Source organism: Borostomias antarcticus, assembly GCF_949987555.1.
Source record: "Borostomias antarcticus genome assembly, chromosome: 2".
Taxonomy (NCBI): Eukaryota; Metazoa; Chordata; class Actinopteri; order Stomiiformes; family Stomiidae; genus Borostomias; species Borostomias antarcticus.
This window is the reverse complement of record NC_140235.1, coordinates 26,587,784-26,659,872: the sequence shown is the minus strand read 5'-3', so window position 1 is coordinate 26,659,872 and position 72,089 is coordinate 26,587,784. Positions and strand designations below refer to the sequence as shown.

General features: G+C 44.8%; 2 protein-coding genes across 3 annotated transcripts; both read left to right on the top strand.

Moving 5' to 3' along the window:
- Positions 1-14,358: 14,358 nt before the first annotated feature.
- Positions 14,359-22,583, top strand: LOC311322103 (serine/threonine-protein kinase H1-like; the record flags this gene model as incomplete). Its single annotated transcript, XM_084454122.1, has 3 exons — positions 14,359-14,627; positions 15,003-15,846; positions 22,323-22,583. The coding sequence occupies exons 1-3, from the start codon at positions 14,362-14,364 to the stop codon at positions 22,581-22,583; spliced, it is 1,371 nt and encodes a 456-aa protein (XP_084310248.1). The 5' UTR covers positions 14,359-14,361.
- Positions 22,584-40,306: 17,723 nt separating this feature from the next.
- Positions 40,307-65,605, top strand: epc1a (enhancer of polycomb homolog 1 a). Of its 2 annotated transcripts, XM_084450782.1 has the most exons (15): positions 40,307-40,443; positions 43,653-43,812; positions 48,163-48,322; positions 49,403-49,548; positions 49,962-50,168; positions 50,320-50,468; positions 51,351-51,507; positions 52,158-52,316; positions 53,186-53,275; positions 53,549-53,697; positions 54,257-54,678; positions 61,207-61,334; positions 61,531-61,672; positions 64,854-65,208; positions 65,504-65,605. In XM_084450782.1, the coding sequence occupies exons 3-15, from the start codon at positions 48,223-48,225 to the stop codon at positions 65,574-65,576; spliced, it is 2,277 nt and encodes a 758-aa protein (XP_084306908.1). In that variant the 5' UTR covers positions 40,307-40,443; positions 43,653-43,812; positions 48,163-48,222; the 3' UTR covers positions 65,577-65,605. The 2 variants fall into 2 exon arrangements, with proteins under 2 accessions (XP_084306908.1, XP_084306907.1); XM_084450781.1 differs by lacking the exons at positions 40,307-40,443; positions 43,653-43,812 and adding an exon at positions 46,080-46,310.
- The last annotated feature ends 6,484 nt before the right edge of the window (positions 65,606-72,089 follow it).

Here is a 72,089-nt window from a genome sequence, read left to right as displayed (position 1 = left end):
GTCAGGTTCTGTCCTACGTTCTGCCTACATTAAATGCAATTATTGTAAGCCGCTTTGGATAAAAGAGTCTGCTAAATGTCTGTAATATAATGTAATACTATTGCAGCCATCCACATACACTCCATTTAGGGCTGGGTTAAAAAAAATCGATTAATCGATTCTGAATCGATTCTGAATCAAATGATTCAGAATCGTTTCATGAATCCCAAAATCGATCTTTTATTTAATGAATGAATGAATAAATGAAGGAATGAATAGTTCATTCATTCAATGATTCATTCATTCATTTTTGGAAATCAGTATCGATACCCAGCCCTAGTATTGATGTGTTGCATAACTTGGCAGTCATGTAATTAAGGTTACAGCTAATAAAAAACAGGTTTTAGTAACACTAACCGAATCGATATTGAATCGAATCGAATCGAATTGAATCGTGATAATCGGAATCGGAATCGATTCTTGAAATTGAAATCAATACCCAGCCCTAACTCCATTGCTTCAACACACCACAAACTAGTGTCCATACAGACATGCAAGCAGTTATGTGCAAGGACTACACATTTGCTCATTCTCCCACTGTTCTACTGTATACTGTATACCGTCACAAAATGATCTTCAGAGATAGACACAAACACATTAAAAAACACATACTAAAAATCAACTTAAGAAACATACACTCATGTATCAAATGTCATTGTTGCCCCCAAGAAAACACAGCAGTGAAGTTACCCTCTAAATGAACTGTTGTGGCAAACCTTTATGGATGTAGATGATGAATAGGTTGAAAAGTGTGTCATAAATCAAGGGAAAGGAATCGCACCTCTACATTTGGTAACAGTCAACTACATCTGTTATCTATTTTAAGATACAAGCGATCCAAGGGATGGCGTGAATCCCCAGCCACCCCAGAACGAGCTATGACATTATGAAGATTGATGTTGTGTGTTCCAACCAAACTCTAAACTACATTGGATGTTTAATGAGACAAAAAAAAGCCTTCTCTGAAGCCGGAATCCAAACGATCCCAGGAGTACAAATGGCATTTTAAGCTGTCTGTGTATACAGTAAATATAACATACTTCTGCAATTCAGAGGCCCCAGTTGTCTTAACTCCCCATGTAAAGCATTAATTAATTGATGGTTATCATCATTATAAAGAATTAGTGTGTGCCTCCTCCTGACATAATTAATTAGCTAAGCTCATGCACTTGGGGAAGTGCCTCAATTAAATATGCATACTCTTGGATATTTCATAAATGTTTGTTTTAACCTTGTTTAACCTAGTTTACAGTTTGTGTGTGTGTGTGAAAGAGAGAGAGAGAGAGAGGGAGTGTGTGTGCGAGATGGAGAGAGAGAGCGAGAAAGAGAGTGTGTGTGTGAGAGAGAGGGAGAGAGAGAATAAGTAAGGTGAGGTGAACAGACAAAGCATTTCAATCTTCTACGAGGAGAAGATGTGTGTAATGATTTTTCGCTCCAACAAATTTGAACTTGAAATTTCGAATTTGATCGCTGTGAAACCAATACTCTTAAAGATGCTTTCTTGGAATCACACTGTTTTTACTGGGTTGGCTTTCGACTTTTGTCGGCCCCCTTCTTCCCGCATGGGGGCCTTGACCCCACGTCCACTGTAAAATTTAATTGAGCGAAAGAGAAAATGACACAGATGCAAAGTTCCAATTTTGCTTCTAGATTCTCAGTCTGCCCTGTAGTGTGTAGCTGTGTTTAGCCTCCCAGCCGTCGCCTCCCGCCTCCCTGTCTCTCCTCCTGTCTGTCACGGCTCTCTTCCTTCCTCTATTAGCGCCATCACGCTCTGTTGAGCTGCACTTGTCATACTGATACCAAACTAATCAAGACTAATGAATTCATTTACCTGATGATAATAATGTTATTAAAATGCAAATTGTTAATTTCTGTTAATTGCTCTACATCACATATAATCAATCACAACGACTTCTATCATTCTATCAGCAAAACAAAGTTAACTCTCGCCTTTGTATCACATTTCTCATTTTATGTTTGTGAGGATTTGGTTAATGTTACTGCTTTTCATGGTGTGGTTACCGATGTCGTTGTGTGTCGCACCGCTTATTCTTAATCTTGTTGTTTGTCTCTGCTCGGCTGGTCATAAATGAACTGGGGACGTCGGAGGTGTAATTGGAAAACTGAGATTGATCTTTTGAATTGAATAAAATGTGGAGGTTAGCTACAGTTTTAATATCGAATGCCACTAGCCACTATGTCATGTAACTAAATCATCTCTGGACGAAAACGCTAACTACACATATGTTGTGAACACATCAGATTGCAAATTCAATTACATATGCATGCCCCGGTAGCTCAGTGGGCTGGGGTGCTTACCATGTAAAGGCTAGTCCTTTCTGCAGCGGCGTGGGTTCGAATCCGGCCCATGCCCTTTGCTGCATGTCTTCCCCTCTCTCTCTCTCCCACCTTTCCTGTCTGTCTCCCACACTGTCCTATAATAATAAAGCAGAAATGCATTAAAAAATATCTTTAAAATAAAAAAGTGTACATATGCAGACCACTTGTACAGAGTGCATCATCAGCAGCACTTTGATTAGCTAAGTACATTTGACCTCTTGTGAGGAAGTCTTCGGCCAGAGACTATTATTTACTACTGTATAGATATAGATGAGCAGAATGGCTTCATGTCTCACATGAAAACATTACCAACTACATTACCAAACATTACCAACTGACCTTTTATATGTTGCACTTTGTCTTGATGCTTTTAATGTCTCATGTAAAGCACTTTGAATTGCTTTGTTGCTGAAATGTGCTATACAAATAAACGTGCCTTGCCTTGCTTTACATAACTGGGATATATCTACTCTAAGAGCATGTATTAGGATGTTTTACAGAAGGTTAACAGAGGTATTAAAGACGTTTCAGAAAGCTGAAAATGCTGGAGGACCTTGTTAGTGCAAAAGCCAAATTAAACATTCTCCTCAGTTGAATTTCCTGCTTTTAATATTTGACTTTAAACATTGTTCTTGTTTCTAATTAAATACACATAGCATTTGCTCAAAGTATTACAACTCTGGTTTCAGTGGCCTTTAGGGCACACCTAGCTTTAGGCAATACACAATAAAGCTTCCATGTCTTGATGTTTTTTTTAACTTTATATTGCAGTGCTGTTTTTGGTGTCAGGGTTAGAGCAAATCAATAATCCCTAAGTAAAACCTTTATTTTCCCGTGTGTGTTTTTCTGGGGATATTTTGAGGGAACGTGACCTGCATAGCTAGCAGAACCATGCTCAGCTGGACTAAAATGGACACTGTGGGTCCCATTGTGCAAAACAAACTTGAAAGTGTCCACGTCACTATGCAGGCTGTGAACATACTGTTTGGTACTGCTGGCTCTGGACTTCAGTGGTCTCTGTTGGATTTGGACGCACTAAAAGCACTACCCACCTCATCTAATAGGCTAATATATTTAAATTGGAAATACTTTTCATCCTTCGGTACATTTTGGGAAGCCTGAAATTAATATAAACTTGTTTATTACTTTTCATTACTTTTGCATCCTGCAGGCCTGTGGGGCTGAGTTTGTAGAGCTAGAACAAAGGTTTTAGGTTCAATTCCCCACTGGATCATTATACACTAGCATAATGCGCTTACTGTTTGGATAAAATAACTGTTAATGGGCTTCAGTTATACTAATCAGTATATTACCCATCAAAAATAATTATCGACTGCAGTTTCTGCCCATGAAAAAAAGATACTTGATAAATAATTTGAATCCAACCCTCTTGTCTCAATGACTGCCTACTTTATGTTCCAGTTATTCTTTTTATACTTCAATGCTCACCCCTGTAACACTGACCAGATGGTTGTAGCCCATGGAGATGGAGAAACTCCAAAACTATCCCCTTTACAGGAATTAGTTATTTGTCTGTTTCTCTGCCTCTTTAACCCCAGACCATAACTGCAGAAGATATTTTATCCACTTTGACCCCAGGCCATGACTGGAGATGATCTTTTATCTATGTCAGGATTCCCCCCTGTGGCCCTGTCATTGTTAAAGGTTACCATTCGTTCTCTGACACATGAAATCGCAGATCAAATGAATTGTGCCATGGCTATGGAAAGGTTATGGTCTCTGTTGGTACTGAGCGATGGTGGGAATGTATGCTGTGTGTGTGTGTGTATGTGTGTGTGTGTGTGTGTGTGTGTGTGTGTGTGTGTGTGTGTGTGTGTGTGTGTGTGTGTGTGTGCATGCTTGAGTGTACATTCACCACCACAACAGAGAGATTTTGAGGCTAGTTGCTCCATTCGTCTGTCTGTCATTCACCTGTCATGTGTTATGACCGTCAACGCCAAAGACTGGAAGGACGAAGACAAACCGCTAATGGCTCAATTAATCCATGAGGCTTCAAATCGTCCACCAACTGATTGTACAATCAATCAAATCAATCGTCAATGAAGTGCTTGTGTAATTGACAGTCAGACGTTCTATTACAAAGGGTCCAGTTCTCTAAGCCGCTCACAGAAAAGTAGCTGCAATTGCCTGCTGACCAAAGTGTGATGCACACTGGAGCAGTAGCTGCAAGGCTGCCGACCGAAGGGCGATATGCGATATCCCAACACTAGCCTAGACACAGATAATTCCCAACGCCTCCGGAGTATCAACCTATCATTGTTTTCAACCTGGATCCTACAGGCCCCGTATTGACACTGTTGACATGGCTCCCCTGTCCTCACCTCCATATCCCCCTCCTCCTGCCTCCTCTGCCCTGCACACGTTCCTGTGCAACACCCTGGTCCCACTCTACGGTCTTGAAGTCCTGCTCAAACTGACTTTTGAGATCATCTAACTTCCGTAGTTCAACATATTTTTATTATTTCTGTCTTATTTCTGACTCAAACAAGCTAAAGGGGCGGGACATAACGTTTAGAGGAATTTGATTGGAACATTGACAAGTGGGCGGGTTATAACAACTTTAGACAGATTCGATATATGGATAGCGTTGATTGATGAGTGGATGTTGCGAGATTATTGGTTGACCCTGCTCTTACATTGCTGATGTAAGCACTCAGGAGATTTTGTTTAATAGGAAGAAAAAAGTAATGGGATTTGATATAAGACTACAATGAAACGGGAATTTTGAAAAATATTTGGCATATATTGTTAAATAGGTACACTATGACCAAGGATGTGATCCAAAATCGAAAAAAAAATAATAATTTTGATTTCATTGCGTCTTTAAGGCTCACTCGAGTTCCCACAATCCACCACCAGGGCCAGAGAGGTGCTCGCTCACGGCACCTGTTCCCTATCCCTCATCACCGCCCCTGGTCCCCACCTATGGTAAATGGACTGCACTTATATAGCGCTTTTATCCTTTTATTCAAAGCGCTTTACAATGGCCTCTCATTCACCCATTCACACACACATTCACACACCTACTGTATGGCGGCAGCTGCCATGCTCATTGGGAGCAATTTAGGGTTCAGTGTCTTTCCCAAGGACACTTCAACATATGGACAGGAGGAGGTGGGATTCAAACCGCCAACCCTACGATCATTGGACGACCCGCTCTACCACTGAGCCACAGCTGCCCCACCTCGTACAAGAACCTGGTCTGCACTCCAGTCGTCGTCAGATCTTACCTTCCTTGTGGTGACACGGTATAACAACGCCTGCCTGCTGCAGCCCCCCTTCTTCTTCGTATGTGTTTGGTGTAGTTGTCCTCTCCTCCCAGGCTCGGGGCCGAGGGGCTATCCTTTTACCACCCCGAGCCTGGTTGAGGGGGTCACCCAGGCTATATATCCGGGCACACCTCCAGGAGCCATGTCACCGTTTCGTCATCCACAACCGTCAGGTCACGCGTTCCGTTGGGCGTCCGATATATCGCAGGCCGCCCATCCAGCACTATTTTCTTCTTGTTTTGTTTCACATTTTTTGTATGACCTTTTTGTTATTAAATTGCCCGCTGGGGCTTTATAATATCTCCTGTCTCCCGAGTCGGCAATTGATTCCTGAGCCAACAAACCTAACAGACTGTTGTGGGTCTGAAATAATACGCAGGAGGTAGCCCATATGGAAAAGGTCTGCACAAATCATATATGTTTATTTATGATATATTTCTTAGGCGACGTATGTTTCCTATGGTGGAACTCCCCTCTGGTGATGACCCTGCTTTTGGCAGGCAGTGTGGCATGTGTAGCTAGATATTTGTTTTTGTGATGTACGCTGGGGTAAGGGTGACGTGGGCAAAGGTGAAATGTGAGGAAATGCTTACACACGTGACGTGTTTGTGTGTGTGTGTGTGTGTGTGTGTGTGTATGGGGTCAAACCTGATTCTGGTAGTATGATTCATGTGGCTCATGTTGCACTTATATTACATACAAATCCACTTCTCACATCAAAACCCACTTTTATTGATCGATTTAAGCTACTGTCTTGTCTGGTTAGAGTATGTAATGAACAGACGTCCCAATATATCTCCAGATCCAACCTGTTTCTGTAGAATCAATACAAATAAGTCAGAGGTGTTAATGTGCTATTGTCACACCTGGCTCCACTGGCACCAGTTCAGTAATTAAAAAATCTGTTCCCTTTGCTGCTCTGGTGACATTATTGCTCCTGGTACATTGTGTCGTTCGGAAATGAGGCCAGGTGCATGATAATGGATGTCAGTCAATGGACCATTTTCAAATTATCTTTTTTTCATTTTCAAGCAAAAATCTACAATTCTAATACCCCTCCCCCTTAGTGTAATGGACTTCATACATACATTAGATTTCCATCCGTCCAATCAGTAGGCCTAAAGGAACTGTCTCTTATTGTAATTGAATATTCTGAGCATACTAGTTCTCCTGCTGTATGAGGATGGACCATAAACACATAGTACTTTGTTTTAAATAATTAAATTAATATCATTACTCCAAGACATTTCACTGCTCCTTAAATGTATTTTAATTATAGTGTGTTGGCACTGAACAAGCATCCAATATAAACGTTGCTTGGGTTAGGATTAGGGTGTTGAGCACAGATTTAGCACTGTAGTTCATCCAGATATTTATATGGGGAGTGTGGCTGAAGTGTTTTTGACATACACAGATTACCGGATGGGCAAAAGGGGCGGAGTATAAATAATAACAATAATAATAAATGCATATATTAAATATAGAAATAATAACAATTATAATAATAATACTAATAGTAGCCTATATGACTGTGAAATGGTTTGAATGTTTTGTAAATTAGCCAGTTCTGCGGTCCTGGGCCCTTGACATTGTATTCAGTAGGAGTGAATTAATCACCTACAATGTATGTCGGGTAATACCTGTACAGGTTGCTCATTAAAGTTCAGCCAAAAAATCTGTAGGCTTACTAGGCTATAATATCATCAATCACTTGGCGTGCATTGTTAACTAGTAGAAGTTCAAACAACAACATGAGCAACATGAGCGGATATAAAAACAAGTTGAGCTCAAAAAATGGAATGAAAACAAAGATCTGGAACAAGGAAAACCCAAACTGCCAGAATTACACACATTTTGTTCGCCACCATCATTCAGTGGGGTTTGCCGTTCTGTTATTTCTCACTCTCCCCATCGCGTTGTGACTGCCGAGCGCTCATCCTCCAAACTGAAACTAATTAAAAACTGAATTGGCCATATTATCAATCGTAAATGACTGGGCGAAGAAGTTAGACATTGGGCGCAATGTGGATGACTTTGCGCAGTGCAAGGCTCGCAGATTGCCCTACCAATAGTGGTGAGTGGGCCTGCTTGATGAACTGGCCGCCGGTGAACGGTGAATTTTTCTAAACATTGCCATTGATACATGAGTGGTGCTCAACTCTTGGGTGCGTGCTTTGGTCTATGATTTGTGCTGTATGTGCAGGCTGGCACTAGTCTGGCTTTGCCAGTCCCAATTCGCAAAAATGCGAAGGGTCTGGAAACTCACAGTTGCTTTCCGATTCCCAAGGGGCGTTACCAATGGGCCTAGATCATAAAGCCTCTGGACACAATTGGATAGACCTACAACCAATCAGCGAAAATGCCTCTACGGCGCTCCTCTGTTCCGTCATCTTATTAAACCCGGCCCATATTAGATAAACGGTTGTGATTGGCACCAACAAATTTCTGTTCGAGCGGATTCCGTTAGAACGGCTGGATATCCAGACTGATCTGCTGAGTGAAATTGAATGTGAGCTCGCAAAATCAGGCTGGCGACGCTAGGCTAGGCTGGCACGAGGTGTTATTTGATTCCCTTGTCCGTTTAACCAATCAAACAACATTAAATACGATTGATTAGATCAATCTAAATGCTCTTAATATTATTTAGTTAATTTATTCTAATAAGCTCTATATAACCCGTGAGAAAAATTTAGCAATTAAGGCTCGTAAGCCCCGCAGTTAGCATGCGGGCATGTTATTGTGTCCGATGCTACGAAAGCAAACTAGGTCTAATGGGCTAACTTGTTCTTCCACTGTGTGTAAGCTATTTATGCATGTAAAGCCCATGGCGAATTTGTGTCCAGGGCCTGTGCTCATGATCATCCTTTCCTTGGTTTTTGACCTTTATATTTGGAGCATATTTTCAAAGGTCAGGCTGAGGAATATATAAGGTGTATATGAGAGTCAAATTAGAGTTTGAGAAGCAGATAAAGTACCTCCAGTTATTCACCTATACGAAAGAAAACTTTTTCAGGCCTCAGTGTGGATGAGCCTTTCAAATGTCAGATGGTGCGTCCCTTAGTAGGCTACAGGTATGCTAGAAGATTCACACTCCTCTGCCTTGACACCCTTCCAATATGTCTAACTAGCTTGCCAGGAAAAAAGCAATGGCCTTTCTTTGCTGTTCCTACATGTTAGTTAAAGGTTACGATTCAAAATAAGACTCAATTAGCAGATGCTAGCCTTCCCCTTTCTAACCCTGACTCATGAAAAGTAATTAAGAATTATGTTCATTAATTACACGAGTCTATATAACCCAGCCTCAGACCTTAACCACAGCAGGTGACCGAATCTGTCACCTGAATCCAATTTTGCCAATGTTCATGATTTGTTCGATCAAGACGTCGAAGACAATTTGTCTGCCGTCCTTTCTTGGCCGATGCTGCTCTGCCACGCAGGAGAAAATTGGAATATCCGTCAGCAGTCTGTGAGGATCCTGCCTTTGGGAGACAGAGGGTCCTCCTCCTCCTGCTCCAACGCTGACAAACCTGGCGCCCGCCTCACTTGTCATTGTAATTAGTTTTGTTTCTCTTCCATTGTGCTCAGATCCCTCCTTTATTGCTGCGCAGCTGCCATTCCCTGGGATTGTATTAAAAGGTGCGTCATCAAGAGGCCTGGATGTGAAAAACAAGTGCTATCCCAAGCATTGATCTCTCTCCTCCTCTCAAGGACTTGTAATGAGCAAACATGCCTCTTGCTGTTTTTCTTTCACCACCCGCTTTGTTCTTTTGGACAGAAACAACAATTAGAGGCCACTGTACCATTGAGTAATTAAGGGTGGCTTTAATTAATCCGTTAGATAATACTGAATATGGACGGTCGGCTTATGAAGGCTTGACTCACTGTGGATAGGAAAATCTATCACTGAGATTGATCAGGACAGTTGTTATTATATCAGCCCGCAGGCATTCATGCTCTCCACGAAAAATACCTCTTATCTGGTGTGCACAGGAAGCTGTGTTTAGGAGGACTGTGTGTGTGCATGTATGTGTGTGTTTGTGTTTGTGTGTGCAAGGGGAGCAACGATCACATTCAAAAATGCACCAAGTAGTTTTGTGAGGCAGCACATCACTGAAACTCTTTGTACTTGTATGAAATGCCATTAACCTTTTATCAGTCTAGTCTAGACTATTATAGACTCTATATTTTGAACAAAAAACACTCCTGGTTTTCTGCTTCTGAAAACCTCTATAGCCAGTTAGATTTCTATCTTGGATTGTTCAACAACACTACACCCTCTAGGCAAACATTTCCAGAATAAAACTATAACTTAAAGCTGCATGAGATAACTCGGCACTTTGGCGGCCCCTCTGGTCATGATAAAAACTGCCCTATACTAGCGGTATACTAGCAGTACAGTGTACAAGCCAGTACACTGAAATTCTAAAATAAAATAATACATGCACAGGGTCTCATGAATGAATGAATGAAAGCTTTATTGGCAGACTCAGGTCCATAAAGGTACATAAGGAAGACACAAGACAATTAATTACACTAATACATGCATGCTCTTCAGCCAGTGCTCCCTAAGCCTGGATGTGTATCAGGAACAGCTCATCATATAGTTAGACAGAGCCACTATAATGCCGTTATCTGACGCATCCAGACGTTGCATACATTTAACCATCAAACTCCTTAAGAGCGCATGAAAGGTGCAGACTCCAGTGGTGACAAACATTTCACTCACATTACACCACCTGGGTCTTTTAAGGAATAGTCTCATTGCATCACTAAACTACTTGAAGCCTCTGAATACTATCCTTTTTATAGCATGAGCACAGGAGGGCAGTATAGAGTGGAGTACAAAATGCTCTGAATAGAGACATCTTCCCTCCAACTGAGCACATGCCAAACCTTCATGCAAGAGTGTTGGCTTGGGCTTATGTCCTGCGGCATTGCCTGTATATGTCTACACCATCTGTCAACTTATCAGTAATAAAATGACCATGATATTTAACCTTGTTACAGACCTCAAGATTATTGTCGGACAACTTGAAAGTCAGGGAATTTCTGATATTTGTTCTCGTTGGTTCTACATATTAATACAGCACTCTTACTAGCATTGTATACAATGTCATGCTCCACACCATACATACTACAGATAGCAAGGAGCTGCTGTAGGCCAGCACTGCTTGGACTGAATATTACAAGGTCATCTGCATACATAAGATGGTTCTCTAACAGGTCACCAATCATGCATCCAGTATTACAGGCTCTCATATCCCTTTTCCACCAAGAGGGAACTGGTTCCGTGCCGGTTCGCGAACCTAATTTTGAACGGTTCCGAGCATTTTGACCAAAAAGAAACGAATTTGGGAACCCAAAAGTTGGTTCTGAACCGGCACCAAAAAATAAGTTTTTCATTGCGAACCATGGTGATATTGTGGGTGTTAAAGCTATAAACTATTAGAGGCATTCATTCACATTAATAAATATTTAAAGTAGTATTAACGGGCCAATATGACCGATTATAAGCTATCCAACGTATCCAACGTGCCAAGCAGTTGAATGTGCAGACAACCGCGCCCCCCTCCATGCGCATGATTTGTTTTTGTGTGAATAACTTGGTTGAGAGAATAGCCTGTCGCGGCTTCGGGAATGGCGCGCTTTTGGGTGTAAATGACCTCAATCACTGTCCAAGCAAATCTATTTCAGAAATAAAAGGTTACTGGGTCTGTCTGGGTTACTGTTATGTACATTATAAAAGTACTTAGCCATAGGGTAATCCAAATGAGGTTTTCTGATGGCATACTTATGCTCAGAGACTCTTTCAGCTGTCTCTTTGTAAAAGCAGCCATAAGTACAATACAAATGGTACACAATGAAGTGTTACCGTTGATAAAGGTTTTGATGTCATACACCTTACACATATTAAAATCACTATTTCGTACACACCTTTCAATCAATCAATCAATCAAAGCTTTATTTGTATAGCGCATTTCATACCCAGAGGCAACACAATGCGCTTTACAGAGAACAAGGGACCTTTATATTATCACAATGGCTGTAAAAGCCACATTTATAAGTACCCTTCATTGGTCGATGAAGCCACATTTTTGGTCATTAAAGGTACCCCGAGGAGTTTATTTTTGGTTACGAAACAGTCTCATTTTAATGTGGGTGAATCTACATTAACCACACTTGTTTATGTGTCCATTTTCGACAAATGTTGTTTCTTCTATGTAGTTTATTTTTAGATTATTATTTTGTGGTCGGGTCGTCCAGAACTTCCTTGGAATGACGAAACGATTTATTGCAGTAGCCTACGCCGCCGACAAGAGACAGCGCGAGCAAATATGACCATTATATATTGTCAAAAGTAACAATACTAGTAAGACCTATGTAATTACCTCGTCGGTGGCCATCGTTCCATCTTCAAAACACCCGGCTCAGGTAGCTAAGGTTTACGACAGTGCACGGGGAGGCTCATGGGAAATGTGGTCTTTTTGGGCGGAAAACACTTCTCGTAGGGCCTTTAACAGGGAGATGGCTTGGTACTAAACGATCTCATAATGTAGGGGCCCTCTTGAAATTGATCTTAGGAGGGGCAGGAAGCACTTCCCTAAGAATATGGTTACTTTTAATAATATTCCAGTTTGACTGTATTGTCGTTTTAATGGGATTTGCTAGAGAACTGTATCATCAGACAAAGTAATCCTGCTCTTGTCCTGAGGATCTTCTTTTCTTTAAAGAGTTCAGATCTAAAAGTAGACTGAGCCTTTCTGTAATCCATTTAATTTTCAAAATCAACACCACTTCGAGGCCTCCTATGAGGTGTTGCTTTCGTTCCGACCACCACACCTTGGCAAAGAGCAGAGAATCACCTCTCCAACACATCTCCATTCGGGTAACACATCCTCCAACCATGAGCGCAGTAATGAACTGAACTGGTGAAGGGTAGATGTGCTCTAGACCACAGTTCTAGCCTAATCTGATTCACATCATTGGGAGTAAAAGTAATGGCTTTTACTCCCAAGACCCTGGCACTACCAATACCACACACATGTTGTGGTTCATTTATAAACCGGGACAGCCTTTTAGTAATCAGATAGTGGTTCGATAACACTGAGCTGCTGATTCCCCGGAGGAGAGCTTCTGAAGGACGATTTACCATCTCAGCCCTGTGATGTGATGCGTATACTCTGTTGGCTACAGTGGGGGGGTGTGTGTGTGTGTGTGTTTGTGTGTGTGTGTGCGTGCCTGTGTGTGTGTGTGTGTGTGTGTGTGTATTTGAGTGAGTGGGAGAAAAAGAGAGAGATGAGAGAAAAGAGAGAGACGGAGAGAAAGAAAATGACAGTAACATTACCAGCGTACAGAACCCACTGTCACAATGCTACAGAGTCCTCTCTCTGGTTGGTGATTTGGTGACTGAGTTGTTCTTAAATAGATATGTCGAACAAGCAGTAGGGCACTAATAAAGCATTATGGAACGAGAAGCAGTGGGATGGCACGGATATCGCCACAGCTAGCGGGAGTGGTTAGGCTCGACGCGCAGCGGAGGCCGTTACACCCCGCTAGCCGTGGCAATATCCGTGACATCCCACAGCTTCGAGTTCCATAATGCTTTTATACAACGGTTGCCACATTTATCTGTCAATATTTCAAAAAGAAAGACAATACGAACTTTAAAATGTATTTTTAATGTAACTATTTGCTAATCATTTGCGGATATTTCAGCTGAAAAAGGGAATGTTGCCAGGCAACGACAATGCTACAGCACATCTTTGTGAACATTGATCTGGACACTGCCACGGCTACTAATAAGAGGTGGATTGATATTAAAACATGTGCGAACATTCCATTTTAGCGTGGGGATATCGTGGTTATCGCCACGGCTGGAATGGAAACTGACTGAAATAGAGACAATGGACCGGATCTATACCGTTGTATAAAACATGTTACTGTGACACTGAGACTGCTGGAATGGAAATTATTTTTGCTATCCCGAGGCTTGATGGCTAAGCTACTTTGTGGTTAACTAGATCTAGATAGATAGAGAGAGATAGATAGATAGATAGATAGATAGATAGATAGATAGATAGATAGATAGATAGATAGATAGATAGATAGATAGATAGATAGATAGATAGAGCAAGGCCAAAAACATGGTATTTTTTATGTAAAGACTGCACGATCCTGACTAGGCTAATGTGGATTTACATTACAGTATCTAATGTGACATAGGCTACCTCAAATAGCCGATTTACAATAGTCTATATGCTCTATATGTAGATCACGGAGCAGTAGTCTACAGTTATATCCAACTGAAAAGCTTTCTCTGTTGAGACACTGAAATGCAGGCAGGCATTATTTCCAACGTGCGCAATTAAGAATGACAAAGCTTCAAAACAATTTATGTTGACGTGGAACTTTTGACACCTGACTATCTGCGCTCGTGGGGTCCACCGGCGTAGGAGGAGCGAGCGATTGTCTGCAGAGTTGTAAATCTATTCACACCTTCTAAACATCTCACCTGGCTTTATTGGTCTGGGTACTCCTGTAAGCTTTAGGTACACGCCTCTTCACAAGGGTTGGGTGTTTCTATCTAAGTTAGACTGCGATGACATGCAGACTACGTAGAGGATTTATACTGAACCTACGCCTATAGACTACTGGCCTTCTATCCATCGTGATTCTTAGTTGGGTTTTAGTAATGGGCTGTGGGACTAGCAAGGTGTTCTCGGAGACCTCGAAGAACAGCTACGTTAGCTTTGTAAAGACGTTCGTGGACTACAACAAGCGAAAAGAGTTTGATAAGACACAGAAATGTAACGGGAAGCAGAAAGACGTGTGGGGAGCCGACAACAGTGAACGTAGAAAGCCAAAAGTAAACCTCCAGCAGCTGACAACCAACAATGGGCAGAGGCAGAGCAAAGTTGCCAAGTATAGGGTGACGTTTGATCCTCGAGTGACTGCAAGGTAAAATAATAATAATAATACGATGAAATACATGCACTATCAAAGATCTATTCTCTGGGAACATTATGATGAACCCGTTGATGTTTGTGTTACCTTGATGGTGGTGGTGGTGGTGGTGGTGGTGATGATGATGATGATGATGATGGCAGTGTGGCGGTGATGATAACATAGTTACCTAAAACTGTTTATTTAGCATAGAGAAAAGGTTCCCTGAAATGTCGGCATACATTATTCTACCTTTTGTTTCGAAAGAAATATTCTGTCAACTTATTGTGCCTAGTACTCATGCTATTACGAGTTAATACACTCATAATAATTACTAGTTTCACTGATTATCCCACACCTGCACCTCATCATTCCGTTTTCCTGCGCCAGGTATGACATCAAGGCCCTGATTGGCCGAGGAAGCTTCAGCCGTGTCGTGCGCGCGGAGCACCGGGCCACGCGGCAGCCCTTCGCCATCAAGATGGCGGAAGTGGCGGCTCCGGAGGGGCGGCAGGCCTGCGCCGCCGAGCTGTCGGTGCTGCGGAGGGTGCGCCACGCCAACGTGGTGCGGCTGGCGGAGGTCTTCCAGACGGCCCGCCGGGTCTACATGGTCCTGGAGCTGGCCACGGGCGGGCAGCTGCTGGACCGCGTGGTGGCCAGGGGCCACTTCACCGAGCGCCACGCCGCCCGCGCCCTGCGCATGGCACTGGACGGCGTGGCCTACCTCCACTCCCTGGGCATCGTCCACCGGGACCTGAAGCCGGAGAACCTGCTGTACTACCACCCCGGGGCCGAATCCAGGCTGCTGGTGACCGACTTCGGCCTGGCCAGCGGCAGCGGCCGGGACCCAGGAGGGGCCGGAGGGGGAGCGGGCGAGGACAGAGCCAAGGGCGGCGGAGGAGGAGACGGCACCAGGAGAGGAGGAAAAACAACGAGGCACGGAGGTGGGGGGGAAGTTGAGGGGCCGGGAGGAGGCGGGGACACGGAGGGCGCCGGAGGAGGAGGCGGCGGTGGCGGCGAGGCGGCGGACTGGGCATTGGTGACTGTTCGCGGGACCCCGGAGTACATGGCCCCTGAGGTGGTGCTGAGGAGACCCTGTACGCGTGCGCTGGATATGTGGGCCCTGGGGGTCATCGCCTATGTCCTGCTGAGCGGTTCCCTGCCCTTCGAGGACGACAGCCGGCCCAGACTCTACAGGGCCGTTGTGAGAGGAAAATACAGCTTCCACGGGGAGGTGAGTCTACAGCCGACTGACTTTTTCTGTCAAATAAGGCACTTGGGCTGCACTTGACGCATTCCACCGTGCATACTGAAACCAATAGATTCCACGCACGTTAAGTAAATCAAATGCTCCTCACTCTCAAGTATTGAACCAAAGTACTACTTTAGAAGATCTGATATTCAGGTCATGACTGCTACTCTATCAGGCCGGCTGGATGCGGGTGTTTCGTGACTTGGATGTGTGCTTTGCAGGCAGTGGTCTCTGAAATATTTCCCAGCCCTGGTGCAGATTGTCAATCACTGTGTTGTCACTCATGTCAAAAATACATACACACACACACACACTATCAGGCATCTATCACATGATCTAATTGTAGCACGATAATGTCTGCCAATTAATACTTAATTAAGTACACCTTGATAGAAATGAATTTCTTCTCATTGATCTTTTGTAAGCTTAAGTGTGGCGCGCAGGTCAATGGGTGCATGTGTTTGTTTAGGTGTTTCCTCTTTCCGTTTGATTTAGCACTCTGAAAAGGCCTTGAGGGGCAAATAGACGCTTCTGTTTACTTCCACTCCCTCCTCCTCCTCCTCTTCTTTTGCCTAGATATAGTGGATATTTCTGCAGCTTGTTCTGTCTAGCGGTGGTGAGTTTTGGGGCCTGTCTCTTCACGCTGATTACACCCAAGAGTGGATTAATTAAGAGTCTCCACGGTCCCAATTCTGGCGGATATGGGCAGACATGTCAGTCCGACCTACGAGAGGCTCTCTTCCATATGCCGTGGTCTCATTATCCCCCAGTGTTTGCTGCCGCGCAGACCACCGGAGAACAAGGGGGTGTGTTATCCTGCACTCCTGCTGGAGTTTTACACACAGGGCTCGTTTCTCTTATTCCGCTGTGGGTTTTAATGTGTCTCATATTAGGGCGCAGACCTGATTCACAAGAATGTCAAGGGTCTGGAAACTCGCAGTTCATTTTCGATTTCCGAGGGGCATTATCAACGGGTGTAAATCAAAACGCCTCTGGACGCAGTTGGATATAACTATAACCAGCGGTGAAAATTAACTTTTTGGCTCATGGTGAGTCACCTGCCAAGGGGACTGTTGATGAAAAAATCAACCGGCCAAGTAATTTTTTTTTTCATATAGCCTTCCGAAATCTAGTCGCCAATTGGACATTTTACCTGCATTTGACCTGTCACAGGTGTTAATTTTCAGCCCTGCCTATAACCAATCAGAGCAGTTAAATGTGTGACATAGCTCGCTCCTCTGTACAATCATAGTATCAAACCCGCCCCATATTAGATAAACGGCTGTGATTGGCCCGACCAATATCTGGTCAGGTGGAAATCAGTTTGAGCTGAGCCATACAGGATCACTGCAGCTCCCTCTCAGACGTTTCCCCAGGCCTTATGGTCTTGGCCAGCCTGACGTCACCATCCTGATCACGTGAGCTCACATTTTCATTCCACAGATCAGTCTGGTAACACACCCACTGGTAACAGCCAGCCCAAATATTAAGGATGAGATCTCAAATGCATAGAACAACCTGTGGGCATTAATTTCAAACCTTTATTTATACTGGTAAAGTACTGAGGTTTCCCTCATTTACAGTTCACGCTAAACTGTAAACCGCTTTGGATAGATCAGGCTTGTTTCATTTGTACCCAGAAATGGTCAAATGGAGTTTTCCTTGCAAGTTATACCATCAAGAAAAATCTCCCTACCCTATTCTAAGTCAGTGGTCTACTCCTACAACTACAAATATTAGCAAGTGGCTAATTTGTGTTGCAGTGACTAAACAGAATCACAAATCCATCCAGTATTTCAACTGAAAATGAAGTCATCCTAAAAAGAGTGGCAGCTCAGAGTTCTGTCGTTGATGGATTAGACATCAGTCACATGTTGACAGGAGTGTTGGTTGGTTGCTCTCTGCTTACTGTGCTTTGTATGCGTCTAAACACCCACCCACACACACGCATACACAGGCTGCCACACAGAATCAAACACACACACACACAAACCAAGGTTATTATAGTTAACAAAAACTAGGTGTGAAAAAACATTTTAGTTAACTGAAATACAATAAAACACATACCAAAAAACACACATATTCTCTCTCACACACACACAAACAAACAAACACACAGACATACACACACACACACACACACACACACAGACTCGTACTCAAACAAACAAACACACACACACACACACACACAGTGCATAGACAAATACAGTACAATACATACAGTACATAGATTCTTACACACAGACTCTCATACACAAACAAATACACTTACACATACATAGACACATAAACACTCTCACATACACAAACACACACACACACACACAAATACACACACACACAGATGATGTGAATTAGCAACATGTACATTAAAGGAGAAATACATACATATCACATACTGAATCACATCACATCAAAGTATGCCGTTCCAAGGGTATTGCTGGACCTGTGTCGTTTAAAGCTTTTCCACCGCGTTTCGACCACAGTGGTTCAATAACGAAACTTCAACCCTCCAATCATTTAAGCTGCCTCATAAAACAGAGCAAACGGGGGAGAGCCAGGGGAGGAGCGCGGGGGAGGAGACGGCAGAACGATAGCGCCGGTGTCACCCAGGGGGCCGAGCGGCGAGATGGAAGTGAGACCGGTGCGTCTGTGTAAACAGCCCCAGGCCCCTGGCCTCAGCGTCATTCCTCTCTCTCTCTCTCTCTCTCTCTCTCTCTCTCTCTCTCTCTCTCTTCATCCGTCATCACCCCTCTCCTTCCCTCTCACCCGCCACTGCCCTGTGCCCCCACAGGTGCGACACCCCCCTGCCCTGGGGAGCTGTAGCGGAGCTTCACACTTCCGCGTTAACAGAGCTATGGAGGGAGGGAGGGAGAGAGGAGGATGATGGAGGGATAGGGGGATGTGGAGGTTGCCTCTGGGCGTTTTGCACATTATCACTCTACCTGTTCGCCACACGCTCTCCCGCGCTTAATCTGAGCTCATCTTGTCTGATGTGCCTTTGGGGATATAGTGTGCGTTCATGCGCGTGTGGGTGCATGTGTGTGTGTGTGTGTTTGTATGCTGTGCACACTCAAGAATAAAATCCCTACATTTGTTTGTTTATACAGTATACTTTTACAATTCAATGGCCACAATCTAGCTTAGCAATTTTGCTGCATTCTTCCAAAACACACAGTATGATGTAATGTCCTTGCATATATGCATCCTGGATTTAGCCACAGCAGACAATCAACAATGTCATGGGTAGCCCAGTCTGCCACCTAGTGAGCTTACTGTGAATGAATCCAAGAGCCAAAGACAGGGACTCTTTCTCTCCTCTATCTACATCACAGCACACAGGGCATTTCAATTCGTTGCCTGGCAGAATATCAATATTATTGTTATGAAGCTGTATATGCTAGTTAGATAAGCCAGAGAGGACTCCAGCTTTCACTTGGCTTTGATGGTAAGATAATAAACTATGCGCTTTCTGTTTTGTAAAAAAATCTCCCCGGGGAAGTGAAGTTCCTCTGAATCTAAGAGGTAGAATCAATCTTTAGCGGTGTGTCTGAAAAGCTTGCACGCCGTCGTACATTATTCAAGAGTGTGCTACCCACACACAATCACATTAAAGTCATCTTAGCCCCCGGCGTCGCCTTCATTCGTTGTAATTATGGGTTTGTCAGGTAAGGATGTAGAGCTCGTGTTGGAGGAACACTGATGCTGCACATCCACACACTAACAAGATGGTGCTCAATAAGCCAGCCAGGCCTGGTAGGTTTACTCGGCGTAAACACCTCTTCTCTCCGCCAGATATCCTCCCCTCTCTCTCCCTCCGTTTCTCTCTTTCTCTCTCTCTCTCTTTCTCTCTCTCTCTCTCCGTCCTTCCCCAAACTGACTGCTCGGCAGTGATGTATGGCTCCCTCTCTCTTCCCTTCCTCCAAACCTAATAAAGAAAAAATGTAGGAAATAAAACAAATAAAACTTCTTCAGGTGGCCCAGTTCCAAAGATAACGTAGAGAGAGAGAGAGAGAGAGAGAGAGAGGCGTAAGGATATAAAGATCTGCCAAATCGTCAATACTTTCGTATCTGAAGGTTCTGTAGCTTATACCATCTAAACCTTGAAAGTTACTGTACTATATACTCAGAATCTGAACACAACAAATGCTGGCCCTTCGCTAGGCTCCCCGGGAAGTCCTAAACAGGATGTATTGCAGTAGGTGCACAGTACCTTACAGAGAGAGTCATGAGAAAGAATAGTCAACAAATCCGAGTGAGTAAGAAAGTCAAACGAGCATTAAAGGGCACCGCATATGCTGTTTTTACCTACCTAAAATCGGTTTCTGGGGTCACAGAAAAGTGAATTTGAATGTCCTATGCAGAAAAAAACTCACATTTCGCCCCTGAGCTATCTTATTTCGTCTGTCTGAATGGATTCCTGTGAATGCCCCGTTGACCAATGAGATGGAGGGGGAGGGGCGGGGGACAAGATGTAGCAATACGTGTGGGTTTTTGCAGCTGAAAACAGAACAGCGATGCGGCATAATTCCTGATGTGACGCGCTCGACTCGGCTGGAAAAAGCACACCTGTGGCCTGGAAGCTTGGGCGCTAGGGCGGGACCTGCTGGGCAGGACTATGATAATGCTCCTAGATCTACGTCACCAAAACGTCAGTAACAACGCGGAAAACTCTTAAAATCCGAATGGCTTGTTGAAGGGTGGAGCTTCCAGGGCAGGAGAAAGTGTGCTGACCATAAACAAACGACTGGGTTGTTTGATATCAACTTTTGTACATTGGTAGGACCAACATGTATATGATAAACACATTAAAAAAAAAGTGATTTAGCATGTGCGGTGCCCTTTAAGTTCCCAGAACTCAAACACATTTTCTCCCACCGCAGATGAACTGAACGTGACGCTTTCAGGTGTGAAATAATAATAATGAAAGAAAGATGTGAGGTGACTATCTGGCACCTGCGCTGTTGCTCTGCTCTGCTCTGCCATGCTCAGCTCTTCTTTGAGGCTTCTCTTGCCATTGACTTCACTATCCCTAGGAGTGAGACCTGCTTCTTTGAATGCCTTGCGTTGGCAACAATCATACAGTTGTCAATTTCATGCTTGATTAATTGCCATTACTGAGTGAGCGAGAGAAAAAAGAGGAGAAATGTGTTTCTGGATTAAACTGGAAGGCGAGAACTCCCTGAAGAGCGAGGGCTTAGCTCGCGCACATTCTTGAATCAAGAGAAACTTTCTTTCAAAGGCCCGCGTTTGTAGCCAGCGATGTGTTACAGTTTGAAACGTTTGAACAGCAAGGCGCTTGATTACAGGGAATATTTTTGCATTTGAAAGATTGCCAGGGAGCTGATTGAAGCAATCGTCTCTTTTCAGCACCGAGTGGCACTAATCATTGCTTGGTGTACATGAATGATAATTGCCATGAATGGTAATGGAAATGTCTCTTATTTACACACAAACGCAAAAGCTTGGAAAGATAGATATGAAGAGAGAGAGGGAGAGAGAGAGATGGACAAAACAGAGAGAATCATTCGACTCAACCCTCCCCCTCCCACCTTAAATTAGTAGATACAGCCTCATCATGTACAGTACTGTATCTTCACATGTCCCAACAAAAGGGTGTGTTTTCTCTGATGCTGTTAGTCTTTTTTTGTGTCTGTCACCCAAGAGGATTTCGCCTTGCACCTGATAGTCATCGAGCTTAATCTTGAGGATGCTACTCCATCTGAGACCTAATATAACTATGTTCATGTCCGTATCAACCATGTTTCATCGAATCATCGTATCCAGTGAAGGAACATAAATGTCACTGAATAGAATAAGTGTGTGTCTAGGGATTTAGCTGTATTATCTTCCAGGACAAAAACAATTGTTGAATATGCTATTGAATATTTAATTGATTTTATACAGTCCTCAGGGCCATTCCGAGATGCAGCACATTGTTGATTTGAAACAAATTTCCGAGTGGCATTTGGTTGGTGACACTGGATATGATTTGATATTTCAGTTAACAAAGAACTAAGAGAGCGCATGGATGTATGTCAGTGCGGGCCTCTATTTTGAAACGAACACAAACCAAGAATAGTTCTGGATCTTTCTCCCTCATGTGCAGGAAATGCCAGTCTTATCATATTGAGGCTCCACATTGCCAATATCAAGACCATATCTGATGCTCAGTGACATTTGAATGTGCATATTGTTTCTAATTCTGGATGATATGGTCACAGAGGATGGGAATCGTTGTCTTGATAGGATCCTGTCTACTCTGCCCACATGAACAGATGGACTTTGAATACAACATGAATCGGTGTGGAATGTAGACAGTTACCAGGTAGTAGCCGCCTAAAGAAATTCAGCCCATCTGTTTATGCGAGCAGAGTAGACTCTGCAGAACTGAGTGTTGAATCCCACTCACATCATGGTCGCTCACCCTCCTATGTCTCTCCTACTATATCTAGCCCTGGCCCTCCGTGTCCAACCTGGCCAAGGACTTCATCGAGCGCCTGCTGGTCCCGGACCCTGCCTCTCGCCTGACCGGCGAGCAGTCCCTCCGCCACCCCTGGGTGGCCACCAGGGCGGCCGGCTCCTCCACCAAGAACCTGCACCGCTCCATCTCGCAGAACCTCCGCCGGCGCGCCTCCCGCGCCTCCTCCCGCCGCCCCAGCACGGCGGCGTCCTCCGGCCTCGACGCCGGCCCCACGGGACCCTGGGGGAATTAGAGCAAGGTCCGCTGGAGAAGAACCACCGGGGGCTGAGCTCAGCCAGACCAGAAGGGACACGCCTCGGCCGTCCAACCACAGCCAGCAGCCACCCACCTCCACCACCCCCAGAGCTGCCACCTGCAGCCAGCCAGGGGATTGAGTGAGAGGTGGGTTAATGCGGGGAAGGGAACAGCTGCTCCAGCTTGGGCCACGCTACCATGGCAGACCTCAGCAGCTCCCCAGGCTCACTCTCAATCCCAGCCCCTGGTAGACCGTCTGGGTCATACTGAGGCCAATACGGTAGCTAGCAGAGTCCCAGACTGAGCCACTTGAGTCTACTCCCTAACAGGCTGCCGTGACTCACTAACATATAACACAGACGAACTGAAGGTTTGAGGTCGGTGCCTTCTCAAGGTCGTCAGAGATATTCTGACTTAACTGACTTACTTTACTTATAAGAATGGAATGAACTTCTGATGTTATCCAGTTATGAGTAGCATTGTACAGGATATATACTTACAATTTGCCCACATTTTTACCATCCTCTGTTGTTTACCTGTTTATAGAAAAGAGATTTATTATACTCTTATGAATGACTCTCCAAAATTGAGTCTTTCAATTCGTGCCATCTTCAAAACCACATCAAAATGCAAATGTCCTGTGTTATTAATGATGATGATTAATGTCCAGTGTTGAACATGGCTGTCTGTTTGACTCACCTCCATCTCCCCTCTTCGTGGACAGGAAAGGTGATTAAAAAGAACTTGTAGAGGGCATTTTGGTCGTACATATAACTTGTCGTATTAAATATGTCTAAATTTGAGTGAGAGGTGAGATTCATATTTTACCTCATATTTCCCAATGTCTATTGGCCCAAATGTTTGAGGCTGAAATCTCTGTGCTGGGTTTGCTTTCATATAGAAATCTGCTTTAGAAATAGGCTACATGTGAAGTGTTGTGATTATTGTGTTCATTTTGTGGGCTGCTGTAATTATTCATTTATTCTTTTAAATTTACATTTTTGCACAGGTCATCATAACAAACTATTCTTAGGCTTTGTTCACACTTGGCTTCTTGTTTTTAAAGTGGTGCAGCCAGGACAGGAAAACCACACTCCCTAGTGGAACGTTCAGAACATGCTAGCGACAGTTGGTAATTTCAAATGCCTACATGTATTCTGTTTCATTTAAATGTTGACTGATTTTGACTCCCAGGTAACTCAACTGTTGAGTAAGACTTATCATCTTTAATGTCAACTAGGCGAAATTAGTAGTAGCCTATTATATAGGGCCTACTAGGCCTATAAATGAATAGCCATCAACTAAAATTATGGCGAATTAATTAATGCTCATGTGTTGGCTGTTGCTGTATCGTTTGTGGCTACTGTCATATAGCCTAAACTCTGTGTAGTGTGACTCGTCCTGATTGGTCAGCTGTCAGAAAGGCACTTGACATCACACAGCGCTTTTCTGAAAAGTTAAACAAAATTCAACTCAAAAAGGTGGTGGCAGCTGCGCTTTTTAATAGGGCGTCCCGCCTTTTGCCTTTTCCCATAGGGTTGCATGCAAAAAAGGAACTGGTCATTAAAAAAAAAGTCTAGTAAACATGGCCTTAAACTGACCTAACCATATGAATAAAGTAGCCTTCCATTATTTTTAAATCATGGCCACCTAAACAATAACCTCAAACCCTATATTCTCATTTTTGTACTGTAGTGTTACCTTGTGGTGATTGCTTTAGTGGTGATAGAGTGTGAGCGCCATAGGCCTACTCTTCATCGGACTAAAAAAAAGGTTTTCTTTCTATCTGTTCGCCTTCGGATCAGCACCTGCCCTATTTGGTCGTGGACATGTGTGTTTCCTTCTACTCGTGATTGCTTTAAGCCGCATGTACACTGTGCGATAAAACCCACGATTCTGAGGTCGTAAGGTGTTCGTGGGTTGTCGCAGACAATCGTAGCTCATCGTATGCAAAATCGGGACTAGCAAGTCGCACAGTTTGAGAAGGTGTACGATCTGAGATTAATTGCTACAACGTTCTACGACGAGGCTACGACCTCCCGACAAAATATATGGCATGTCAGATATTTTCGTCATAGATCGCAGATCGCATACAGTAGAAGTTTAGCCAAGATGAATCGTGGGCATAATTGTGGCTGACAGAAATCGTATAGTGTGAATACAAATCGCATAATGTGAATACACACGTCGTATGGTCGTATGGTCGTATGGTCTTGAGACGGAGTCCCGGTCGTACAGTGGGAAGGGATCCCCGATCTAAGATTTTTTCAGTCGTACAGTGTACAGAAGGCTAACTTGCAGCCGAGCATAGCCCAAGTGTGCTTTTCATTGGTAGTGGATGAGGTGCACTGCACTCTTATCATCTCACTGTAGCTGACGTGTGGTGGCAACAGAGCATCACCAAGGAGGGTGCTAAGCATTGATTGCGGACGAGGTGAACTACACATCCTGTCCTGTAAAGCCGTTTGTGATGATAAAGACTGCACTTTGAGGACGCTGTGGGCCATTGAGAAAATAAAAGGAATGCAGTTAAGCAGTTGGAAAGTAGGCTACTTCATGGGACCTTTCAAATCCCACAAAGCACGCCAGGCTTAGCTGGGCATCTGTGCCAAAGAGTTCATCATCGTCAACGTCAAGAGCTTAATTGAGGGTTCTGAGGGAGGTAGGCTATTTTGCAAATATCGCAACGCCACAAAAGACTGTTGCCCAAAAGGCTGTTCATGAAATCAGTGGGAGCCTGGGAGGTGAGATCAACAGCAAGCTGACCTATGCGGGACGCACCCAAAAGACGGTGGAACGCCAGGCTGTTTGAGGACCACATGACGCCGCCAGGGCGCAAAACTTAAGAACTTGTAGGGTCAGTGTCAAAAAGCGACTCTTTAAGGAGTTCTCTCCCTTTGGTACGATCACCAGCATAAAAGGCACATTTTAGCTAGGGCTTTGGCTTTGTGAGTGTTTGCTCTCCTCTCTGAGCTGGCTACCTATATATGGGATGACATGGCGCCACTCCGAAATACCTGCATTCAGAAGTCCGCCATTCACAAAATTACCGAAGGTTGACCATTCCGAAAATTACCGAAGCTCCGCCATTCTGAAAAATTACCTATGTCAGCTATGTGATACCAATTATGTCTACATGATTTGGGGTGGGACATTACACTCCATTTCCAGTGTTGTATTGCATGTGAGTGGGGTAATAGGCCTATTTGTGCATAGTAAGTATTTTTCAGGAGCAGTTTAGAACAAAACATGTTCAGTCACAATTATACTGTTAAAACTAAGATGCCTGGATAAAAAAAAAAGTTTTCCAACGGATATATTTGACGAAAGTAGATTAATCATCAAGCCGCTTTTCATCGCTAACTCAGAGCGGGGAGAGCAACCTGTTTGTGGACTACAAGAACGCGTCATTGATACCTTTGACTGTGCATGTCAAAGGTATCAGTGACGCGTTTTTTTCAAAGATGGCGCGGTTCAATAGGGCTTCACGTTAGATTTTGAATCCTGGGGGCCTGTAGTCTGGGGCCTTTCTCGTTCGGTGTTGTTTCGCCGGTCTAGAGCGGAAGCGCGATGACGCATCGCATAATCATCCGGTCTGGATAGTGCTTAAAGTCGCACTGACGTTTGTCCGTCCGTCATCTAACTTCCATAGTTTGACGTATTTCCGACGCAAACAAGCTATGAGGGTGGGACATATGTTTAGAGGAATTTGATTGGAACATTGACAAGTGGACGGGTTTTAAGAACTTTAGACAGATTCGATAGAATGATAGTGTTGATTGACGGGTGGATATCGTGAGATTATTACCCTTATCAATATGTGGGTGCAGTCGCCATCGCCGTCACCTCTTTGGAGTTCTATCTCGGCCAGTAGGCCGAGTAGCGCCGGATTCATTTAGGCTCGCATTACGCACAGGAGGACTATCATTTATATGCTTACCAAACAGCAAACAGGTCCACATGATCACATATTAATGACAATCTAATTGGTCAATTATTGCCAAGTTGAGAGGTGTCCTACAAAAGCGCGTAGAAAGGCGACTAAATATCCGCCCTTTTTGCTTGATAGATCGCGCTGTGGGGGGGGAGAGGGCGTACGCCTGAAATTGCGGAAAAGACCGTGTAAAAGAAGGCGTACCTCATGCGCACAGCGTGCTGGAGCAACGATTGCGCGCTGTGCGCATGTGTGCTGCAGCAAGTGGGGAAGCTATTTCGTTTTCGAAAAACGTTTCGAAAGATCATATTACAGAGGCATGTGAAAAACCACAACAGGCCTACGCTCTATGTTCTATGCTCTATGCACAACTAGCGATTCATAAAGACAGATTGATGAAAACAACCGTTTTGCGGCAGAAAATAGATTTTTAGAAACTGCATTCTCGGTGCCCCCACCACCGCCATTACATGGATATACTGGCTCGCGCTGGATTTTAAATTTCTTCTACATGCCTCCGAACTACACCAAAGTGATCTCGGTGAGTCAAACGTCTTATAATATGTCGTAAATAAGGTCCAGGTTGTCAAAAACGAGTATTGTCCTTTAAGCTAGCATGCACGTTATATTAGCCAGCCAACTAATTAGCGCAGCTAGCATTGACCAACATTTAGTTAACTTGCTAGCCTAGCTAACTACTGAACTGTGCCTCATGCTAATTAGGGTAGCCAACGTCAAGAAGCTCAGACATTCGCTACAGTACAGTACAACAATGCAGCTCATCCCCCATTAGCAGTGTGATTTGGGTGCTTCAGCGACCATGCACAGTAGCCAATGTGAATCAAGTTTAAGGATGCAGCACGATGAGACAGGAAAATCAGTGATGGAATAGTGGTATTCAAATGTGTCAGTAGCCACCACATTTGGGCTTTTATGGCCACATTTTTTTTCACATTTCGTGTCATTTCAAATTAGCTATTGATGTGTCATCACTAATGAACAGTGAGTAGAGTAGACACCTTGTTCTCAACACAAGAGGGAGAGATGGGGAGAGGCACAGGCAAATGACTGTAGATGTTTACAAACATCAGTACATTTGTATTTAACAGCTTTGGGGTGAATTCTTAATATAATATTTTTTATAATGCACCAGGTTAGAGTTCCAGTACAATTACAGCTTTTGTTCTGATAATCTTTTTCATATCCAAGAAATATTTGTATTATTTAAGTAACTAACTAGTAAACACTCATTTCATTTTGAATCTAATTCTGCCCACAGCATGTTTTTGAAAGCAATACTATCAACATTCTGGGAGGGGAATTGGTCCTTGCCATTTTCCACAGTTTCATGCTTGCAGCCATTAACTACCAATATTTCATATTCATTTGCTGTCAAATGTCAATATAATACAAGTATTGATGTGTTTCATAACTGGGTAGTCATCTAATTCAGGTTACAGCTAAAAAAAAAAAAAAAAAAAGGTTTTAGTAACACTAACCAAATTGATATCGAATTGAATCGTGATAATTGATTCTGAACCTTGTGATTCTTGAAATTAGAATCAATACCCAGCCCTACCTGGTGGTGCGATGTCAGTTATAGAACATTTGAAATACTCTTGTTTTGAAATTATACCTACAGTATAGGTGTCTCAGTAATTACCCATTATATATGAGGCTATACTTTGCATGCATTTACCAGGGAAATGTTTAGTAATTGGGGTCTATGAAAGGAAGGGTTACCCCCCAAAAAATTCAGAGTAAGTTAATTTAGCAATAGAAATCCATAAGCCTAGGGCCAATGGGCCTAGGATATAGACAATAAACTACCGGTGGAATGGTGGTGGAGCAATAGCAGGAGCATTTCGGATTACTAGCGGACCTCTGTCCCTGATGCTAATAAGACAGCTACGCACATAAGCCTGGCCTGGTTTTTACAGTCTTTGGTATGACTCGGCCAGGGATCGAACCCCCAACCCTCCCAAACTCAGGGCAGACACTAACTACAAGGCCACTGCCCTGGTATCAGGGCAAACCCAATGATCAAACAGCCTGCACTGCCCTCTGGATGTTTCATAATAACATGGTAGTTGTTGCATTTGTCATTATCTTGTCATAATGACAAATGATCCACTATATAGGATACATGATACGTATATCTGTCATTTTAAAGCTAAACATGACTTGCTCTTGTTTAGGTGAACTCAGTGGGAAGCATAACTCCAAGTATGACACATTAGTATTGACACATTGATAATGATCACTCTACGGGTTTGTATCAAAATATATTAAATCTGGCCTGCTGTGTTTGGATGACAGGCTGTGTAATGCTTTCTTTCTCCACAAGGGGGGAGGAGAGAGCCCCCAAGCAGTCAGACTGGATTTCCATACACTTTAACTAAGCAATGATGTATGAAAATAAAGTGGATAATTATTAAACATTATTATTATTCCTCACCCCAATATGATTCCACATGATCAGTTTTTGCAAATGTTGGGTAGTATTAATTTGTATGAGAGTATGAATTAGTTCAATTATCTTGCTATAGAATTAGAGGTTGTAAATTGACTTCCCAGCCTAGCAATTTCCTCTCTGTAAATAAATCATTTCATGCCGCTGGAAACTTTTGTTGGATATTTTATTATTCCAGTTTTTGTATCATCATTGCTTGAAGAAGATTGATAATCTGCTGTTCAATGGAATGAAAATATTACACCCGCTGCTTATGACTGTAATAATAAAAATTCCCCACTATACCCCTTACCCCAGCCAGGTTCATATCCACTGGGACACCCCAAACCTGACGCTGCCAGTTGGTTTGCTTCCCATAACCATCTGGGAACTCTCCGTTGGAAACTGTTTGGAAAAGGGCAGGCACTTTCAAAACTACTTGGCAGGTGATTGGATGAACCATCAGAAAAAAATCAGAATAGGTCTTATCAGCGATACTTCAACCACTCCTCGCTGTCATAAACCCGCCCAGCGTAGCTGTTTGTATTTCAAATTCCTCAGAACCAACGCTGACTGACTCTTTATTGTGTGTTGTTAGTTCTGATGTTTGTTTTTGATGTTGATGAGCGAACCAAGACATATTCCCAACTTGTTGACATGTCAATAAATCGTTGAATTGATTTGAATACAAAATAAATACAAAAGCATAATTTGAAAAAAAAAACAATTATGATAAAAGTAAACATGCACAGACCTCAACTTCAGCTTCATATACCATATTTTTTAACTGCTTGTAAGGCTTTCAATTTGATGGTCTCTTGAAACTAATTCCAAGCTCTAGGGGCACAATTAACTAGCAGTTTCTCCTAGCTCGGTTCTGACTTGAGGGACCTCCAGAAGCAGCCAATCCCTTGTTTGGTTATGACTGGAACGCCATGTAATGAGGGATGTCAGGTCAGATTTATTTATAAACACTCGAGCAGATGCTGTGTCCTCCTAGTGGCCATGGATAGCCAGTCTACAGTACTGTCTGATAAAGATTACAATGATGCGTTCTAAAATGATCACCAGTAATAAAACATGGCTTGGATGGATTTTTCTCTAGTATCCAGACTGATTTGTGAGTAGCAACAAGAGCTGGCGAAATCAGGATGGTCTCACGAGGCTAGACAACCCCCCCCCCCCCTCTCGGCCAACCCTAAACCCTCACATCATGTATCTGCATGATCTAGGACTGTGACTGCTGACGTCACCTGTTCTTATTGAAGCTTTACTGACGATGACTGGGGTATACAGTCGTTTTACTTTTGTTGTTTTGATTGGTTTACTCTGAATTGAAACAGATGAGTTTTCCTCAGCTTGCTGTCAGTATGGGGGCTTTCATCTTTTACTTCACTCGAGGAGATCATGGAGAGGCTGCCTGAAACAGCTGGATTTGTGTTAACCCCCGCTGTTAGTAGTAGGATTTGTGTTAACCCAACCCCACACACACACGACATACAACCACATACACAACCACACACACACACACACTCTCCTCCTACTTCTCATCTCTGCATGTACCTCAGGCACCACCACCAGTGCTGAGCTCACAGTGATGAGGTAAGAGTCTGTGTCATCAGACAGCAACAGGTTTTCTATTGAGTGGATTTCTGAAGCCTCCTGTGAATAATTGCTGGTTTTTGTTTATTGTACATAACAGTCGCCCTTACGCAATGAGGTGAAAGGAAATCTACACCGTCTCCATTGTTAAAAAAGTACATGATGTTGATTGCTTTTACAAGATGAGAATGGTATTTGCTGCCATATTGCTGTTATGCTGCCAGGACAGTGCTGTGGGAAGTCAAAGTAAATCAATTCCATTCTCATTTCAAGATGCAATAAAAGTCGCATTATATTTCGCCCTCTTCCAATTTCCCATTTAGATTTCGCATTCGATTTTTATCAGTGTGAATGTTTACTGTCTTTTTTTCAAGCCTAAGTGCACACCAAATGATAAACAGACCAACTCTGTGACATTACTTCAAGTGTTAGTGTTTTGGCAGGTGGAAGTGCTCTTGTGTCACTGAGCAGCCGGCCTTGTTTACTGGGTTGTACCCCTTGATTTCTAGGCGATCATGGAGAATACACTTATACACCAGGTGTTGGGTTTGTTTTGATACCAGATGGCTACAAGAGTTGGTGATAGATCACTGGTTTGAATCAAATCCAGCTGTATGGGTACACAGCACTGCATATTTGCTTGTCTGTCATGGTCACTGGGAGCATGCACGCCATGGTCAGAGGGTGAGGAGCTGTGGGGTCGCATTGACTGCTGGACCTCACTGACAAGGCAAGCGCACGGCAAAAGGCTCTATCTCAAAAGATTACGCTGTGATTATACTGCGTTATCACACATATCCTGTAGGAAAATTATAGCGTACATTCTCAATGTGGGCATCATTAATTAGAACACGTTCATGTAAATGTGCAGTGCTTAATGTTCTTGGTGTACCCCCCCCCTCCTTCTAAACACACACACCTGCATAGAGTTTCCTGCACGACCACGTCCTTGCTGAAGAGGGGCTGCCCACCGGACCGCCTGGAGGACCCCAGGGGTTCTATTGTCCTCCAGAAGAACCTCAAGGTCACCTCTAGAACCCAGGAGCAGGGTCGTCCGGCATGTGAGGTGTGTTTGTGGGAGGTGTGCGCGTAGGAGGTGTGTGTGTGTATGAGAGAGAGAGACAGAAAGAGGTGTAGTGAGGATGTTCAGTGGGCGAGCCCGGCTGCAGCGTTAGTTGTTTTGTGCAGGTGAGTGTGTGGAGGAAAAAGATGTCCCATGAACAATAGATGAGAGAGAGAGAGAGCAGGTTTATTTCAGAAACAGGACTGACTGAGGGGGAAGTCAGCAGCATAGAGTTAGGAAGGCTGAAGAGATGACAGCAGATCCCTCTCATCCAGTTTACTACCTAATTAATCTGCTCCCATCAGGAAGGAGATACAGGAGCATTAGCAGAGCATCTGGCTTCGGGGATAGCGCCTATCCTCCAAGCTATCCGGCATCTGAACTTACACTGGAACCACCTCAGACGCACTTAGCACCTGCAACTGTTGCACTTCATGTGTCATATAATATGATTGTTCTACCTGCATGTGTATTATACTTGTATGTGTATTGTACTACTTGTATGTGTATTATACTACTTCTATGTTTATTGTACTACTTCTATGTGTATTGTACTACTTCTATGTGTATTGTACTTCTTGTATGTGTATTCTACTACTTGTATGTGTATTGTACTACTTGTATGTGTGTTGTACTACTTGTATGTGTATTGTACTACTTGTATGTGTGTTGTACTACTTGTATGTGTGTTGTACTACTTGTATGTGTGTTGTACTACTTGTATGTGTATTGTACTACTTGAATGTATATTGTGTGTTGTTAGTTCTGATGTTTGTTTTTGATGTTGATGAGCGAACCAAGATATATTCCCAACTTGTTGACTTGGCAATAAATTATTGAATTGATTTGAATACAAAATAAATACAAAAATATAATTTGACAAACTGATAAAACTGATAAACAATTATGGTAAAAGTAAACATGCACAGACCTCAACTTCAGCTTCATATACCATATTTTTTTAACTAAGGCTTCCAATTTGATGGTCTCTTGAAACTCATTCCACGCTCTAGGGGCACAATTAACTAGCAGTTTCTCCTAGCTCGGTTCTGACTCGAGGGACCTCCAGAAGCAGCCAATCCCTTGTTTGGTTATGACTGGAATACCACGTAATGAGGGATGTCAGGTAATTAGGTAGCTTAAGTAAGATTTCTTTATAAACACTCGAGCAGATGCTGTGTCCTCCTAGTGGCCATGGATGGCCAGTCTACAGTACTGTCTGATAAAGATTACAATGATGCGTTCTAAAATGATCACCAGTAATAAAACAAAATGCTGAACGATAAACAGTGTCGAGCTGTTTCAAGGCGTGGTGCTGCCCGGCGACGGGAGACATCACCTGGACACCGTGTCCTCAAAAGGAGACTCCCAGGTTCCCATGTCTGTTCCACGCTTAGCCCAAGCGTTCAAAATGTGTTCAAATCAAGGTGATGTGTGCGTGTGCGTGCGTGCGCCCGTGTGTCTGTGTCCATGCATGACTGTTGATCAAGGACAAGACCAGAATTTAATCAACAGCTATTTTCCACACAGTTACTTTGACATACCATCGGGGGGGGGAGAACAATTCGCATTAATACTGCAATGTAAGCAGGACATATTGGAGCCCTCAATCTTCACTGGGCTAATAGGAAAGAGACAGTCGACACATTCATAAAGGCTGGCGGAGACAGAAGTCAAAGACGGTGATTTAAAGGTCGATATAAACAGCACAGCTCTTCCTCGTAAAGACGACGGTCTACTGATGCGACACAGAGAGGCTGTGGAATAATCCTGACAGAGCATCTCATCTCTTAATCTGTACGTGTGTGTGTGCATGCGTGCGTGTGTGTGTGTATGAAATATCATGGCTGTAGAAAGCTGCATAGAATAATCTGTCCTGTATGTGACATACACTCCTATGAGTCAACATAGGGGCATGCTGCCATGAGATCATGTTGGCGTGTGTAGGAGTGTGCTTCTATTTGTAAGTCGGTGTAAGAAAGGCCGGCTCATAGGCAGAGCAAGAGATATTGTGTGTCTGTGTGTAAGTGCGTGCGTGTGTGTGTGTGTGTGTCATATCGAGCCCCCTTCGTGGGGGCTTTTGAAAGCGTTAAATTACCTGACCTACAGAAGGCACTAGTAGTCGGTGGAAGTGAATCTGGGTACATTATCACTGTTTGGATAAATAGCCACCCAGAGGTACAAATGGATGTTGAAATGTGGATTCCTCTCACTCCTGTAAATGGGATTCATTTATCCCTCTTCTGGGGAGGAAATTGAATGTCTGTGTATGTGTGTGTGTGTGTGTGTGTGTGTGTGTGTGAGAGAGAGAGAGAGAGAGAGAGAGAGAGAGAGAGAGAAAGAGAGAGAAGGAGAAGGAGACAGAAGGAGAGATAAAGCTTCATAAGATGCTGACTGTACCCAAAGTCCATTTGAGTATTATATTCCACTGATTTCTAGCATACATTTCTGATGTTCTACATCTCTCAGGACTCATCTGTCAAAGAAGCTGAGAGAGAAAAACCTCCAGATCCTATTGGCCGCGAGCATAGACGTCACACGCCTGTACGAGCTACCAAGGTCCTTCCTAGCCTCCTCTCCTTACCTCCTCATCTCCAAGCCACAACCTGTCAACAACATATTTTACAGTAACAAACCAACCTAATCTCCTCCTCATACTTGCTGCAAGCTTTCAATAATCTACTGTGCACATTTCCTCTGCTGAGTACATTAAATAGCACGGTTGTTTCGCCGTCATTTCTGTTCTCGTTGTCATGACAGGGCCTGAAGAGTGTCTTCCCTAAAGGTGCCGTCGGAACTCTTTCCGACCACTCCCATAACATTCTGCAGATAATAGCGGACGCCCATAATGTAAGTGAGGGAGTGAGGGAGTCTGTTCCTACACAGGTCATTACCCTGGCATTCACCACTGATGTCTCTTCAGCAAAGAGCGCTACTGCGTCCCCCCCCCTTCCCCCAGGGCCTGACGTCACAGGTTGTTAAGGAGAAAGCGACCTGCCTCCGGGCTTCAGTGTCTCGCTGCAGGGGCCGCGCACTGGCGACAGAAGAACATGAACAGAAGCGCTCTGATATCGCTATCGGCGATGAGGTAGTGCGTGCGCACCGTAGACTACGTGTGTGAGGGGTGGGGGGCAGTGTTTAGAGACGGTCTCTTGATTTTGCCCTGAATTCTGGACCTTTTGCCCTGAGTTCTGGACCTTTGGTCGTGAGGGGGGGTTCGTTCGATCCACCCGATCCCCCCCCCCCCCCCCTTGGCTACGGGCCTGATCATGGCTGACACCCATTCACTGTTGCTCACACTGATGGCATTGATTACCATAATTGGTCCCAGCGAAGGTGCTTTGATTATGATTACATATCTACGCTCCTCTAGGTGATGTTAAGGTTGCCATCGCCGCCCTCATGTGTGACTGTGGAGACAGAGAGTCCAGGGTGGTCATCAATCCACAGGGCGATAGATACAGCAGCGAGGAGGTGGTTGTCCTGCTCTGGTCCGTCTATCCCTGTGCCTGTCAGAAGAACAGTGTCCCAAACAGCCCCTCCTGTAGTCATGGCGACAGCTCTCTCGAGTGCACGCGTGCGGGTGATATCTGTCCTCCTGATGTCATCGATAATCCCCAAAGAAATCAGACCCAGTGTGAAAGAACGAATGCCCTTTGCAAGCACAGGTACGCGTGTGTTAGGAGAACCCTGTAGAAAAGGATTAGAAACATAGATAACAGAGTTCTCGAACTAACCCACAACACAGGAAGCATGAGGATGCCCAGTTAATGTCGAGGCATAATCATATACTAATGAATTGCATTGAAATTCTGAACAAGCCTTCGCATGAAAATGGGTTTGTTCCTGTTAAAAGTGTATGGAAAGGCATGTCGGCACGTTCTGTGAGTGCGACCAATTGGGAGTCTAACAGATGGAATGGGTCACAACTGTCACCCTAATAACACATCAGAGTAGTGCAGCAGGCGCGAGGATTGTGTTTGTGGAAAGTGTGTCTACCATGAAAGCCACCAGAAGCCTGGCCATACTTATTACGGGCAGCACTGCGAGTGCAATGACTTCCTCTGTGATCAGTACCAGGGTTTGCCCCGTGGGGGAAGCTATCATGAGCGCAACCAACCATACTCCCGTCACACTGGTTCACACACTCATGACGGAGGCAATATTAAAACAATGTCTGCAATAAATGTTGAATGCTATTTGTGTGTGTGTGTGTGTGTGTGTGTGCGTGTGCGTGTGTGTGTGTGTGTGTGTGTGTGTGTGTGTGTGTGTTAATGTATGCATATGCTAACTCTCAGGACGGGCAGGTGTGTGTGTGTGGAGCATATCAGTGTTCCCCAGGCTTCAGTGGCAGGGCATGCGAGTGTCCGCTCAACATGGCATCATGTCTGTCCCACAGTGGCCCGCTCTGTGTGGGCGGGGGGCATCTGCAGCTGTGGTGCCCGTCTCTGCCAGGACCGCCCACGGTTCCGGGGCCTCACCTGTGAGCTCGGCCTCTCATGTCTTAGCAGCTGCACACTGCACAGTTTGCACAGCACAGGGAGGGCGGCAGCTTCCCTGCTTTCCTTCCTGTTTAGATTTAAAGCTTCATGGAGTAGTGTCGTACCCTGAGGTCATGGTAGCAGCAGCTGTCGATAGCATTGCAGTTCAAACCGAACACAACATCTCAAATTCATGTACGGGGCCCAGTGGCAATCACAAGTATGAAGAAGAACATGCTCACGAATCAACCCGCTGAGTTTTTCCAGTGAAACTAGGTTAGGCAGTGTTACAGCAGTGTGGATTTTAAATACATGCCCATGAAGGCAACTGAGTGTAACTTTTGAACACATTCAGATGATTATGTGCATTATTTCAGTTGGCTTCCTCTCTTTAGGAGTGTGTCCTGTGTTTGGCCTTCTCCCAGGGCTGGTTTGACTCGAGGTGGAGTGTGAGACAAGGTGTACCCACTGGAGCCTCACTGTGGTGGGAGAGCTGCATGGCTGGGCTCCCCCTGGAACTCCCCTCCTCTGGGTTCCAGATGTGTAAGGAGAGGGAATTACGCGGCTTCTAGGAGGCACTTCCTGCATAAGGCGGGCCCAAGGGAGGGCTTTGCCTACATGCATTCCGCCCTCAAGAGAGGTGAGTATGCAGAAAGTTGATATCAAATAGTGTTTCTATTCGATATCAAGAGTTCACAGAAATCATTGCAGTTTTACAAGAATGAGTCAAAACAGAATGATAACCAATGAATTATACAGCACATTTCATATTCATGCAAATAGAAGCTCATAGGCCGAGCTCTTTGACCTAACCGTTGACCTTGTGTCTCTGTATCCCAGAGTACCTGTCGGGTCCTGATGTGATTCTGATCACGGCGCTTATCTCGGGCTCCATCGTCATTCTGGGCATGGTTTCTCTGCTGCTATGGAAACTGCTCACCGCGATCCATGACAGGAGGGAATTTGTTGGCTTCCAGAGAGAGCTAGGGAGCATCCGCTGGGACAGGGTAATCCAGGGACCTGCTCTACCCCCAAGGACCTCCCAATGTCAGGTCACACTCACATCCACATAGCTGTTATATGAACGGTTATTTACACCATAGCAGTTTGTGAGAAGTAATAACCTTGGTAAATAAAGAACTATGAGTCAGGGCTTTAGTACAAATCTCTTTTATTTGACACACACTGACGCTGGCTGTGGTCTTCTTTGCAGCGGATAATCCAATCTACACGAGTGCCATCACGACTGTCATCAAGCCAAAATATAAGGTGATAATGATGCAGTGAAGCCCGGAGAAGCCTACCAGTACCAATTATTATTTGTTTTCCATTTATTTTTCAAAGCACTCAATAGGCATGACAATTGAACAATAGAAGGATAAACAATCCAGTTTACTGCACCACCTGTGTTGATATGAGATTTTGATCATAGTTTTTTTGTTTGTTTGATTTGTACTGTGACATTTACACGTCTAATCTGGATAGGATGGGAGTGGTACTGTTCCTAAACATCAGGGTCCCTCACTAAGAAGGCACAGCAGAGGATGTACTTCCTGAGGCAGATGAAGATATTCAACCTGCCAAAGACAGTGATGGTACTCCTCTACACCTCCATCATTGAGTCCATCCTCACCTGCTCCATCACCACCTGGTACTCCGCTGCTATAGCCAAAGACAAGGCCAAACTGCAGCGCGTCATCCGCTCCGCTGACAGGGTGATCTGATGCAAACTGCCTACCCTCCAGGCCAAGGGTACACGAATCCAGGGCCCTGAAGCAGGCTAGAAAGATTGTGGCCGACCCCTCCCACTCTGGCCACAATCTCTTCATATCACTCCCCTCCAGCAGGAGGCTACAGTCCATCAGGACCAAGACCTCACGCCATAGAAACAGCTTCTTCCCCACGGCCACCAGCGTCATCAACAAAGCTTGTGTCCCCCTCTGACTCCCCCACCCCTGACTCTGTCACCACTGCAATACTTGCACAACACCGCTTATTGTACTGTACATAGCATGCCCCACACACACATATCACGTCTCACGCTGTGTACTGTACATAAACATCTCACCCACATTGCACCTTGACACTACACCTACACCTTACTCTCACTGAGCGCACTCCATTTAGTATATTGTTTTCTTTTTTGTATTTGTATTTTGTACTGATCATTTGCACTGTCCTGTATTTGTATTTGTCCTGTATCGTCTCGTCTCGTCCCTGCACCCTGTCCAATGTTGTCTCCATGTTATGCACCATTAACTGAAACAAATTCCTTGTATGTTGTTACATGACAATAAACGTTTCTGATTCTGATGTTGATATTAGATGTACACTTTTTTTAATATACAGAAGCACAGCATAAGCTTTCTTGAGTCTATTACTAGCCCTTCCTCCACACACCAAGGGTGCCCCCAAGGGGTGGCCGGTGGGGCTGTGGCCACCATGTTAAAATGACTAGCCACCCACTGCCTTCCCACCAACTGACAAGCCCCAGTCATTCTAATGTTTTCTAAGACGTTTTACTGTGCCTGCCCCCTAAGATTTCAGTGGCTACATCTGCCTCCCCCACTAGAAAATATGTTCTGCATGCACCACGTGCCACACACACATACACACTCATACTCCCTGACAGACACTCTCAATGTTGAAAGAGTAAAAACCTCTGATAAACAAATTGGAAAAAAATAAAAACTCCATTGAGACCCAGAAGTCCTTATCCTTAATATAAAATATGAAAATAATATGTCTAAATGCAATTCCCTCTGCTTTATCGGAATTTCCATGGTTCATTTGCACAGATATTTAAAGATTGTTCCATTTAGTCTGGCAGAGCTGCCATGTGAGACCAATGCGGACCATTTAATTTCAAACCTTCATTTATACTCATAAAGCACTGAGGTTTCCCTCATTTACAGTGTTGACGAGTTCACACAAATAAATAAATAACAACAGAACAAATACAATATATAATAATAATGATTAAAAACAGCAGGTCGAAGTACAAAAATGAAAAGTCATGGATTTAAACTCTGAGATTGAAGGAAGTACCTCAAGCTTTAGAGTATGTTGTAAAATATTCCATGTGAACATCATGGAAAAAAAGCAGCTCTACCAAGTTCAGAATGCACTCGAGGAACCCTAAAAACAAGCCGATCGTTTGATCGGGTCTGGTAGGTACCAAGGCTCCGGTCCAACAGAGACGAGATGTATGGTGGAAGTTTACCAATAATGGCTTTGAAAATAAACAAATACATACCAGTGATAGTTACGCCTTAAAGAGAGAGGAGACCAGCCTACCTTATCATAAAACCACAGAGTGGTGGGTGTCATAACTATCACCCGTAATAAATCTTAGGGCAGAATGGTAGACAGAGTCTAGGGGTTTCAGGGTAGTCAAAGACCATGGAGGAGAAAACACTGCATGATGATTTTGGAGCAGAGGCCATTACATAGGTCTGCACTGCCCTCTAGATGAAGATATGATCCATTCAACACTCTCTCACCCATATAATTTTACTTGTAATGTGTCTCCCCACCCCAGACTCCCCTCATAGCAACTGAATGCAAGTGAGAAGATAGGGGGAGCCAAGGTGAGGAAGCTTTAAAAGAAGGTTTGTGCGAAGGAATAGGGAGGGGCACAGTGAGGGTAAACCAGCTCTACCTCCGCCTGGGAAGAGAATGCTGCATAACACTGCAACAGTATTGAGAGGGAGTGCATGGCTACTGCAGCAGCACTCGTTGTCACGAGTTTGATGGTTCTCGATCTGATCCACTGCAAAGACATACATATATATATGCTTATACTTTGGGTGCCTGATTAATAAATTATGAATTAATTAATTCATATTTATTCCATGTGAATTAAACAGATAGTGTAGAGCCGTTGCCATAGCAAACGTGTGTAAAGGGGGTTGAACATGGATGGGGTTTAATGAATTGACTGGAATTATATCGGACCCTTTTTGACTGAGCTCATCGGTCTCGAGTTCTCTCCACAGGTGATTGGTGGCATTGACTATCCAATCACAGATCGGCTACAAAGTTGTTAACCCTTCTAGCTTTGGTCACTGAAGCTCTTCAACCGAAATATCTTTTAAGTCCAGAGAAATCTATTTATCGACCAAGACGACGATTTATTTAGATAGATATCTCTTCATAGGCTTGGATTGTCACGTAGAAAGCAAGGAAATATTGCCTATAGTATTTGATGATCGGTCGCTAGCTAGTTGCTAGCACAACTAGCTAAAGAGTTAGCTACCCTAGGTAGGTAGCCAGCTAGCATGACGACCAGAACTGTCATCCTCCTCCTCCCTGGCGATTTAAAAGGTAAATTCCATGTCTGTCAGTTTTGTCTCTTTTTATATTGTTTTGGCCAGGCAGTGTTGAATGAAATATCGTCGTCATCCAAGTGTTCAAAAGTTTGTAGTTAGTTTGTTGCATCCCTTAGTTAGCTGGTGCTATAGCTTTATGATATGGCTGAGCTAAGTTAGCTAACGTTAGATAAGCTAGCTCGCTAACGCCGTTATGGCGCAGGGGCAGTATGCTGGAATGTCCTAGCAACCCAAATGAGCAGCCAAAGTAAAGTAAATCATTATGCTAATTAGTTTGGCCATCACGAAATTATCGCCTTTAGTGTGATGCCATCTGTCTGGATGTATAAACTCTTTCGGGATTGATTAGTAGCCTGCTAAATGCCAAACAATAATTGTCTTTTAGCTACGTTAGTTAACGTTAGCTGTAGAATAATTGGCTTTAGTTGGCTAACGTTAGTGAATTGATAGCTGTCGCTTGCTAGCTAATGAAACGAATGTAAGGTTGTGCATTTGTTTGAGGAGCTAACTAACTTAATTGTTTGTTTTTCCTCGAATGAACTTAACGTTTAGTCGTACCCATCCTGCTAGCTAGCTAATTACAGCACTCAATCCTTTGTTAGTGTTAACGTACTAGCAGCTAGCACTAGCTATTTATTTTCTCTGTATCTTTAAAGTTAACTTAATGTTAATTTGCTGACGTTATATCCGAGTTTTCTTTTAACGTTACCTAACGTTAACGTTTTGAATGTCAGTGAGTCTGCCAGCAGTCACGCCACCTTCAGTCGATCATATTGTTGTGGCTTGTGCCCTTGATTTGTTTATGCAGATTTTAGGTGAATTGTCTTAGAATAGTAGCCTGTCTAGCTAGCTACTCTGATGTAAGATCACTTAGATCAGCCCAGATAGGGGTTGAGTGTAGTAGACAAGCTAGCTACGTTGTTTTCTAGTGCACTCCTGTTTTCTCCTTCCCTCGTCTTGATCACTATGCTTAACGTTCCATTTCGATCCTGCTGTATTATTTTCTCAAATTAATTGTTTGCTTGCTCTCTGTGGGGTAACTGGCTGTCCAACACAAATGATAGACACATATCATGCGCCTCTCTTATCAAAAGTTGACTCAAGTCTCAACTTGCCTAACAGCAACATCACTGAAGTAGGGGTGGCTAGATGGCGCTATTTTGTCCACTGGTAGAGAGTATAGAGGGTATTGTTGCTATGTCTATATTTGCGATTAACTGGCGAGACCATCCTGATCTCGTGAGCGCAAATTCTGTTTCTCTTCTGGGATAATCAGTCTGGAAACTCTCCCATGTAAAAGGCTTGTGCTAGAGGCATTGCTGGGTTTCGGCGATTGGATAAACCCATGGTCTTCCAAACCCAGTCGAGTGAAGAGCAAAAACATTTTAATTCAGTTATTTGCTGTTCTTGAAGTTATGCCCACCAGTTCTGATACTGTGCAGCATCAACACCAAACGCCTGTAGCGATGTTATGATTTTTGAGGAGAGAGGCGGCCGATTGGTCACATACAACTGGAATCGAGCACAAACATTAAGCTATATGCTACATTATTGAAGACGTAGAGAAGTACAGGGATGTGGTTGAGCGATTCATCAGATGGTCAGAGGAGAACCAGCACCAACTCAACATCAGCAAAACCAAGGAGCTGACGGTGAACTTCAAGAAGGAATAAGAGACCCCCAACCCCTATTACCATTCAGGGGGAGGAAATTGAGATGGTGGACTCGTACAAGTTCCTGGGAATGCGCCTGAACAACAAACTGGACTGGACTGACAACACTGAGGAAAGCAGAAGTTCTTCCTTAGGAGGCTCAGGTCATTTGATGTGTGTAGCAAGCTGCTGCGGGTGTTCTACCAATCCATGGTAGCCAGCACACTGTTCTTTGCTGTTGCCTGCTGGGGAGGCAGCACTAGCTCTGGGGAGACAAACAAACTGAACAAGCTAGTAAGGTAGGCCAGCTCTGTTTGGGGGCAACAACTGGACAGCCTGGAGGCCGTGGTGGAGAGGAGGATGAGGGACAAACCGAAGTCCATCCTGGACAACCTGTCTCACACACACATCGCACTCTATAACAGTGCCTGAGTGTTCCTGAGTGTGTGTGTATGTGTATGTGTTAGGGATGTTAATCGACTATCGATTAATTGCCGATAAGAATTTTCTCAAGTAAGATTTGGTTACTCGATTACATGCTTAATGGAACAGAACTTTTTTGGGGGAACGTTTTCAACGGGAGTTGCGTGAAATGTATAGAAAGAGAAAAAAGCTTGCACATCCACTAGGTGGGCCAGGTGCAGGACAAACCAGCAAACAGTAGCCTAAATGAAAAAAGTAGCGTCCGCACACTGGAAGTAATATGAAGGACTATTCCCAGGAGTTTATTTTAACGTTTCGATCAAGTGAAGCTGATGAAGATCTACTTGATCGAAACGTTAAAATAAACTTTTTTCATGTTGCGTGAAATGTAATCATGATTTAAGGCTAATTGGGATGCCGGTAAATTTCAACGACACAGCGGAAGAAGACAAAAAAAGTGAAGCGAGCAAAGCGCAGTCCAGCGCGGGACGTTCTTATCAATTAATCGACTTGTTTGTTAAGGTTAACAGTTATCGATTAATGAAATTCCTTGAAATTTGCAACCCTAGTATGTGTGTGTGTATGTGTGTATGTTTGAGTATCATTATACATATTTATACAGACTGTATATATGTATGTATATATTTTGTATTTATGCATACTGTATTTTTCTGGTAATGTAATTTAATCTGTTATGTATATTCTCTGTGTATTCTTTATTCTGCTGTAGCTTTTCCCCCCACTGCTGCTGTACTTTTCTGCTGCTGAAACTTTAAAGTATCTTATCTATCTGTAACCCAAATGGGAGAGAATGTGACCTCAGGAGATCAGGATGGTCTCAACTATTGTTGTGATGCCTTACATCAAAGCCTCCTCAAAATATTGGTTGGGATACAGTTAGGATCCTCACTGTATCCTCTTGATATGTCATCAGGTCTTATCATAAAGTGCCTCCTTGTCCACAGACCATCATACTCTGATCATTGGCTACATCGCCTGTGGAGCTGTATGTGTAGTAGTAGCCTTTCTACTCACAGGACACCCAATCAACACTTGTAATCTACATGGAAGCTATACCTCGTTGTGTTTGTCTGCGTTAATCATTCAGTGCATTTTCTTTGTTTTCAAGAACTTCACAGCCCAGGTACAGAGTCATCTTTATTTCAAGGTTCAAGATCTGTCTTATCTTTACCCAATGGATAATCATAATGGAGTATGCTGTCATCGTTTGGATCACTCACTCGTGATGGATCACCTCATGGCAGGAGTCCTTACCATCATAAATACAGGTCAGCTTCTGTTTCCCTAATCTAAGGCTGTTTTTCCACTAAATAGTACCGGGTCAACTTGATTCAACTTGACTCTACTCGCTTTTGGCCGGGGGGGGGGGGTTCACTTCGGTTTCCACTGCAGATAGGCACCACACCCCCCACGTCAACGTCATTGGGAGCTCCAGAACCACATTTTTGGTTTTGCTCTTTTGAACACAATGAGCGAAACAGTGAGAAATTGGTATAAGTATGACATGTTCGGCGATGTTATCATAACATTTACTATGATAAAGAGTTTTTACATTTCTCTATTTTACCATTGGCACAGCCTCTTTCCCAGGAAAGAACATTTCAACCATTTCACATGAGTAGCTGTCAGCTTGAGTGAAAGCTGCAGGTGTTGTTACAATAAATCCCCAATGTAGCGTTACCTCTACAGCATGCTGCTGGCACTGCTCTCTGAGGCATTACAACTCTACTGTTGCTTTTGAAGTGAAATGGGCACTCCTCCCCTCATTTAACCCAAGTTGAAAGACAAACTATATCTTAAATTAGAACTAAGACCTGTGTGAATTTCAACCCGTATGTGTGTGTGTCTCCCCCCCCCCCCCCCCCAAGTTCCCGTGTACAGTGGCTGAGTTTCCGTTGCCATTTCCCAGACTAATCAGTAGTCTGTGGTGTTTTCACGTCACCTTTTGGCTCGCTCCAACTCGCTCGGAACCTCAAAGGTGGTGATCCGAAAAAAGTAGCAATTCGACTCACCTCTACTTGCTGTGCGGTGGAAGCGCACTCTGAAGAAGATACCATAGCTATTGAACCACAAAGTTGTAGAAGTGAAAGGGTATTTCCATCCACATCAACATTCATGAACATTTTGCCTGAAAAAACTGTCCATAGGTTGTAGACCACCAAGACGCATTTAAATACCAAAATGTGTATTTTATTTTTTACACCAGATGCACTGGAATAGAAACCACATGTGGATACTCCACATAGAAATCGCATTAAATACCAGATGTCCCAAAAAGCCAGCAATCGATGGTGCACCCAGGTAGGCAGTATTTATTTATTGGTGGATTTATTGGTATTCAACCAATTCATCTCGGTTAAACTAGGCTTTGATGACTCAAGCTTTGAATGACTCATCCTGATTCTAAGCTTGGCACCCACAACCACTATTTATTGTATGATCTCTAGTACTACAGCTGCCTGGCTAGCCATGCTAGATGCATATTCATCTCTCATTACCTTTTGGACTTTGTGTCTGAAATTTGAAATTGGTAAAGGTAATATTTAAGCAATTACTCCCATGTTTTGGGTGTGGCTGTGTTCGTCATGTTGACGAACAGTGAAAAGTTGATTGGTTCACACGTTTGTCTGTCTGTCAAAATCAACCAAACTCTTATGAGCATAATGCAGTTCACTATTCAACAGAACACAAGAGGGCGGCATTCACCGATAAATAGTAGGCAGAAGGCCACTTGATCCGTAGCTTTTCTTTAGTGTAAGAATTTGCTTTTTACCGTATTGTAAGCTATTATACAAATTAGTTCTGCCACAGCAGTGAACTCACACTAATGACATTGATTGCACAAACTTCATTACACAATAGTCTCTTTTTGTTGTGCATAATATTTACTATAATCAGTATATCAGAATACTTTGACCATATTTAATCAATCAAGGCTGAATGTTAACTGTTTGGCTATTACATTTTGACATGCATCCCACGTCAAGTTTGCAAGCCAATGAAAGTTTGTATTGCATTTATTTAAATGGTGACATTGTGCCGTTTTACTGTGATTTTGTTCAGTGGGTGCCTTATGCTTATTGCCTCACTAGTTGTTAAGAGGTTTTTCTGTCTCACGTGCCTGTCACTTCTTACGATTTCACTTCTGCTTGGGAGTCTCCTTGGAATTATTTTGATACTTCATCCACGCACTGTCATCCCAGTGTATGAGGTACGCTACACACCTCCATCGAATTCTCGCCCATCGCCCCCCTCCCCCCCTCCCGGGCTCTGCGCACGCGCGCGAACCTGTGTGGGAATGGTTGTTGTGTGATCGGGGGTTGGGCCGCCAGGAACGATCGGAGAGCTGCAAGAGTTTGTAATGTCCGCCATGTTGGCCATGGCGTATTGAACCAGGGAGGGAGAGCGGAGCCGAGGAAAAAAGAGACCGACAGAGAGCGACCAAGACCCGGGCCTGCCCGGCTCTGTGCGCACTGCAATAGATCTATACAGCAAGCCAATCGAACGGTTGACTCCTAGAGAACGTTACAGATTCATCCATGAGAACTCGAAACAGAACTCTTGCTATTCTTAGGAGATCGGATAGATTTATGCTGGATCTTGTATTATAAAAATGAGTAAATTGTCGTTTCGGGCACGGGCGCTGGACGCTACCAAGCCTCTACCCGTCTTCCGCTGCGAGGACTTGCCCGACCTGCACGAATATGCCTCTATCAACCGGGCAGTGCCGCAAATGCCAACGGGGATGGAAAAAGAGGAGGAATCGGTATGTTTTATTGTTGCAAAACGAACACACGAATGTAGATATATTTTCACATTATGTGGGCGCCCCTATCTTTCCTGCGCAAGCTTGCGCAAAATGGACGCCATGTCTGTTTTTCGTCCACACGGTAGAATACGATGAATGTCGCACATTGCATCGCCATTCTACTACTTATATAATTATAAGTGCGTATTGGCTCAATATTTGATTCATTAGCCGTGTTATATAATCTTGTTTTGCTTAGAATTGCATCAGAAGGCACAAAGGAGTCACGTGACTAGTTTCTCATCCTCCATTTTGTTGACTTTCTCTTTGGTAAAGACAGTTGGGGATGGGCCTGGAAAAGAGGTGCACTTGCAGCGAACACTTGCAAGGGGGAGACAGAGCAGACGGGTCGCTTCCATGTTTTTGGAGAACGAGACGTGAATGACAGTCCATGACAGCTCGTAACAAACAGACACGTGTGTTCACCTCCCTTGATAAAAGTTGTATGAGGTCAGAACATAATCCAGAGCAGTGTATATGGGCGCACTGGACACAATTTGCGACGTGTCTATGCATGCCAGGCCCGCCTGTGATGGAATTAATAGAATCTGCCACAACCAATGTGTTGTGTGCAAGCATTTTTTTTTTGGGCTGCGTCAGAGAGAGTGCATGATGCAAAACAAATAGACCAAATCATTTGCTAAACATCTCAAACAGCCCCTTCCAGAATGTCTTCAGCATCATGACCTGGTGGGCCCTGACTCCTCACCCCATCAGGGGGCCTGGAAGGGAAGGGGACTCCCTATTTCTAAATTGCCACCGTAAATACAAACAGGGAATAAGGATGTAGGGAACATATGACTGAGTGAAGTCAGTAGCAGGCATTTGACCAGCCCCTCCCCTTCTCTGACTCTCCTTGTCTCTCTGTTACCATAACAGCCCTGAGTGACAGGGGGGATGAAACTGTTTTACTACCACGGGCTGAAATGCTGTGCATGGCTGCCAGATGCCTGCCTGCCCCATATTCTCACCAGTGGGACCACACTTGACCAGACTGGCTGTGACTGGGCTATATAGGCCTTGTAGCTAAGCTTCTATGTGCTTTATAGTCACAACAGTGACTGAAGATATACTCATTGCAGTGGACACTGGTACACCCATTTAGTACTAGTACCCTTTTTGCCTTGGCCTGAATTATTCATGCCATTGATTCAACAAGGTAGCCTTCTGCACATACACCACTGTTGTAAATGGCTGTTATTTCAGTATTTGTGGCCTTCCTGTTAGCTTGATTGAGTCTGACCGGTCTCATCTGACCTCTCGCAACAAGGTGTTTTTGCCCACAGATCCACTCAATGGATGTTTTTTGTTCTGTTTTGTTCCATTCTCTGTAAACTCGTGAAAATCCAAAGAGGCCAGCTGTTTCTACGATGCTAGAAATGGCACGTCTTGGCACCAACAATCATACCACGGTCAAAGTCGCTGAGATTACGCATCTTGCTCAATCTAAAAAATAACTAAACCTCATCACCATGTCTACATGCTTTATATATTGAGTTGCAGCCACACGATTGGCTGTTTGGAGAAGCAGGCTATTTTCATCAGCTAGCAGGTGTATCTAATAAAGCAGGAATTGAGTGTAGATAGAGGGAACTTTAGCATGTTCGTGGAGAGACTACCATTTACCACAAGCAGTCTGAAAATGGTCATGACCGCCGGTGGCTTCGTGTCACATCAAACCCAAACCCTCTCACCATTTCCTTTTGATAGATTGACGGAGAGCGCGTTTTGCTGTGCGCGCTACCCGTATTGCGCTTTGAGGGAACAGAACGTGGTCACGTCATTTCCTCCCCCCCCCCCCCCTCTACAGGAGCACCACCTCCAGCGGGCCATCTCAGCGCAGCAGGTGTACGGGGAGAAGAGGGACAGCATGGTCATCCCCGTCCCCGAGGCGGAGAGCAACATCGCCTACTACGAGTCCCTCTACCCCGGGGACTTCAAGATGCCAAAGCAGCTCATTCACATACAGCGTGAGCAACGGCTACTCTTAATTTCACTAGTGTGTGTGTGTGTGTGTGTGTGTGTGTGTGTGTGTGTGTGTGTGTGTGTGTGTGTGTGTGTGTGTGTGTGTGTGTGTGTGTGGTCTGCGGTCTGCAGTCAGTCAGTCAGTCATGCTTGTCTCGTCAATGTTTTATTTTTGTTTTTTATTTTGTCTGGGTCTGGGCTGTCAGGTGGCGCTCTTCAGTGGTGCTGTTTAGTGAACGTCTGGGAGTGCGGCTGCATGCTCGGGATTGTGGCAGCCCGCAGGGCTACCTCTAATAGCAGCTGCATGATACCAGAGGTGTCCCGCTGTCTGAAAGCATTTGAGCACTCCAGCACTGGGAGGTGTGTGTCTGTGTCTGTGTGTGTGTGTGTGTGTGAAGGGGGGCATAGGCAAAGTCCAACCCACAGACTGATGGGAGGAGAGTGGACCACACTTTCTGGGTGTGTGTAACCCCCCCCCCCAGGGATCATCACACAGACCCATTTCCCCTCACAGAACCCTGTGTGCATCTAGTCTGTGTGCTCCATCTCTAGAAAGGGGATATAGAGGACAGATGTGGAAACAAAGCTTAGCCATATAGCCTTTGTCCTGGCATGGCAGCCCAGCGGTGAGAGTGTGTGTGAAGGCTCCAAGTAGCCATGTGTCAGCCATGTAAAAGCAACTGGGGACTTAATGAGGTTCAGCAGCTTGTTTGCAATTTGAGTATATGCATCAGAGAAAATTGACATGAGAGAATATTCCAGATAAATCAACCTCGGTCTTGATCACTTCATCCATCTGTTAGAAGTCAATGATGCCAAGGGCCTAGCCCTCTTTAGTTGACACTTCGCAGGCAGGATTTGGTTCTCTCTGTTACGTACCATTTGAGTGAATAAAACGGTCGGTGAAAATCACTCTTTTATAAACGCATTCCATTGAAGTTCTCAATGCAATGCCACTGCGAACCTTGACCCCAGTGTTTTCCTGTGGCCGGAGGTATGCCCGCCCTCTGACCTGGCTCGCCTTCTGCTTCCCTTCAGTGCCGCTCACCCCCCTCTCTCTCTCACTCTCTCTCCTCTCATCACAGCTTTCAGTTTGGATACAGAGCAGCCGGACTACGACCTGGATTCGGAGGACGAGGCGTTTGTGAATAAGCTGAAGAAGAAGATGGAGATCACCCCACTGCAGTTTGAGGAGATGATCGACCGTCTGGAGAAAGGCAGCGGCCAGCAGGCAAGGAACATTACATTCCACGCTAGCCGTTTCGCGGACGCTTTTATCCGAAGCAATTGACGATAATTGCGTTAACGTAGGAAGTAAGTGTTGTACTACTGCCTGCCAGAACTCGCAAGTACATCTCCTTTCTAAACAAGTGACTAAGAGCATAATCTAGTGCTAAGGCCAAAGAGTAGAAAATAAAAATGCAATAGGTGCTTAAGAGGGAGGATCCTGGTAGTACTTGTTGAAGAGGTGAGTTTTTCAGCCTGCAGCCGAAAGATGGGGCAGCGGCTCTGCTGTCCTGATGTCAGTGGGCAGTTCATTCCACCACTGCGGGGCCCGGACAGAAAAGAGCCGTGACTGTGTGTCGAGCGCAGGGGCCTCATATCTCTCCTTTTGCCAACTCTCCCTGTTCCACCGGCCCTCAGGCGGTGAGCCTCCAGGAGGCCAAGCTCCTGCTGAAGGAGGACGACGAGCTGATCAAGGAGGTGTACGACTACTGGAGCCGCAAGAGGAAAGGCTGCAAGAGTGGCTCCCTCCACCCCACCGTGAAGCAGGAGAAGAGGGACGGCTCCAGCACCAGTGACCCCTATGTGGCCTTCCGCCGGCGGACAGAGAAGATGCAGACCCGGAAGGTCAGTCTCTCTGGGTATCGTGGTCAGGGGTGCGCGTGCGTGCTTGTTTGCGATTGTGATGGGTCAGTGTGCATATCGGTTGAAGAAGGTGTGTTTTCAGAGCGTTAAGTGAAACACTATTCACGTGCGTCTCTTCACGTGGTGTTTGCAGAACCGCAAGAACGACGAGGCATCCTACGAGAAGATGCTGAAGTTGAGGAGGGACCTCAGTCGAGCCGTCACCATCCTGGAGATGATCAAGAGGAGGGAGAAGAGCAAGAGAGAGCTGCTGCACCTCACACTGGAGATCGTGGAGAAGAGGTGAGGCCAGTTTGGAGAAGCTCTCTGCATGTTGTCTAGAAATGGATCTATTGTGTTTTTAAAACCCATTTTTTCCCCGAAGTGCTTCTTCTGAAGGCCTGCGGGCTACGGTTATTGATGCTGATGGCACCAAGGTCCTTGTGGCATGGCCCACCTGTCTGGTTGATGAGGCCTTGGATATTTGTCAACCTCGTAAAGCCAAGGAGATCTCGTTCATTAAGAGGCCAGCTAGCTGTGCGAGGCTGCCGCAGACGCCATGTATCTTTAACGGCGTTAGGCTCGGCTGCACATGTTAATTGGTAGCATCACTCTGTATCTCAGCGCTGCATGCATTATCAATTCAAGCCCCTCCCCCCTCGTTTGGCTGGGAAGGTCGAACGAAACGAGCTCGCCGACCCTTCCTCCGCTGCCCTCTCCAAGCTAGTGCTGTTTACTAGGCCCGCAGGCCTGTTTTCTTTTTGACAGCATTGAGCTCCAGCGGTATTTCCACGTACCTTCGGCTGCGGCTCTCGCCATCTATCTGAACATGACATCTGAATGAAACGTCTTTCGTCTCAAAGTAGCCTGTCACCGTCAGCTTAAATTGGAAACCCCCCCCCCCCCTTCCTTCTCCTTGACGCGCTTTTGATTTGTAGTGACATTTCAATTTCCCCTCCTGTTATCAGAGGCTTGTCTGTGTAGCGCTCCGCAGGGATTTTTTAAACCGGCAGAGACCGGGCTCATTCTAGTCCTGACAGTACCCCTGTGCTTGCTGGGCCTCGGCCGACAGACCCAGGTGGTCTGTACGGAATACGCTAGCTTTCTCCACTGTTTGCGTATCAAGTCTCTCGATTTGTCTTTTAAACGGATTATCCTCCCTCTCTCTCCCCCTCTCCCCGCCAGGAACGTCATGCCGGACTTTGGCAGCGAGGTGATGGCCGAGGCCCTGGCCCAGCGGGCCCTGGTCAAGCCTGTCTACACCATCCCCCTCATCCCCCTGTCCAGCAGCAACCAGTACCGCCACCAGGACCACATAGACCTGAAGGACTACAAGACCAAGGTGAGGGCGGGGTGGACCGGACCGTGGACCCCCTTGGCAGTCCCTCCTCCTCAGCTTGCCCCTTTGGATACGTCTCCATTAGCCGTATTACCTCTTTTTTTCTCACCCTCCTCTTCTTTACCTCCGTCCCCCGGGGTCCCCTGTCCTTTGTCCCCTGTTCAGCCAGCTGCTTGACTCGCACTATTGTTTCCATCCTGGCATCTATTGGCGTAACACCACCTACCCACTCCTCCCTCCCTCCCCACCAGCGCTCATTCCTTTGATTCGACCCACCCCTCCTCCTGCCTCCTTCACTCCCAACACCCTCTGTCTGTGTCCCCACAGGGGTTGAGGTCTGAATAGGAGTTCACTAGCCCCCAACAGTGGTGAAGTGTGTTCAATCAGTGAGGGGGGCGGGGGGGCCTTTGTGGGGGGACAAGCGCATGCGCGCACACACACACACACACACACCATCTGCCTGGGCGCCGGCATCTGGCGCGTGCCTCCATCTGCATATCAATTACCCCGAACTCAATGTTATTTCTGCGCACACGCGCACACTGAAAGCTGTATAGAGAAAGGGTCTACAAACCAGCGGGCACGTCGCCATAGGCTTCAGGGCCCCTGACTGCGTGTGTGTGACGCCATTTCCGCTCTGTCGTCGTCCTCAGCCCGAGAAGACCGAGGTTGTCCGGACGAAGAGGAAATACGAGAAGAAGCCCAAGATCCCGCCGCTGTCGGCGCCCCAGCACTCAGGCCCCTCCGTGTTCAACCCCAAGGACCTAAACCAGTACGACTTCCCCAGCTCAGACGATGAGCCTTTCTCCCAGGTACACACGCGCTGCCACCAAGACCAGAGCTGTGTTCGGAATCGCTCTCTATTCACTATATAGTGCACTATATAGGGCGTCAGCTATTTTGTTTGTAGTGTCCGAATTTTCGTTCCATATATAGTCCACTATTTATTACCCACAATTCACCTTGATTTACAGGGAACAGTGCATGTACCCTACATTTTCTCCGTTCCCTAGATAGTTCACTACATGGTGAACCCTATATAGGGAATAGGGAGTGAGGGAACGAGGGAGCGATTCCGAACACAGCTCATGAGTATCACATAGCTCTAGTCGGAGCAATACTTCCTTTACACATGATCGATGTTGCGGTAGTCGTCAACACACCTGGGTCAAATAAATCGATCCCAGAATTTAATAGCTTTCGCACTTTGACTACAGGTGCATCCCAAAACATTAGAATATTGTGCAAGTTCATTATTTTCCATGATTTAATTCAAAAAGTGAAACTTTAATGTATTCTAGATCCATTACACGAAGTGAAATATTTCAAGCCTTTTTTGTTTTAATCCTTATGATTATACAGTATGTTAAGTATGTTCATTTATACACTCAATACTTGGTCAGGGCTAATTTTGCACAAATTACTGCATCAACGTGGAGCGTGGCATGGAGGCAATCAGCCTTGAAATATTCATATGTAATGAATATATAATATATGAAAGTGTAATTAATTATACTACAGAAAACAATTAAATTTCCACAAATACTAATTTTCTGTGATCCACCTGTATACCATTGCAAAGTCTAACACCATGACTGTATTTAGAAATGGTATTTGACCCCAGGCCTGACTAGCTTGTGTTTGTTTCTCTAACTCCGTGCCGTCCTACTCCTGGGTTTAGATCCACTCAGGTTCCTCTGAGGCCGAGGAGGAGAATGACCCAGATGGCTGCTACGCATTTCGCAGGAAGGCCGGCTGTCAGTACTACGCTGTGAGTGCCCTCCCCTGACACACACACACACACACAGTCTATTTTTAGCCCTCTGTGGCCGAGTGGCCAGTCTGTCTGCTGAGGCCGTTTCTCTTCTACGCTCTGGTGGCCAGAGATCAATGCACTGAGATTCTCTCTCTCTCTCTCTCTCTCTCTCTCTGTTTCCATTGTCCGTTTCACTTCTCCCTTCTCTCCCCCTGCCTTTCTTTCATACTCTCTCTCACTTTCATCCCCATTCCCACTCTCACCTACTCTCTCCCTCCCTCCCTCCAGTCTCGTTTGGACCAGAGCGGCAACTGGCCCTGGGTGAGCCCGGAGGAGGGCGGGCGAGGCGACCCGCGCTTCCGCTACTGCCTCACCTCCCTGACCGTACCCCGGCGCTGCCTCGGGCTGGCACGACGACGTGTGGGCAGAGGGGGCAGGTGAGTTCACCCCAGACCCCGCCCTTTCTACGTCCGCGCCTGCTGTCGGCTCAGAATCACTGTGTGCTTTTCACATTGGTCACATTGTGCAGCGCAGAGCTGTTATGGCTGCACTGTTTTCCCTGGAACTGTTTTTCTGTATCAGTCTTTTTGGCGGGGGATTTGAGCTGTGCTGCGGAGAAGTAGCCACAGACGAGTCAGGCTGGAACAACGGTGTGAAAGAAGTCCGACCTTTTAGATGAGGCTCCGCCACCGTCACTGCGGAGATACCGGTTCACTAGCCGAGACTGGAAATAAACTCCCTCTTTTCAACACGGGCAGAAGCAACACGGGCAGAAGCAACTTATCAGGCCACGGAGATAGTGCAGAATTCACTTCTCATGCCCTTCCTCGTTGGCTTCCTTGCCAGATGACATTTAATTACGGCTGCAACGTTTAATCACGGTGAAAGACACCCCAAGGCTCAAGATGTATCAAAAGGCAAACCTGTGTGTGTATGTTTCTGTGGTGCATTTTTGTGTGTGACAGCTGTTAACAAGTGTCTGTGGTTCCGTTGCAGGGTCTTGCTGGACAGAGCCCACTCGGACCTGGACGGCGTCTTTCACAGTCTGGACTCGGACCCCGAGACGGAACCACTCGCCTCGTCACCAAGCTCGCCACTACGCAACTCCTCCTCAGTCAGTACCTCAGCAAACAATACCTCGAGTCCAACCAACACCACCACCCTTCCGCCTTCCTCCTCCTCTTCATCGCCGTCATCATCAGCACACGTGGACCTCAATCGGATTCTGTTGAACATTAAGTCATGCCGCTGGAGGCACTTTAGACCGCGGACGCTATCCCATCACCCCCTGAGTGGAAGTGACACGTCACGGAGAGGATTTAGGGGATTCGGGCGAACGGCGTCGGGGCAGCCCCAGGCACTGGGCGCAGCAGGAGCCTCGCAACACCGCACGGGCCCTCCGCCTGCCCCTGTACATGGTGAGCTCCTTCGTCAAACACATTTAGGCATGGGCCAGTTATCGCTTTCACGGTATACCTCAGTGTGAAAAAGTCACTGTTCCAAAATCACTAACATTCCGTTGCGACGGTAAGCTCCTGACGGTATACGTTCCATAACCCCAAAGTTGGAATTTTGAATCTCGAGTAATGTTACCAGTCGCCAAAAACATGCTGCAGCAGTGAGTTTGTGTAGAACCCATCACCCATCAGCTACATGTAAGGGATAATTCATTACGAGTAGGGATGGGTATCGTTAGGATTTTATCGATACTCTTATCAATACTACTCTACCACTTTGGGACTCCTACACTGCTTGGGTCAATGGGACTTGGCCTTCAAATTGGCCTTCATTTCCATAGTGGACTGTCACTGTAATATAGTGATCCCGTGTGATACTTGTCCAGCCATCGCTGGTTAAGCTATTTTTGACACATTGGCAAGCTCACCTATGATGTTTCTCTTTTCATCTGCATGCCAAACAGGTATGATGGTGTCCGATAATGTGCCTCTGGAAAGGGGCTGGTAACTTGGGTTAAGGGCTGTGGTCATCTCTCTACAGTAATAATGTTAACTGTTAACAGTAACAGTTACTAACATCAGAAGACAGACTAAACTGTGGTTACTCACGTAGCTAGCTACAGCAACCGAAAATATTTTCATTTCATCTCTCACAACAAAAATGTCCGTTAAGTGGTATGCTAATTTTCGCCACGTTAAACTCCATTGACTTATGCTAAAAACATTAGCAATCTTAATGTCTGCAATTGTTAGCATTCACTTTGGGGGGCGACCCTCCAAGGCAATAATATATTATATTAGAAATGAAATACATTTTGTTAAGTGGCAAAGAAAATGCCCAGAGATACTGTGAAACTGGTATTTTTGTCTAAGGTTATCATACTGTCAAAATCTCATCCCGGCCCATGCCTACACACATGCACATACACCTACACACATTTCTGCATTTCTGTTTGACCTCGTCACAAACGGCTCTCTCAGAAATTTCTGGCACAGCTCTCTCCCAACAGAGTCTTAAGTGTTAAATGAATGGTTGAAAATGTGAGATCTTTTGAGAATGCATCTCGTGTGTGGGAAATAGGGATGTCACGGTGTGGATTTTTTCCCACCGACTAATAAACCCATGACAACGCTGGTGTTACCGGTAACACCGTCTACAATAAGAGTACTTACTGTACCTTTGCCTTACATTGAACAGCACTGTTATGTATTTGAATTTGGCATTGTGTATGCCTCCACGGCTTGCTTGCAAATGCGCGATCACAGTAAGGTAACATATAAATGTTACACTCGGTCCTGTGCTTCTTTATAATCAGAATTTGTTTATTGCCATGTAGTTTTTCAACAGCTTCTAGGAATATACACCATGCCTGAAGCAAATTCCTAGTATGTTGGAAAAACTATATATTCTAGTTATAAAGTAAACACAGGACCCAGTGTAATCTTACCTTACAGGAACACTGCTAGAATAGGCTGCTAGCCTACGCTTGCCAGCAAGCTCATGGCAACAGCCACTCCTTGGTGGCTAGATTAGCTGCTTAAATAATTATGCTGAAATGATGAGGGCTTTCTCTGGCGTCATTGATTATAGTGTGTGTGTTTGTGCAGAAGGTGAGAGATGTTTCCTAAAACGATGGCTCACAGTGTTATTTAGCTACATTTTTCAGTGTGTGTGTGTCACAGTCCACACAAACCCCCTCTGCATGTTGAAGTGAGCATCCTATGGGTTTGTGTGGAGGAATGACTGCCTGCCTCCTGACCTGGCAATTAGAGATGGTGTTGGTATAAATGGATTGATACATGGAGCTGGGTCTTCAGGCAGGGGCTGGAGAGACACAGCAGGCGGCACGCAAACCACCTGACCAGGGCTTACAACTGAACTTGTTGCTTCTGGATTCTCATGGCTTACAATTTACAATATGATCATTTAGTCTATGCTTTTAGCCAAAGCGACATAAGAATAAGTGTTTGGCTCTAGGGCACAACAGTAGACAATGATTGTCAAGTGGCCAGGCCCAGTCGTATTAGGGATGTGCGCAGCGGCTATTTTCACTGATGACTAGACGGTGGTTTTGTAACAGACTATACAACTAGTCTAACTCGTATTTATTTTTATTTTTATATGGGCCTGTGTCTGCAATCAAGTTTATCTAATGGTGTTGTAATGGAACATAGCCTAGTTGATCTGTGATTCCCCCACCGTTTGGCATGCATGTGGACCGTGGATTAAGTGCAAAATGTAACTAAGGGCGCTTTCACACCTAAAGGTCTAGACCAAGGTCCGAACCAGAATCCTGTTTGGCGCTTTCACGTTTGTTATTTTTTTATTGATTAGTTCCATAACTTGCGCTTTCACACCAGCGGACCAAAGGATTTTTGGTGGCAGACCTACATTATGTCGTCATCGCTTGCATGGGGGTGCGTCTCCCTATACTTGACACTGATTGGTCACTTCCTATAATTGATCTGAAAGTGCGAACCTTTGATTTCACATTAGGCAGCAGCGAACCTTGGTTCAAGCCAAGACCACCTCTTGAGGTCGGACCAAAGACCAAGTCTTTGATCCGCGCACCGTGGTCCAGGAGGTTTCACACCTGTCAATTTGGTTCGGATCAAACTGGACAGTCTGAAAGTCCAGACTAAACAACGTAGGTGTGAAAGGTTACTAAGTAATAACCCCTAAAATCTCGATGCCGCAGTGAAAAGATACGCAAGACAGATGCGCGTGGTGAGTTTTCCGCAACAATTTTTTGATTATGCAAAAATCCCTTCTGTGTTCACATGAAGGGGGTGTGTTGTATCCCAATACCATTTCGCATTGCAAAAACTTGCACCGTTTATCTCTACAACCCAGTTTGTAACTTGCAATAAGATTAATAGAGGCCTATTCGTCTAAGCATTTTCGCCATTCTTAATTATCAAAAGAGATATTGGTCTCACTCCCTTTCGGAGCAGGTATTGCGCAACATGGAGCGCGTATTGCGCAACACTGAGCAGGTATTGTGCAACATAACCACATGTTCGCCAGCTATCCATCTCTCAGAGAGAATGATGCAGTCTTTTTCTGTGAGGAGACTCGAGCAGTCTTTCAATGCTTTCCACTGCTGACTCACAAATAATGCATAAACAGTGCACATAAAATTACATTTAAATAATAGGCCTATTGTGCAAAAAAAAAGCCTAACAAAATGCAGGCTAGATTTGAAAACGTTCAGCCAGGTGTAGGCTGGCCTATAGGCAAAAAATAAATGTGTTGATACTGCAAAATGGTTTCATTTCTGCTGACCACTACACAACTGATTTAATAATTTCAATAATATCAGGTGATTGCTTTGAATGTTAAAGATAAGTTGAAACTGAGGTACCGATTTGCAAGCTGGTAGCCTACAGTGGGTCTTCGCTCAGTGGGATAAGTGGTTCAGAGTCCAGTATCGCTCCAGCTTATCTTGAGTTGATGGCATAGTCCCATTTGCAGTTTATTTTTTTTATTTTTTTTTTGTGGACCAATGTTTGAATATAATTTGGCTTCAAAACGACAGCCACAGTCTTAATTGTAGCCTAATTTAACATATGGCAACTAGGTCAGGGGTGCCATTGCCACTTAAGTGTGCTCACATTAACATTTGTGCAAATATAGCCATCGGTTTGTGAAAGACTGCAACAATGGGAACATGCATATCACTGAACTGCCAGAGCAGCCTGTTCTTTGGTTTATTACCCACCCACCAGGTGCAACCCATATAGTGTGACGGTAACTATAGCGCACGTCTATACGCCTGAGTACTGTGAGTGAGGTGACTATTTAAATCTTTTTATAAAATCTAGAATCAGGCCAAAATTTCCCAATCAGTACATCCCTAGTTGCCATGGGGTGTAGTCTGCAACAATGTTTTGCTATGTTTTGGTAGGTGGTAGATGTCGAAGTAGCATCCACATGAATGTGAATGTGAAGCTAAGACCAAGGTTTCACAGCAGAACATTGCCCAGAGCATCACACTGCTTCCGCCAGCTTGTATTCTTCAGTGTTTTAAATGTTTTGGCTGATTGGTACACTCAATGGCCACTTTATTAATTACACCTATCTAGTATCGGGTAGGACCCCCTTTGCCTCCAGAACAGCCTGAATTCTTCATGGCATGGATTCAACAAAGTGCCCTTCTACCCCACTGGTGTACACAGCTTTTGTTTGAGCACTTGTGGCCTTTCTCTTAGCTCAAAGAAGGTGTTTTTTCCCAAAGAACTGCTCCCCTGGATGTTTTTTGTTTATGGCACCATTCTCCGAACTCTAGAGACTGTATGTTACTGTTACTTAACTCTACAGACTGTGAAAATCCCAGTAGAGCAGCTGTTTCTGAGATGCTAGAATCACCACGTCCATCACCAATAAGCACACCACAGTCAAAGTCTCTTAGATCACGAGTCTTGCCCATTCTGATGTTTGGTCGGAACAACAACTTAAGTCAGGTTTCCACCACACTAAAAAGTACCAACTTGACCCTACTTTTTTTTTTGGATAGCCTCCTTCGAGGTTCCGAGTGAGCTGAAAGATGACGAACGTTGCAGACTACTGATTGGTCAGGCAACGTACAAAGGAATCAAGGCCACTTGTAGACGACTGTACACGGGATCGCAAACAAATTAACAATAGCTGCGACCATGAGCTACTGAGTAGGCTACAAGCATTTCAATCTGGCTGATTCCTCTCCTCGTCTAATTAGTGGATTAGTGGTCTTGACTCACCGGACAGGTCTTGGGTCATTAGTTTATTACAGCCCAGTGCCCAATCAGTGGTGACGGAAGATTTTCCTCGCCTAATCAGATTCAATCCATACTACGTGAAACATCAACAACCTTGCAGCTGACGATTGTATTGGTTTAAAGAAATACAGCGCTGGCACAGCATAAATTAAGTGTGGAGATGGGTCTGGCCATGCAAGACTAGTGGATTAGCTGAACAGCTGCAACAACCGACCAAGGGAGCTATAGAGCTGCCTATTCTGTGTTTTGGGGCTTGCCTTTTTCTGTCAACTTTGAAGCCGAAATATTTGCATTTAGTCAATTAGCTGAGGTGTTGGTGCTGAAGCTGCAACCATCTCTTCTGAACAAAAAAACGCTCTCTCCCGTTGCCATCTATTGCTCTTCATGTTAGTGTGGGCGGCCGAAACTCAGTGTTTTCTCAAAAGCACCACTAGCGCAACACAATTTTTTTCAAAATGCTTGTATAGTATTGCTTTCAAAACTCTAGTACCATACTACTTTTTCAGTACCGGTATACAGTGCAACACTAGTTGTAGCCACATGATTAGGAGGAGCAGTCAACAAGCAGATGTACCTAATAAACTGGCAACTAACTCCCTAGTTTGAATACTATGAAAATCCTTACTATGTCTGGAGGACTGTTTTTGATAAGGAATCCACTTTTTGCAGCTGATGCTAATGTGAGTTAGAATAATAATGTGATGTGATGTAGACAAGGATGATTATACTTCATCTGTTAGCAGTGCTTGTTATACTCTGCTGGTGAATTATATCTTTTAGAAGTAACCAATAGAATTTGCATATGACAGTGAAAACATACTTGGACTGAATATAATTCTCCGGTGTATTTTTCAGTGATGTGGATGAGTAGAGACACCTCTCTGTGTCCTGTTCAGATTGATTTCTTACCTCCTAGAAACATGTCTTGGCCTCTTTGATCTTCAAGTATTGTATTGGTGTGGGCGCAAGATGGCGATGCCTTTATCCGTCCACTCCAGTGGCCAGGATCTAGCAATGTTCCGGGAAGCCGTTAAAACATTCACAAATGTCTTTGTTGACATGTAAACAAGTTAAACGTGCATCATCACATCAGTATTTGTCATACCCTCTATCGACCCACCTCTTGATTGGTGTTCTACATGCCCTCAATTCCTGCCTTTCGCCATCCGTAATGAACCAGCTCCAGGCTGACGAGCTTAGTGCAATTTCCTGCAGCAGCTGTGTCCTGTTAAACTGTTTCCACAAGGCTGAGATGAGGCCAGCTCTCTTGAGGGAGAGTCTTACCAGGTTGATTGGGAGATAGAATGGCTCAATCATGGCATGAGTCATTGTGAGTCAAGTGAGTACAGCAAGGTGATACTTCTGACCTCATAGAAAGTTTCTCAAGTCATGCCAAGGACCAGGTTTCTATTGGGAGGCCCTGGTGTGATGTCTAATACAGGCTTTTTTGCATAGCCCAGGTTGTCTGCTTTGGCGGTATAGAGTGAAATGGTGGTAGCCAGTTGTGCACTCTTAAACATTGCGGAACTCTTAATTTATTCTGGCTCCATGTGTTGTGTACATTGTCCCAGCAGATATTGAACCCATGCCACGATGATTTTCGTGGGTGTGGGTGTGTGAAAGTGTTTGGGGTGGGGGGTTGCTTCTTAAGACCTAGTAAGCATGCTCCAGGACAACCTCCGCCTGTCCACAGTGTTCATCCCTCTGACCAGTGTGTTTGTTTCCATCCAGTGTTCACAGAAGAGCAGTACCAGCAGCACCAAGAGCAGCTGGCTCTCATGCAGAAACAGCAGCTGGAGCAGATCCAACAGCAGCAGCAGGCCAACGACACCACCACGACCACAACACCCAACACACAGGTCAGTACTAACCTCCTCACACACCTCAGTCAACACACAAACACACCCACTTGTGAATAGTTCCTACCACTGTGTGTGTGAATAGTTCCTACCACTGTGTGTGTGTGTGTATTTTAAACCTCTGCCTATGTGCTGTAGCTGTCCAATGTTGCTCACCTGGTGGGTGGGTGTGTGTGTGTGTGTGTCCTCTTTTCAGGTTATTGTAGTTAAGACGCTAGACCAAGCCAGCGCCCAGTTTGCTGCCTCTGCCCTAGTGACGACAGATCAGCTGTTGGCCTTCAAGTCCAAGGAGGAGGGGGTGCTGGGAGGTGGAGTCAACGGGGTCCTCCCGGGTTCAGGTGAGTTCACTGTAGTGCTTATGTAGCATAAGGGGTTCCTTATTGACCATCTGGAGAGAGCAGTTCTCTTATCGACCATGCTTGGGACAAGATGCACTTTCGACTAAGAATTTTCTTAATATGCAAGATTTAGTTTAGGGCTGACCCGAGTAATTCGAGTATTGCACTATTCGTTCGGTAGGGTGGTATTCATAGCTTAATTCAGTATCCAGAGCTTTGTTTGTTTGTTTGTACAAAACTTGCAAAAGTAGCTCAAATTACAATGGTATCTGAGCCGATACTGCTCTCATACACTACTTGTAAGAATGTCCCGATACTCCAAATCAATACCAACGTCATCATGAAAGTTTTAAACCGACATCACACAGATTTGAAAACCGGTTCATCAAAATTGTCTAGAGGACATTTTAAGACACAAATTAAACTACATTGTTACTACCAAACATTGTCTAGCTTTATTATAATTTTTATTAAAAATGTGTGACGTCGCTGCTATAGATGGTCGATTAGGGAACCCCTTCCACCGAAAACTGTCCTTAAGGGGAGACACCCCAGGTGAATAGGAAAAAAAAAAAGCCTTAATAGGTTTCACCATCAAACTCCCTGTTAGGTACATTAAGGAGCATCTTTTTTGTATTACAAGTTTTCTGAAATCTTATGGATTAATATGCAAATTGGGCATTATATGCGCTAATTTGCATAATTTGGGGACATAATTTTTTTTAAATTGGTTCAAGCCAGATTCAAAATTCTTGCTTCATTTTGTTCACATATCCCTATTTAAAACTTTGGCCAGGGGGATTTTTGATATCTCTTTTCTTCACTTCAGAAATCAGAAAATACTGTCAACAGTCATAAAAAGACCAATTCTCGCCATGTTTTAGGGATAAACTGGTATATAAATCAGGCTATGAATTAAATTTAAAAAATCCCCCTTGGCCAAACCCTTCAGAATATGGATTGGAACAAAACTGGGAAGTTAGGTGTATGTAGGTGCTACTCAAGTGGTGGTTTTGATGTCCCTAAGATGAGAAATAACTCATTTTGAGAAAACGGCCTTTGAAAATTTGTATTGTAAAAAACCATACATTTGCATTGTAAACCAGTATTTACAAACACAATATCCAATCACATCATTAGTAACAACATTACACAACATCTGAAAACACATAGAAACTGAATAACACAGCATGTTGTGTATTCAAAATAGTCCAGGAGTAGACATTTTGTATAGAGAAGCAAGACCTGTTTAGTTGGAAGCCCACTCGCCACGTCAAGGTACAGCCCACGAGTGGGATGTTAGTAAGACAAGACTAGAGACGAGACAATGTTAGTAGGGAAGAGAACATTCCCTATTAGAAAGCTTGTATTATTTTGTTAAACAGATCATGGACAAAGATAGACACATTTGACGAGGACATGCATGAGAAAACAGATTATCTAACTTTTTGTGTTTTTTTAAGCGTTTTACATGGAGAAAACATGAATGAATGAATGAACGAATGAATGAACATGAAGAGTAAGCTGATTCATAAATACACAGGACAAGATGTGGTAAACAATGCAGGGTAAACACCAATAGAAGCTTAATATAGATTGCCAAACAAACAAGTGATATAACCATCGTCAAAAGCAACACCATAGGAGACATCAAGCTACGCCGTGATAGGTCTACAGAGTCACTCCTCAGATGGCACCACACTAGCTATCCACAAAACTGTTCTAGGCAGCTGGTTTGTAGAACCCACTCAGCTGCAGTTCACAAAACTGTTCTAAGCAGCTGGTCTGTAGAACCCACTCAGCTGCAGTCCACAAATTGTCCTAAAACCACAATATGTTCCTGGTGCGCATGGGGTTGTCATCAGTGAAGCAGACTACCCTATATTGCCGCCTTCATGTTGTCCACTGAACGCTGGTTATTGAGAATTATTGTAATAATTCTCAATAACTGTAATAATTTTGTAACATTTTGCATTTATTGGCAGTCAGCTTACCTACCTCTGGGTCCACATCTGCATATGCCTGCCTAATCTGCTCTCTGCTTCTGTGCAAGGACTCCAGACCTCTCTCTATTTCAGCAACTGAAATTAAAACAGTTTATTTGGTCAGTTTATGGATGCATGTAGAAATGCCACAGGTAGAGAGAGGGAGACTACTGTGCATATGTAGGCTATAGGCTTCTGATATTGGCTAGAGAGAGAGAGAGAGAGAGAGAGAGAGGGAACACGTTTCAATAGCCTACCTGTCACCCTCTTGTCATCTTTCTGATACGTTTTCAGATGAAGCCCTGGGATCCCTAACACTTTACTAATCTTTTGGAGAGCTGCATACCCCATCCCTAACTCGTGCGCTAAGAGGACCATCCTCACATTGACATCAAATGCAACATCATTCCTAGTTGTATCATGAAGCCGAGTCGATGTGTAGACACTTTTGCGATAGCCATTGCTCACAAAGACTGCACTCTAAGAGCAAAGTACTACAGAACCCACTGTTCTGAGGATCTATGTTAATTTTAAGACCAGTCCCTGCACAATTAGGACAAATCAACCCAGTTGTCAGCTCATTCAAACGCGCCGCATCTCTCTGCTGCTCACTGGACATGCTAACGCTAGCCTCATCTTCCTGCTGCTCACTGGACATGCTAGCACCGGCTAATGACAACTTGCACGAATAGGCACTTTATATCTCATAAATGTAAACCTTTCCATTTAGTTTCTCTTGTTTTCTGTTCAACCTTGCGGGCAAACACTGTTGTCGTTGTTGCTTATTACGTTTAGAACGCTTTACAGACGGAATTGTTTTGATTAGATATAAGGAAGTGGAAACGTGTCACATGACGCGCTGAACCTATCACGTTCTCAGAAATCAACAACAGCCAATGAGATTTCACGGTTAGCATCAAACCCGCCTTTGTATTTCCACGATTGGTTGCTAATACAAATGAAACTAACAGGTTTGGTTGCGATAATAGTGTGCTAGAGAGCCAGAGCTTTCTAAAGACCCCGGATGAAGGGATCCAGACGAAAGAAACGCTGCGAGAAGTTCCGAAAAAAGGCAAACTAGCACAAAATCTCACTAACGTTGATGTGTATTACATGGGACGGCTGAGGGTTTGTCAGTGGACTTGACCATGTTGAGGATGTGGACTAAGCTCTTGTTTGTCGTCTCCGTACTCCAGGCGTCTACAAGGGCTTGCACCTCACCAGCACCAGCTCCGCCCCACACCACGCCAACCAGTCGGCACCACCCACCTTCCTCCAGGCCTCCACCAACACCGCCACCCCTCCCCCCGCCAACGCCGCTCTCGCACCCGCCGCCGGCGCCCACGCCACGCCGCTGGGGCACCTGGGACACGCCGCCAACGCCACTCAGGTCCTGATCGGGAACAATATCCGTCTGAGCGTGCCCACCGGGCGCCACATACCCAGGACCCTCAACGCGGTGCCCTCGTCTGCCTTAAAGCTGGCTGCCGCCGCCACCAGCTGTCAGATGCCCAAGGTCACCGGGACGTCCTCTATAGACATGGGCTCCAGGTGAGCGAGAGAGAGAGAGAGGCTCACACAAACATACCGCTTTGTTGACAAAGGCCATATTTGACGTGAGCCTTAACATTAACTGAACCAGCAGCCTTTTAGGTGACAAGGCTGTTCTGGATAGCCCCACTTTAGATTCAAGATGAGTGTCTTCATGCTTTTTATGTCTTAGTCACCAACTGTGTGGCGTCGTTTAGGTCATTTATTTATTTTGTGTCGGAATACTACGCTGGTTGACCCTGTTTTCTGTCCCCCTCCCCCCCCCCCCCCCCCTCCCCCCCCCTCCCCCCCCCAGGGATAATCATGACCAAGACAAGCCCGCTCTGAACAGCCTAGCAGACAACACAATGGCCATGGAGGTGACGTAGTGATGGTGGTCCCTGCCCCCCCCCCCTCCAAACCTGCTCCGCCCCCCCCCCCCCCCCCCCCCAGTCCCCCCCCTCCCCCCCCCCCTCTCTAGGTGCTGTGCACCATAGCATTGGGAATGCAAAAGGGGCGGCAGGACTCATCTATCTCAAACAGACACGTGCACACATACACACAGACTGGTCTCCGTGGCAACCGTGGGGGACTCAGCCACAATTCTCATCTCTCATGCTTTTTTAAACGTTTTTTTTATTCGTCATTGTTAATAAGAGTAAAATTGACATCTGTAAATTATGAATATGGCAAATTAGTATCTGTACAGTAACTACATATTTGTAATACACCCCCACCCTTCTCTTGTGTATATAGGTTACTTGAATACAGAACTGTCCATTTGTGATGTTTTGCACTTGGGAATAAAACGAAAAGAGCGCAAAAAAGCGATGAACTTTAAGTGTGAGAGATGTGAGAGTTGTATAGAAAAATCGTTTCATCACATCCTGTGCATGGTGCGGAGCCTGCTGTTTTACCTATTTATTGTGCTGTGTTTACAGTTTACGTTTTGTTTTCTTTAGTTTTTTTGTTTTGTTTTATTTTTAATTTTGTACACTGTACCTTCATTGGTTCCTGTGCTGTAGTAAATGTTAGGTAGCTACGGACTCCTGGGTATTTTGTATATCGTGAACACAGCACAGGCGTTTCCCCCTTCGGGAGCCCTGTGGTTCCTCTGTGGATCATGTGGAATTCAAAATGGTGACATACATACAGACTCTTGAGGTGAGGAGAGCCAGTAGGAGGTGGTTGGCTTTGGTTCACCTAAGAGGGTCTCGCTCGCTCTCTCTCTCTCTCTCTCTCTCTCTCTCTCTCCCCTCTCTCTCGCTCTTCCTCTCTTCTCTCTCTCTCTCTCTCTCTCTCCCCTCTCTCTTCCTGAGATCTTCCATTTACATCCCGACAAGTAACAAAATGGTGGTGAAGTCTCTTCTTCCCAGAAGCCTCTTCTGCTTCTGACTCAAAGCACTATTGTTTTTGTTTGTTTTTTTGATTATGGTTTTGATAATTATGCTGCTTTTTGTATTGATTATTTTGGTCCCTCGTCTTAATGCAATGGGAGTCCTCCCGAAATTATTTTAACACCCTCCCCCCCTCCCACACTTTTTTTGTACAACAGAATTGAGTTATTTTTATATTTTCACTTGTTCTTGTGGTAAACTTGATTGTAAGCTTCTCGTATTGAAAGACTTCATTCTTTTGTTACTTGTTCGCGCATAGGTGATAAGGGAGGTGAGCAGCAGTAATCGCTGTTCGTGTATCATCATTCCAATTTCTGACAAAAAAAAAAATGCTAACGGGTCGCGGGAAAAGGCTGCTGCTTTTCTCTCCCCCACTTATTATTTTTTTGTTTGTTTGTTTTGAAAAAAAAAAATCTCCAGACGGCTGCAAGGCCAAAAACCACAAGTATCGGGTGCCTTCCCTTGGGAATCACATATGTGCTCTCTTCTGTGAAGAGTACGGCACAAAGACAGCGCTACTTAGTAGGGCTTCTCGTCTGTGTCCAGAATCTGAATGCCCAGTCCAATGGCAGGATATATCCCTTGAGGTTTTCTTGTCCCACCTGGAGGCTGAAAAGACTAAAAAAAGAAAGAAGAAAATGTGACCGAACTTTAACGGATAAATAAGACAATAAAGCCCAGGGCATTATATGTGAATTCTTATTTGACTTGCTGTTTTCTTGGCTGTTGTGTGATGAATGGTCGAAAGATTCAGCTAGGGCCACATTGTTGCAACCATAGCGAATAAAAAAACAACACTCAAAACTGCTTCCTAAATAGCTGTAAAATTATGCTGACTTGTGGTCTATAAGGTCTTGGGTCTGTGTGGTGTTACCTAAACCCAGATAAAATGACAAGGAAAGGAGTCCCTGAAAGAAAATGAACAAGTGTCTGCTCAATCATTACCTCCCCTCACCATTGGTTGTTATAGACGACACGCCAAATGCCAGAAATATTGGTTATGGAAACCTTTGTGTTATTAGAAAGGTGTTATGGCTCAACCTGCTATTGATTGGCCATGTGGCAGTCACACTAAACACAGAGGGTTGCCTTGGCTGTGGAGGGGTCCTGCATTGTGGAGCCGATCAGGCACCGCATACCTCTGTCACACACAAACACAGGGGCTACTCCACAGGGGCAATTCTCACCACGACAGCGCTCTCTCTAGAAGGCCCCGGCGCAAGGCGAAGTACCACATGTGCACTAACTTCCATAGGCTCTCTACGCTTCGCTGTGAATTTCTCAGTGCTGGAGTACCGTTCAGGGGACGGGCGAAATTCGAATGCGCGACAGGAATGACGGTATGGTACACAGCCTGCAGCTGTTCACCACTGGATCAGATGTCTTCATCTGGCCAGCGATTGGGAGGCCCGGGGGCCGAACCCCGTTAACCCATCGCGCTCCCTCTCCGTTTCCAGCGACAGGTGCAGCAGCCAAGGGTTTGTTGTGTGATAGTTTGGGGCTGCCCACCAGCAGTGTTCGCTCAGAAATGTATGAGAGGCCCGTCGCAGTGGCCACATGTACACACACACTCGTAGGACCTACTCACTCCGCCTGCGACGCACACAATAGCCTATTTACGTAGGCCTACACTCACCAGTGCACACTCCCGCCGTCATGCACATCACACCCACTAGGCCATGGTATCGCTTACCCCTGGAGATATAGAAACCTATGCTCTTCTAACCGCGATACCTTATTCAGTCTAGATCTACCTACAGTAGAACTAGGCTATATTAATATAATGGCTTATTTGAAAAAGGAGAACATGGTTTGAATCGCAGAGAGAGGGAAATGGAGAATTCCCTATAGCCCAAGAAGTGAAGTCTGTCAGGTCTGATTTGTCGCAGAATTAGTTTGTGTTTGCCTGTGCATTGAAATGTGTGGATTATTGCATTCTGTGCATTTGGTCTGATAAACCGCCCATGCTGCAGTTTGGACCCTTCAGTGATAGGCTACACGTAGAGGTCCGTCCTCTGAAGCCTTTTTCATTTTCTCTGGATGTCTGCTCCTCAACACTCCTCTCCTCTCAGCGACAGGGCGAGCTGGAGCTCTTGAGAGAAATGGCCTCACTCAATGGAAGCTATTCTGTTTGTATGGTTGTGTAAGTGCACTCTTCATTCTGAGCGGAAATGTGGAGAAAACACTGCTGAAACACTCTGGCAGGCTCGCGGTTTTAACAGGAACATGGTTTTTCATCATCGGCCACTCACTCTCACAGGCCTGACTGATGGCTTGCTCTCCTGTATGCCAACAAACAAGCTCAACAGAGAGCTACCTGCGGTACGCGTTCGCGTGTGTGTGTGCGTGTCAGCGTTTGTATGTGGGCACGTTTGTGTATCTGAACATATATCGGCGTGGGTGTGTGAGTGCGCTGCTACTACTAGGCTACTATACTACTACTACACACTCCTCTGCACAGTTTGCTTCGTGACAAGTCAACCCGATAGGGAAGGACTGCAGAGACCCACCAAAGAAGTGAGTCACTGTTCTGGTCTGGGGACATAGACTGAAGTAGGAGGCAGGGGCAGTTGAAGAAAATCTCTAGGCCACTTGCAGTTTGCAGAGCGGCAATATAAATGGATTCGAATCAGCTGGTTCTTTCTGGAGGATGACATAATCAATTATGTAATCACTGCTTCTCAATAGAGCCACAAAGCTAAGTCTTGGTTGACAAAGAAAACCAATTTATTTTTCTGTTTAAAGGAAAGTTGGAAACGTTGTTGCTACAGCAACATTTTCCTCTCATACCTAACATTTCTGGGCTTTTACACTTAGCTTCACCCTGAAAACACTTGAAATGGTGCTACAAGCTGAATTTAGAGAGGTCATAAATAGGAATAATTCTTGCTCGGTCACTGACAACACTACCTTGAAAAACAATGATGCTGCCCGCCCACACACACACAGTGTTGAGCATTGGTAATGTGGTTGAATAGCATGTCACATGTCTGTTTCAAACCCTTCTCCCTGCCTTCTCCCTTCCCCCCAGTCAACCATGGTCTTTGATATGATCGGTCTCACTTATCATTGGGCACAAAAGCCTAGAATTATCAGACACTGTCCATTAATAGAAAAACGCTCTTCAAAATTAGGCTAACTGCAGCCACCGGCATGCTAATTCACTCCTCGGGCAAGCTTTCACAGTTGTGTTCGTCTCTCTTTAAATGGTGGAGGTTTATAGATAAAACATATCACATTCTGATGTGAAGAGGGCCGGAAATCAGGGAATGCAAAAAATATATGGTGTGTGTGAGTGGGCGTGTGTGTGTGTGAGAGAGAAAGAGAGAGAGAGAGAGAGAGAGAGAGAGAGAGGAAGAGCTCTAATTTAACCAAAGTAGAAACATCTTTAATAGAACATTTTGTCTGCTGTTATCTTTTTTTCCTCACAGAAGGGTAGCTGAAATTCAGAGAGATGGTTTCCCCGATTCCTCTGTTATTGAGGGACATAAACGATAGTCCCAGTTGTGGTGTTCAGTGGTAGGCCTAGGATAGAGATAACATAGCTCTTAGCAGTGTGCTAAACTGATTCAGAATATTCTGGCATCAGAGGCGGTGGGATTGTAGATTCAGCTTCAAATCCGCTGGGATATGGAAATCAAACTTAACTGCATGATGTCGTCTCACAGAGGCGAATGGAGTCTTTACAGAGATGTGTTAAGTCGAAGACACACAGGTTGGAACACAACTACAGCCGTCACTGTGTGAGACTATAGCCTATAGGGCCTAATATGATCTCTCTCCGCTATTCGTGTGTTCTCCCAGCTTGCCCTGACATGAGCCCTTCCTATATGCCCTTTAAACAGAACAGATGCGCGCCACCGACTAGGCTACAAAGGGGACGAGGCATGTGTGAGGCAACATCGATCCAGAGCTAACATCCCTGTTGTTGCAATCATCAGAGACACACCGTGTCTCTGGGGCTCGACCTGGTCTCCTTATCAGTCGGTGTCGGTGGGGGGCGTGCTGTGGATGTTTCGGCACACACAGCCAGGTCTTCTCCCTGGAAAGGTTTTCTCTCTGTTGATCGACAAGCGGAGGAGTGATGTGAACTTTCGATCACCCAATCCCCCCCCCCCCCCCCCCTTGGATAGGAAGGGGAGGGTCCGCCGCCTTTACCGGTTGGGTGAAGACCATGGATGTATTAATGAAGACCTAATACATCCATGGTGAAGATGGCTGCCGGCTTTTGTTGCTAGGCAGCGAGGCCTTCGCAATGATAGACTGACAACAATGAGGAATGAGAAACGGGTTGTGGAGAAGGCACACGGATTCGCGGACGCGTCGGTTGTTCTTACCGACTTATAATAGGCTACTAGGCCTACTACTTTAGCTACTTTTCACCTTTCTGTTATAATGGAATAGTTTCAAGACTAGGCTATAACTCACCCGTTTTATACTGTGAGGCAGGGATAAAAGACAGCTTCACTGTCTTACAGAGGCATGGACATATTTTAATTAGGCTACACAAATCGCTTTGTCTTTACTTACAGGGGATCACTCTCGGCCTCTGTGCTATGTTGATCTCAACGCGAATGAATGAATATGACGTGACAAGCTATTCATCAGTGCTAACCCAAATGGAAGTTTGTTTACTCTTTACGTAATAGTGTTTCATTGTCCCTATCAGAACTCATTACCCCTGATGATGCTATCATGGCCTACACAGACATGACTAAACTGTAGGTCAGGTGGATGAGCCGAGGTGATGCTGGAGTGCCGCCTGATAGGCCCAGAGCTCAAAAGACACCCCAGTCAGGCAGTTGATTGGTCACGTCATATGGTGACACATGTCCTTAGATAATCATTAGGCTAACTCCAGATAATGATTAGACGCCAGGTTTTGCTATGATATAGGGTGCATGTGAGGGACAATTACTATGGTTTACATCCTTGAAGATCGATGAAACAAAAAGTTGCACCTAATTTCAACTGAAGCGCCGTCCATCCCTCTCCAGAACCTGGATTATCCAGAACCTGTGGCCGTGAGAATGTACTTTCCAGATCTCAAGGACGGAGGACGTTCTTGCCACCACAGGTTCTGGCTAATCCAGCTTGTCCAGAGCCTGTCTGGTCACTGAAGGTGATTGTTCCTGCTGTGAAGCCCAAGAAACCCAGTGAGAAGGTGACATGACCAATGTCAATACAGGTATATGAGAAGTGAGAGAGAGTGAGAAGTGCTCTGCAGCTCAAGGTTAGACAAAGAAAGAAGTTACTTTTCCATTATTGAGGAATTGGTCGATGTTTTAAGTTTTGCCTTTGGTTACCTAAGATTACCTCAGGGTGAGTGTGAGACAATTGTTGCATTTCCAAGTTCGAGACGAATAAAGTCCTTGCTGACAACAAGACGAGAGCTTGAAAAAACCTTTCTCAAGGTGTTCAATAGATCGATAGAACTTTTGTATTCCCAGAACAACAGGTAATAGGTCTGGTTCTGGCGCAGGAGTGAGAAGAAAAGAGGAGGAG

Coding starts and splice junctions, on each gene's coding strand:
- epc1a (XM_084450781.1), top strand. CDS start 46,158: ATGAGTAAATTGTCGTTTCGGGCACGGGCGCTGGACGCTACCAAGCCT. Junction 48,323..49,402: donor GCAGCTCATTCACATACAGC/GTGAGCAACGGC, acceptor CTCTCATCACAG/CTTTCAGTTTGGATACAGAG. Junction 49,549..49,961: donor AGAAAGGCAGCGGCCAGCAG/GCAAGGAACATT, acceptor ACCGGCCCTCAG/GCGGTGAGCCTCCAGGAGGC.